Source organism: Lytechinus pictus, chromosome 9, assembly GCF_037042905.1.
Source record: "Lytechinus pictus isolate F3 Inbred chromosome 9, Lp3.0, whole genome shotgun sequence".
Taxonomy (NCBI): Eukaryota; Metazoa; Echinodermata; class Echinoidea; order Temnopleuroida; family Toxopneustidae; genus Lytechinus; species Lytechinus pictus.
The window spans coordinates 15,312,394-15,384,482 of record NC_087253.1 but is presented as its reverse complement, the minus strand read 5'-3'; the positions used below and the strand labels follow the sequence as shown (position 1 = coordinate 15,384,482).

The 72,089-nt window shown below is 37.3% G+C and overlaps 3 protein-coding genes and 1 pseudogene across 5 annotated transcripts in view; all 4 read right to left on the bottom strand.

The window, feature by feature from the left end:
* LOC129267664 (F-box only protein 47-like) overlaps positions 1-9,064 on the bottom strand; it is a 19,689-nt gene extending 10,625 nt beyond the window's left edge. The window contains exon 1 of the mRNA XM_064104319.1: positions 8,694-9,064. Within this exon, the coding sequence (XP_063960389.1) occupies positions 8,694-8,738 (45 nt within the window). The 5' untranslated portion in view covers positions 8,739-9,064. The remainder of the gene's footprint in view (positions 1-8,693) is intronic.
* Positions 9,065-11,236: 2,172 nt separating this feature from the next.
* Positions 11,237-25,315, bottom strand: LOC129268749 (cytochrome P450 2J4-like). Of its 3 annotated transcripts, XR_010294658.1 has the most exons (9): positions 25,127-25,315; positions 22,690-22,875; positions 20,907-21,103; positions 18,371-18,630; positions 17,618-17,854; positions 14,921-15,154; positions 13,600-13,828; positions 11,983-12,955; positions 11,665-11,790 (listed from the first exon to the last, which is right to left on the bottom strand). XR_010294658.1 is itself a non-coding variant. In XM_064104772.1 (8 exons), the coding sequence occupies exons 2-8, from the start codon at positions 22,854-22,856 to the stop codon at positions 12,774-12,776; spliced, it is 1,506 nt and encodes a 501-aa protein (XP_063960842.1). In that variant the 5' UTR covers positions 22,857-22,875; positions 25,127-25,315; the 3' UTR covers positions 11,237-12,773. The 3 variants fall into 3 exon arrangements, 2 of the variants coding, with proteins under 2 accessions (XP_063960842.1, XP_063960843.1); XM_064104772.1 differs by having other exon boundaries at positions 11,237-12,955; XM_064104773.1 differs by lacking the exon at positions 25,127-25,315 and having other exon boundaries at positions 11,237-12,955; positions 22,690-23,167.
* A 7,328-nt stretch (positions 25,316-32,643) lies between these two features.
* Positions 32,644-60,522, bottom strand: LOC129268222 (uncharacterized; annotated as a pseudogene).
* A 6,828-nt stretch (positions 60,523-67,350) lies between these two features.
* The window catches only part of LOC129268753 (protein artichoke-like), a 6,315-nt gene continuing 1,576 nt past the window's right edge, over positions 67,351-72,089 (bottom strand). Inside the window, exons 2-4 of the mRNA XM_054906260.2 lie at positions 71,175-72,089; positions 70,135-70,271; positions 67,351-69,341 (exon numbers count right to left, since the gene is read on the bottom strand). The exon at positions 71,175-72,089 is cut by the window's right edge and continues 959 nt beyond it. Coding sequence (XP_054762235.2) covers positions 68,558-69,341; positions 70,135-70,271; positions 71,175-72,089 — 1,836 coding nt within the window. The 3' untranslated portion in view covers positions 67,351-68,557. The remainder of the gene's footprint in view (positions 69,342-70,134; positions 70,272-71,174) is intronic.

Below are 72,089 nucleotides of genomic sequence, written 5' to 3'. Positions count from 1 at the left end.
TCATGAAAAATTCTGGAACACTGTTTTAATTCCGCTATACTTCAGTTTTTTATCAAGAACAAGCAAAAAATTCACCTGGGTCAATCAAGTCCGAAATTTCAACAAGCTGGACCTGAAGCTCTTTATAGATGAGCTTTAGAGCCTTTAGAGGGGAGGTTATTCCATTTCACTGATGCATCTCTGTGAAATGGAGCCATGTCAAAGCCTTTTAAGATTTCCTTCTTTGTAATCTTGTGTGTGTGTGTGTGTGTGTATTTGAGTTTTGTCAGACGTGTATCAATCAGATATGATTATTTACGTCTGGGACCGACCTTTAACGTCACCGTCCGAAAAACGTGACCAGGGCTCGAACCTCGAACCTCTGCATCAATGAAATTGAAATTGAAATTGAAAAGGTTTTACTAAAATTATTGCACTTTGCAGCCAAAAGGCTGAATTGCGTACAATTTACAGGTATATATACATAGAGTGTACAGATTTAAAAACATCAAACTTGAAATGATGACAAAAATATAATGCAACTTAATATATTATGTATACTAAAAGGAAAAGATGAAGTAAAAAAAAATACAAACACTGAAATGTGGTGGTGGTGGAAGGATGCTTATTGATAAACATCTTTAATTCAAACAATAAGAAACTTAGTTTTAAGCAGGAACAAAAACGAAAGACAGGCGGGTGTCTGGGGACGAGCGAGCAGTCAAGTCCAATGCACAGCTCCAGCCAAGGATTGCTAATCCCACAACACCATTCAACCTGAGCAATGATATTGGTTATTCAAATCCATTGCTCAGGTGGAACTTTGTAGGGTCAGCTACATTGTATAACTTCACCGGAGCTATGCATTAATAGGGCCGACAAACAATCACTTTCAAAACAAAACACACTCACGTTCATACCACGCTCATCATTCATCCAACAACCATAAAGACACTAAGTCTAAAACAACTGAACTCACTCACCCAGCAGTCACCCCTGGCACCTTGCACTCATTAAGCATACGGGTTTTAAAAAAAGGTATGCGGGGGGTGAGTAATCGCTCGTCCCAAGAATCCGTCCTGCTCAAACCTGAAAACATTTACTTAAAATATAAAGGATGACATAGTTTTGTAAAATGATATAAATGTCTTCCACCACATACAGAAATATTGATAAAAATGAGTGAAATATTGGTATAAAAATCCAAACATCGTTTCCTTTTAGTTGTTACAATGTGAAATACATGCATTAAAAGCATATTACAAAAACACCTGTAAACCTATTCAATTATGGTTGAGTTTAAAAAGTTCTAAAAATAGTAAAATTGTAAAATTTTCATCACAAGCTTATGAACTAATAACAATAATAACAAATTGCTATCAGGCGCGATGTATTAGCATAACACGACTTGCACAGCAGAGGTTTGTGTGTATATCAACCAGGTAACTAAATAACTAGTCAGGATATGAACGCCGGCAGCCGTTCTTTGGCGGAACCCCACGGCCACCCGTCCCATACGGCGCGTGCACCAAACCCGCCCAATCCTCCCATAGTCCAGGATAGGCCCCATAGACAAGGGGTCGAACCTTGTTTTTTTAGATATACAATGTTTTTTTATGGTTTCTTGTCAATTCGAGGGTGCTGATTCCGAATCTGAATGATGCCGCTCTTGTAACCTTGAGCATTTTCCGCAAATTGGCAAAATCCAATATGGCCGCCAAAATATGCAAATTACCCATGAAAATCATAAAATTGCCAACACATTAGCTATAAAATGCGTGTAGTTGTTGTGCAGAAGTGAAATACCAATTGGAAAAGCGATATTTGACAAAATATTTATTTTATTGATATTCAAAATGACCGCCATAACCCCTGTATACTTTATTATGTAGAATATGAATGGGGAAAATATTTTTTTCAAACAAGAGCACTATTATTGCATGTGATTGTGACCTGCGAGTGGACTACTGTCTGAAAACATGACTATTAACAAAACTATGTCATTTGTATACTATCTAATGTGATAAATGCTGTATTATGATATTCAAAATGGCTGTCATAGACCCCTTATACTGTGTACAATATATAAAAGGGGACAAATAATTTTCACAACCTTTGAATTTGTTTGACTTTAAAATGCCAATAACTGCGAAATATTGGTGTAACACTGTCTGACAACAAGGATTTCTAACGAAACATATCATTTCCCTTGCAATTTCGGTAATTATGCTGCATGTTGACATTCAAAATGGCTGCCATAGGCCCTATCTGTATTATGAACAAAACGAATGAAGAAACTAATTTTCACAAGAGTAAAAACAATAAAATGAATGTAATTGTAATCTATACGAGTGAAATATTGTCTAAACACATGATTTCTGGCGAAACATATCATTTCATTGTTCATGCATGAGATAAATGCTGTATTGTAAAATTCAAAATGGCCCCTTTGAGCCCGTTACAGTATTATCTACAATGTAAATGGGGACAAATACTTTTGAAAGAATTAGGATTTGCCTGACTATGAAATCCATACAATTCTGTTGAATAAGGAAAATATTGTTTGAAAACGTGATTTTTTTAATGAAATATAACATTTCCTCTCCCATAGGTGATAAATACTGTATTTTGACTTTCAAAACGGCCGCACAAGCCCCTACAAATTCTGTAACATGCGTATAGGGAAACTAATCATCACCAGAAGGAGAACCAAAAACGCACGTAACTATGTGATGTATAGGTACAATTTGGTCTTGAACATGATTTCTGACTAAATACATCACATAATGGTTGAGAAGGTAATAAAGGCCTTACTTTGAAATTCAAAATTGCTGCCATAGCCCAAAGTAGTATGTACATTGTAACTGGGGACAGATAATTTTGACAAAATTTTTACTATGAAAATGGCTTAATTTTGATGTAAGTGTTAAGTATTGTCTAAACCCAATGATTTCTAACGAAATATATCATAGCTTGTGTCATAAAGGTGATGAATGCAGCCTTTTAAAAATGAAAAATGGCCGCCATAGTCTCTTATTTTAATATGTAAAATTTGAATGAGGAAAGATAATTTCCACAAAGAAACATATTGCAGCCATTTTGAAATTTAAATATAGCATTTATCACCTAAATAACATAAGAAATGATCTATTTGGTTACAAAATCATATTTTTAGACGATATTTCACTCATACATGCAACACCATTTAGTCAAGCAAAGCCAAATTCTGTTAAAATTATATGTTCCCATTCACAAAGTACATAATAGGCCTACCGTTAGGGCCTGTAGCGGCCATTTTGACTTTCAAAATACATTATTTATCACCTACCTGGCAGAATGAATGATATATCTTGTTAGGAATTATGTTTTCAGACATTATTTTACTCTTAAATCACAATTATATGCATGTTATGGTGCTGACTCATGTGAAAATTGGTTTCCCAGATCGATTGTACATAATACAGTCAATGTCTTTTGGCGGCCATTTTGAAAGTCAAAATACAATATTTAACACAAATATGAAACCCGAATAATATATTTCGTTGCAAATTATATTTGAAGACAGTATTCCACTAATTTACCACAAAAAAATATGTTTTAGTGCTCACCTTGTGATTGTTTTTGTCCTCTCTCACATCGTAGATCATAATTTTAGGGCCTTTGGCGGTCATATTAAATATCAAAATACAGGGTTTATCACATACATGGCATGTTAAATAATAAATTTCGTTAACAATAATGTTTTTAGTCAGTATTCCACTCGTTTATCTCAACAAAATGCATTTTAGTGCTCACTCTTGTGATTTTTTTGTGTCACCATTCACATTGTACATAATAGTGTTAGGGCTTTTGAAGGCCATTTTGAATATCAAAATACAGGATTTATCACATAAGTGACATAACAAATGATATATATCGTTAGCAATCATGTTTACAGACATTGCTTCACTCATAGATCATAATTACTTGCATTTCAGTGCTCAATTTTGTAAAAATTAATTTTCCCCATTCATATTGTATAGGGGTCTATGATGGCGGCCATTTTGATATCAAGAAAATAAATATTTTGACAAAAATAATTTTTTCAGATATTATTTCACTCCGGCAGCACAATTGCATATTTAAAGCCAATGTGGGGACAATTTTATGATTTTCATGGGTAATTTGAATATTTTGGCGGCCATATTGGATTTTGCCAATTTGCAGAAAATGCTCAAGGTTACACGAGTGGCATCATTCAGATTCGGAATCAGCACCCTCGAATTGACAAGAAACCATAAAAAAACATTGTATATATAAAAAAACAAGGTTCGACCCCTTCTATCCTGGACTACCACCCCTCGCTCTCTGTCACAAGAGCGAAAAGTAGGAAGGCGAGGCTCCTGTGAACATACCATGTGGGACCGGTGACCGTGGGTCTCCCCAACGCCCAGCAACCAACATTCAGATCCTGACTAAGGAACAATACAAGCTTTTTTTTTTGTAATTTGTAACTTCCCCACAGCTTGGATTACAGGCGCACGCCACAACGCCCAGTCATTGTAACAATGATCTTGGTAGTCTTGTAACAATTAATGGCTGCAGGCTCCATTTCCAAGTAGATTTCTAGATCTGGATCTGTTCTTTGTAATCTTGTAACAATTAATGACTGCAAGCTCCATTTCCAAGTAGATTTCTAGATCTGTTCTTTGTAATCTTGTAACAATTAATGGCTGCAAGCTCCATTTCCAAGTAGATTTCTAGATCGAGATCTGTTCTTTGTAATCTTGTAACAATTAATGGCTGCAAGCTCCATTTCCAAGTAGATTTTTAGATCTAGATCTGTTCTTTGTAATCTTGTAACAATTAATGGCTGCAAGCTCCATATTACAAGTAGATTTCTAGATCTGTTCTTTGTAATCTTGTAACAATCAATGGCTGCAAGCTCCATTTCCAAGTAGATTTCTAGATCTAGATCTGTTCTTTGTAATATTGTAACAATTAATGGCTGCAAGCTCCATTTCCAAGTAGATTTCTAGATCTAGATCTGTTCTTTGTAATCTTGTAACAATTAATGGCTGCAAGCTCCATTTCCAAGTAGATTTCTAGATCTAAATCTGTTCTTTCTAATCTTGTAACAATTAATGGCTGCAAGCTCCATTTCCAAGTAGATTTCTAGATCGAGATCTGGTCTTTGTAATCTTGTAACAATTAATGGCTGCAAGCTCCATTTCCTAGTAGATTTCTAGATCTATCTAGATGATCAAAAAATCAAGTGTGATCAAGGCCATCAATCCATGATTTTATAGACCTGGATCATGTCTGCTCTGTCAGGCTGTGGTTATCTTTAAGATACAGTCAGGCAAGAGTTTTTTTTCTTGAAGTCTGAAATTTCAAACTTTCAGTCTTTCCTCATAACAAAGATTGTATGTTGATTCAACTGTAATATTAGACTTAACATTAGATCTACACTACAGTTTAAGTTAGATCTAGAGTCTAGACTGTCATTAAAAATCTTAATTTTTAACAACAGCCATAGTCATAGATCTAGATCTAACGTTGGTCTAGATCTAACGTTAGATTCTACCTTTAGATTTAACCAAGATCTAGAGATCTAGACTCATGAATACTAGTGTGTGGTGTGAAAAGTTTCTGTCTTTGATGTGCTGATAAGTGATGTCTGATGATTGAGTATGAGACTGTTACTGTTAGCAGATCTAAATCTAGATCTAACTGCAAATTTATGATTAGATCTAGACTCTAATTGCTTATCTGCTCCTTGAACTGATGCAAAGAGTTCAATCTTAATTCTAATGTAATAATAAATTTGCAACTGTTAAAAAATGATCTTACATACTTAGACCTGTGTTAGATCTATCAATTGTAAAACTGCAACAGAATGAAGACTTCATTTTGTTGCAGTGTTACAATTGATATATCTAACACAGTTAGATCTAGTAGAGGTCTAAGTAGGCTACGTTAGATCAAATAAAATTAGACCAACTCCAGAAGCAAATCTATTATTACATTAGAATTTAGATCGAACTCTTTGACTTTGCATCAGTTTAAGGAGCAGATAAGCAATCAATCACCAATTTGCAATTGAAAGTTAGATCTCTAGTCTAGATCATGTCATGGACCAAGGCCAAGGCCCAGGGCAAGGCAATTGCACATTTTTTCAGTACGAAAAACAGATTTGCATTTGATTTGATCGCAACAGATGCAAGTTTCTTGAAAAAGAAGGTCTAGGCCTAGATGATAGATCTAGTAACAGTAACAGTTAGGCCTAGAGTCTTACGTTAGATCTAACATTAACCTGAGGAGCTCAGGCCCGCTTCTGGACCTGGGGACTGGGTTAATCTAGATCTAACTGTAGAGTAGGAATAACCATCGTTTCTGGGGATTTAACAATTTCTGACATTTTAGTGTAGTGGAGCCAACGCAGTTCAGGGAACAGCCAAATACAGAGACTGAAGTTTTTGGTCTCATCTAGACCTAACCCAGGGAGCTCCGGCCCGCTTCGCGGGCCAGAGCCCAGGAGTCCACCGTGCATTAATTTTAGACATAGACACTGGAGCTGGACTAGGCCTAGGGAAGATTGTGGTCTCAATAACTTTGAAAGAAAATTGTGAAAACAGAAATTATGCACTTACTACGATTATATGGATGAAGCCTTGAAGGTCTATCGTGTGGCAGTATCCTGACATCGAGGCACAGACTGGAACCTCAAAAAAACGAAAAGTTTTGTCGCGATCATACCTCTCCTAATTCTTTCAAAATTCATAACAAAATGGCCGATCGAGACTGGGGTAGGAGAACTTTTTGTTATTTTGAGGTTCCAGTCTGTGCCTCGATGTCAGGATACTGCCACACGATAGACCTTCATCCATAATAGTAATAATACTAATACCGGTAGGCTAATCGTGGTAAGTGCATAATTTCTGTTTTCACAATTTTCTTTCCAATTGAGACCACAATCTACCCTAGTCCCGTGTCTATGTGGAAATGCATGGTGGAGGTCCCCGGGGCAAGGTGGACTCCTGGGCTCCGGCCTAGGTTAATCTAGACCTAGGTCTAAGTTAGATATAGACTAGGCCCTAGTAGTACTACAGTGCGTATCAAAAAAAACGGGACAGTTTTGAAAAGTCTATAAAAAATTTGTTTCAAATTATTATATCTATATTTTGATGTTAATAGATGCTCCGATGTCTTATCTTTGAAATGCAATTAAAAAAAATATATTTTATTCATGCTTGAGCGAACATGGGACGTTTTTGTCGGGGGTTCAAAAAGAGGCTTGCGCCAAAATGGCAGAAATGAGAAATTTGATGATTAGACTTTTGGCCAATCAGCAGACTTCCTCTTAATCTTTTCATTATCTTTGCCATAATTTTCAAATCATGCTGTCAAATTTCATTTACAAATTTATTTATTTACCAGAATTATTTTGTTTTTCATTTAAACTTCTTTTACCTTTGAATTTTCCTTCATAAGTAAGAAAAGAAGACTTTTGTCAACCCAAGTAGGAAGATTTGCATTATTAAATAGGAGAATTTGTAATTATTCAAATCCTTTTATTATGTGAAACAAATTATGTTATGGTACCTATAAAAGACATGAATCCTATTTTTAAGGGGTTATTGAATCCTTCAAGTTTAATTATGTGCTTGGCAGGACAAACAGGAAAGGATTCATGTCTTTCAATGGCAATGATGTAGCCTATTGAGTCAATTTTGAAGGAGCAATTTATAAGGCAGATTGGGTAAAATGTACTAAAAGTTGTGAAGCGAGCAAGCAAAACATTTCCACTTTTTTATTAGAATATCAAATTTTTTGATTTTGACATAATATTCAGAAAATGATATCATATTTCACTTTTTATGTTTTCTGTGATTTTCTTTTTCACTTTTTTTCTTGGTCATGATTTATTTATTTATTTCCTTTTTTTTTGGGGGGGGGGGAGGGTGGGTGGGCACCCCGATCCCTCACCCATCAGTATGCCACTGTTCAAAGGCACCATAACCTTTTTAGCACACAATGAAAGGATTTGAAAAAAAATTGACGCTCTCCCATACTTTGGTTGAAAAAAAAATTGTTTTTGCTTAGTTAGAGAAGGAATATTCAAAGCTGAAAGAGAACATATTAAAAACGAACAACAACAGAACTATTCAAGCAAATAAGTAGATTTGGAAACGAATTTTGACTGCATAATTCAAAAATTATGGCAAAGATAATGAAAAGGTTAAGAGGAAGTCTGCCGATTAGCAAGAAGTCCGACCATCATATTTATCATTTTATGCCATTTTGGCGCAAGTCTCTTTTTTAACCCCAGACAAAAACATTCCGTGTTCGCTCAAGCATGAACGAAACTAAATTATTTTGATGGCATTTGAAGGATAAGACCTCAGATCACCTAAAATATAGAGATCATAAATTGAAACAAAAATTTTATAGACTTTTCAAATCTGTCCCGTTTTTTTTTATACGCACTGTATAATTTCTAGCCTAGTAATACACGGCCTAACACTTAGTATAGAAATTGAATCCCCGGAAACGACCGCAGTTATTCCCGTCGTGTCAGTGTCAGTATTTTTGGGCCTAACTCCATCACTTTTTACATTTTCATTGCCAAAATGATATCAATGATACCGGTACTAACTAGGATTAATGATCAATGATACTGGTACTAACTAGGATTAATGATCAATGATAATAGGATTAATTACTGCCCTCACCTTTTCTGCACCCCCTGACTCCTTTACATTGGCCTTGCCCTGCATGTCCTGGTCCTGGGCCGCGCCTGGCGCCTGTCTGGACCGATTGGCTCCGTTGTTGTTTTGGGCGTTGCGGGCCTCAGCCAGGCGGTTCCGGGTCTCGGAGGAGTCTCTCCGTCTCCGACTCCGTTCGAGACCAAAGTAATGTCAAAAGCACAAGTTCAACTCAATTGCAGAACTTGAACTCAAACAGGATTGCTTGTGTAGCTTTAAATTAAACTAAAATTACTTTCAGCTAAAACAATAGCCAAAAACATGAATGAAAATTATCCCGAATTACCTAACAAAATTTCAAATGACCGCGATCGCGACAGCTGATTGATGACGTTTCTATCAATTATTGGTGTTATCGCGATCGCATAAATATCGATCGATATGCGATGTCTATTACAAAGCAAACAAAAAAGTCTCACGTTTTCCCCCTCAGCATATACAGTCCCGAGTACATAGTAATTTTTTTTTTAATTGAAATATATTTATTCAGGAAAAATACAAGATCAGTACAAGAACACTGTAATGATTTTCTTCTCCTTTCACTTCTTTTTCTTCTCCTCCTTCTTCTTTCACTTCTTATTCTTCTCCTTCGGGCTTCTTTCACTTCTTATTTTTCTCCTCCTTCTTCTTCTCCTCCTCCTCCTCCACCTTCTTCTTATTTTTCTTCTTCTTCCTTCTTCTTTTCCTCCTTCTCCTTCTTCTTCTCCTTTTCTACTTTTTCTTCTCCTACTTCTTGGCTACTTCCTTCATCTTTTCTTTCTTCTCCTTCCTCCCATTCTTCTTATTATCTCTCTCTTTTTTTTCTTTCTCTCTCTCTCTCTCTCTCTTCCCACCCCCTCCCTCCCTCTCTCTATCACTGGCGGCACCCGAGCCGGGGGCATGATGGGGATCGATTTTGCCCCTCCCCTATTATAAAGCGGTCCCTCCCTTAGTTGCTCCCATATTTTTGGACAGAGGCGTCGATCCTGGGGGGGGGGGGGCAGGGGGGCGATCGCCCCACCAATGAAAATATTGGGGGGGCAAACATATCGTTTCCCCCCCCCCCCAATAATTCCGCATGTGCAAAAATAAAATAAGATTGTAATGTTACACAGAAATCAGCTAGCGAGATTGAGATACACAACTCATTCTTTATTTAAAATCGCTTTCAAAATGTCCGCTTTTTCAGATTGGAATATACAAAATTTCAGCTCGCGCTTCGCGCTTGCATCAATTCTGTAGTAAAAACCCATACTTTTCATGATTAAATTGTGAATAGAAGTCCCGTTTTCAATTCTAAGCCTCAAAAGAACTCCCGCTTCGATTTGCAATATATCTTGTCCTTTATTAAAAACGTCCATTAAACTGTCATTTTTTTTTTCAGATCGTTGTTTTAGATACCCATCTTAATCCTTGGTACCAAAAATGCTTAGAATATCAAGCTTTCGGGTCAGAATATAAAGAAACTTCAGCTCGCTCTCGGCACTTGCATTATCTGTGTAGTGAGATATGTATCCTCCTCATGAGTTACTACAAACAGTCCTAAACAGGTACCTTTTTCCAGTTTTCAGGTCAGTATACAAAAAAAATTCAGCTCGCGCTTCGCGCTCGCATTAATTTTTTGGTGAAATATGTGGCTCTTTCTCATGAGTTATATATATATATATATATATATATAAAACGATATTACGACTACCACAATCATGAATGTTATTATTTCAGTTCTTGTCTCTGTGAGCTTTATTGTATCCCTGAGGAAGACGTATGTTTAACGTCGAAAATTTATTCAAAATAAACTGTTGGAACAAAGTACAATGCATTACCACTTTGCCTCATTAATATATATATATATATATATATATATATATGCCTATGTGTGTGTGTGTGTGGGTGTGTTTCGTGTGATTGAGCGCCTTTGGGAACGGGACCGTTGATTCATAATTTTGCCCCCCCCCCCCAATCTGAAAAATGGATCGACGCCCCTGTTTTTGGATAGTCTTCTTTTTCTTCTTCTTCTACCCGGTTTATTATCTGTCTTTTCCCCATCATTTTCCCCCACGTTTTTAAAAATCCTGGTGCCTACACTGTTTCCCTTTCTCTTTCACATTTTCTTTACCAATCTCTCTTTCTTTCTCTCACACATCGATTTTAACAAAGGGCATCTAATAAGCCTAAAAAAAATAATGACTCGTATTAACATCTATCAACAGTAGCTTACTGTAAGTAATTAAAAAAAAACTATCGGATTCATAAATATTTGCCACCAAAAATATGCATGAATGTCGCATGGTAAAAATTTATTGTATAAGAATTCCCAATGTTCAAGGGAAGAAAATAAACAATGGGTTGAAAATAAAAGACTAGTTCGATCCTCATCACGTTTATTGCTATATGCAACAAGATAATAGAAGGGTCATGGTCATATAGGCCTACATAAGGGCAATAAAGAAGTATAGAAAATTAAAAATCAATCTCTATTTCCGATATCAATCAGAAATAATTTACATAAAACGCATTATGACATCAGTAGCATGAATATCGCAGATTCAATGCATATTTATTTCAAATACATGTGAAAACAAACACGACAGGAAGTTTATATTTCAAACCAGAGTTATGTAGACAACATAAACATTGGAAAATAAATGGTGAGCAAGATAAAAACCAGTTTCATGAGCACGTGAATAATAACTGATTTTCTTTACAAAATTCGAAAGTCATTTTATAGCAAATAGAGAGTCGAGATGGTATACGGTATATCCCCCTACAGTCTCAATATGACGTAAGATTACGGCACTAAAAAAAGTTTATAGAGCCTATAATAGAGTCCAGCCTATATAATATCATGCATGTATTATGCCAAACAGAATAAATAACGCAAGCATATATTGATTTGTTCATGACAAAAAATTATGATTAATGCAAGCATCTAGTGATTTATTCATTTATTTATTTTTGTAGTTTAATCCTTTGTAATACCGCAGAACAACACAGGGTTGGGGTTTTTTCTTGCTTATATCCAATTTAAACATAATACTGTCATTTTAGGTTTATCCAACGGAAAGGCACATTGATTAAGGTATTCCTCAGGGGCCGCGGAACGGTTTTCAAAGTGGGAGGACTGAGCCAAAAGTGGGGGGCTGACCATGAAAAAAATCACAATCATGGTCATTTTTACGTTTTTGTACACGGTTTTGGAAAAAGGTGGGGGCTAAAGCCCACCCAGCCCCCCCCCCCCCTCCCCCCCCCCCCCCCCCGCTTCCGCGGCTCCTGTTACTGACGCTTGTCCTTCCATGCTGAGAACTGACCAAGGGAGGGGCTGTTCCCGGGGTCTGTTTGTCTCGTTGTCTGAAGGTTTTGCTACTCCATAACGAAGTCATTGTCTTGAGATTTTTATTCAGTCAATTACTTGGAATAGCGCATGTGACGTAAGTTAAGAAAAATTTGTTCCTTTGAAATTTGAACAATTAAAGTTATCCCCAAGGACTACCGTATGCGTAAATGACTGCGGTGCTGAGTTTTCTGGTTTTCTTGAGGTCATACGACTCGATAATGAATAGTTTTTAAAAGTATAGATTTAATTCCTTTTTTGTTAATGTGGCAAAAATAGTCAATTCTAACTGGGTGCCATCATCACACCCATAAGAAAGGAAAAAAAGGAAGAATCATTATTACTTCTGAAGTTTTGTCTTTTAGGCGCACATGACGTAAGGTTCTCCTGCCCCTCCCAGAACTGCCTTGAATGACGGCGGTGTTACCGAGTTGCTTGCATGGTTTCTGATCTTTGAATGTCATGCTACTCGATATTATTAATGTCCTTTGCCATTAATCCTTGCAGTGGCGAAGTGGTGTTGAGCCAGGATGTTGAGTGGTGTTGTTTTCTGAATGCAATCACCATCCTACTTAATGCGATTTAGCATTATTTTTACTGTTTTAGGGGTTCTCGCAGTTAACCACTTAGAATGGCGCATGACTTGTGACGTAAGCCTGGGCTAACTCCTGTTCCTAAAAGGTGGAATATAGGTCCCGGAATTCAGTTGCCTGGATTAATTCCTGATTTTGTTTTAGTTAATTCCTTGGGATAGCGCAGGTGACGTAAGGCAAGCTGACCCTTGTTCCTCCTAGAACTCCTTCGAATGAGGGCGCTGTTGCGTTGTCTGGCTGCTTGAAGGTGAATCGGTGGAGGAGACTTGTAAAGCCGAGAAAGGTCTCCATACGCGCCAGCTGCTCACCAAGGCAGATACGGCGTCCTGAAATATAAAATAAGACCAATTCTTGGAAGTCAAAAGAATACGTTCTTGGAAAGATATCAAGAACCACATTAATGCAAGATTTCCAAGTTTAATACGTACATGTTCACTGCTTACTAATAATGGAATGTTGTGCTTCAGAAACATAATTCGGATTCTCATAATTATGTAGGCATTATTGCACTTTTCGACGGCCTGGTGTTATTGTATAGGAGAAAGGAATTTACCAGTGACTGTGGCATTACGGATGCACACGCCTTTTCCAAAGAAGGATATCACAGGCCAACGAACGTAAAGGGAAGCAACACCTGCATGCGTCTACATGCGGCTATGCGGCAAAGTAGCGACGCCCTCTAAGTTCGTTGTTACAGACGATCAAGATCAAAATCAAATGGAATTCATGGTATAGCCTCCAGATGAGAGAGAAGCAAGACGAGGTGAAAGAGTTACAGAGACACACCAATGAAACTGACTTCAGATCGAGTGCGGACTTCCAAAATATCAGTTTCGTTGCTGTGACTGTATGCACGTAACAGTCTCCCAAACGGGATAAGGATGACGCAATGACCGAGTGATTGTTCACACCATTATGACGTCATTGAGGTATCACAATAGAATCTTAACCGTAATGGCAATAAACTTACCAGTACTGAAAAATATGAGATCTTCTCTCTTCGTCAGCTTTCCATTTTCATCCAGAAATCTCTCAGGTTTGAAGTCATCAGCTTCTTCCCAAAATGCATTGCTGTTAAGCACCTTCCAGAGGTTAGATAAGACTATCGTACCCTTCGGTATGGTAAAGTCTTTTATTGTGACGTCAGCTTCTGCCATGTGGGGAACACCCAAAGAAACCACTGCTGCCTTTCGTTGGACCTAAAAGATATCATTCGGATAATATTTCCGTTAACATTATATTCAGAATGAATATACATTCATCTCTAAACATTTTTTATACGAAATTATAGCATGACTTGTGTCACCTTTGCGTTCGGTTATGATCGATGAGTCTGTTCAGGCTACTCTCCGGTTCTGGTCCAAAATGACCAAGAATGTCTGATATACGTGACACAGCTAACTAAATTAAAATTGAATTGAACTGCACTGACTGGCATTGTTATCTGGATGGAGCCGGGACGTCCCCAGTTGATGGGTAAAAATGTAAGAATGTGTTACCAGAAGTGGGTCATTACAATTAAACTCACACAACCACATTCACGCATGCAAGTCATCCCACACGCGCACACGCACATCCACCATGCTCACACATACAAATAGGCTACTCCTTCATCCCACTCAATCACACACACCCACCCCCACACATGCCTTCGCCCACACACACACACACACACACACATACATTTTCTAACGCTCTCCCCATCACCCCCACTCACACAAAGATCCACAATCCTCTACAGGCCTACTTTGTGCCTCTCTTCTCCTTTTTGGATGAATAAAATCATGTCTTGTTTTATACGTCACCCCATGGAGGCTCAGTGGTACGATAGAGCAACCATCTCATAAACAATTTACCGGGTTGGATGCTTGCCTTGGTCAGGTGAGGTTATATTTTTTAATTAAAATTGAGGCATGTGACATTCTTGCCAACCGTTTGCTGTGTTGGAATTGAGAAGTTATGATAACATAATTATTAAATCATATAAGGCTTTCTGGGCTGCTGAACGAATGGACCTTAATAATGAACTGCCTACATTTGGCAAGTAGTGTTTTTCATTGTTATCAATATCATCATGATTGCCATTGTGATTGTTGGTGGTAGTGATGTGTATAGGCCTACTTCTTCGAAATTAGTTTGTGTCTTTCTCTCACAGCTTATGCAAGCCCTTTACAGACCCTCACTTTTTCACATGCAACCACAAAATGAAAATAAAAACCATCGGGGTTCTTTTTTCTCCCTCCCCATTTCTAAAAAAAATAAAAATAAAATAAAAATGTAGGCCTACTTGCCTCCGTAAGCACGGCACACGTGTACGGCAAATCCTTCCGATCGCTCAATCCGGGCAATCGATCTCTTCCGATCACGGTATCGATTTCAGACTGGACACGCGACTGTATCTCGGGATAGGCAATCATGTAAAGAATGCACCATTTGAGGGTAGTTAAGGTCGTCTCAGTTCCAGCGAAAAAGAGATCGGATATGACGGATTTAAGGCTTTTTTGGTTGAACGAAGACTCGGTTCCCTGTGAATTAAACGCATAACAAAGAATGGACGAATTATATCATGATAAACTTCTCCCACATTTATGAAAATATAAGAGGAACCGCCACGATCGACCAAACATGAAGGCTAATTAGGAGGATATCAAACCGTTAGGTTCACACGTTAAAAAATGGTAATTTCGCAACCTTCAAACACACAAAGTGATCGCTAAATGAAATGACCTATCAAGATCATCGTTCCACGCGCATTTTGCTCAGTAGGCTGACTAGGATCCAATCAGAATTCTTTTTTCAATTTGAAATTAATTGCTAACCTATGTGTTACGGGGCACATGAGGCTCTTTCTAACATGTCTACGGTACAAAGATCCGACATTTATGCACCTTTACTGGTGCAGAATGCTATAGGGTGCACTATTATAGGGTGCAAAAGTACAAGCACCACCAAATTACAACATTAATACAGGCGCAAATTCCATGCATGTTTTCAATGTCGTAATATTAATTGTACATGTACTTTATAACAACATGCAGCACAAAGAGGGAAAAGGGTTAACTTAAATATGCCACAGTTTTATAAGATCATATCTATGCAGGATTGTCTTTGAGCCTTTCATACATTAATGTTGGAAACAAAACAAAACAAGAAATACACACAAAGGTCTAAGAACTTCCAGGTGGGTATTTCATAAAGCTGTTCGTGAGTTAAGAGTGACTTTAAGAATACCTGGTGATCCTTTCTTCTGGTAAATGATATTCACCATTAAATGTTCATTGGTGATTACTTAGCGCATAAGAAAATATCACCGGTCGTTCTTAATGTCGCTCTTAACTTACGAAGAGCTTCATGAAACATCCACCAGATATTGTCTGTGGGGTTCATTTATACATCCTCGTTTGCTGCAAATAAGCACAATGTGAAGCACAATGTATCACAGTGTGTTCGCAGTGTGTTCACAGTGTATTCACAGTATATTCACAATATGTTCACATTAAGTTCGCATTGTTTTCACAGTGTGTTCATAGTGTGTTCACAGTGTGTTCACACAGTGGATCTACAGTGCGAACATGTTCGCAGTGTATTCAGTGTATCACACACTGTGTTCGCACAGTGTATTCACAGTGTGTTCACAGTGTATTTACAGTGTGTATTCACAGTGTGTTTGCAGTGTATTCACATTGTGTTCGCAGTTTTTTCACAGTGTGTCCACACTGTGTTCACACAGTGGTCTATCCAAAGATAAGATTCACACTTATATGATACTCAAATTCAACAGCGTAAAGATAAGTGTGTTTAAACAGCGGACTATGTGATGATGTTATTCACACTGGTAAAATGCTCAAATTCAACATAACAGGCTGAATATAATTTCATACTGTAGTCACCTTGAAAAAGCAAGGGTTCAATGTATTCAAAAAGGGAACCATTTTATTATGTGATTCACACGGTTGAAATGCTCATAATATACAACAGTGAGAAGAAAATTTCACACTGTGGACACCTTTATATATGTACAATTTGAATGTTTACAAAGTGTTCACATGTGATTCATACTGTTAAAAGTGTTCAAATTCAGAATCAGATCTAAAAGCGTCCAGATATTGTTCCTGATACTATCTAAAACATCCCTGCTGAAAAGCACATTGTGTCATATAGTGTGTGGAACACAATGGCCCATATTCTGAAGTCGGGTTTAACTTAAACTCAGGTTTAAAGTTGTGGTTTAAGTATGGGAAGCCCAAAGTATCAAAATTTTTATTAAGTTGTATGTTTCTTATGTTTACTGTGCTCTTTCCTGATTCATTGATGGTGAAGACAATCATCTATTTATACTTCCTACACAATTATGAATGATTTGAGAGCCGAATGAGCTGAAGTATGATATCTCTACTGTTAGTGATTATGTAACAATTGGCTGTCCATACTTAAACCACAACTTTAAACCTGAGTTTAAGTTAAACCCGACTTCAGAATACGGGCCAATGTGAAAACATCATGATATTGCTAAATTTGAGCATTTTAACAGTGTGTATCGCATCTACACAAAGTTCACTATGTAAACACACTGACTATTTACAGAGCCACAGCACACACACAGAGTGACCTTGTCTTCACACTGTGGAACTGGAGCACTTTAACTATGTAAATCACATTTTGACGTACGTAGTCCACTACGGGCATGGTGGCTCAGTGGCTCATGGTGGCTCACCGGGCATGGTGGCTCAGTGGTAGAGCGTCCGCCTCATGAACGGGAGGTCGTGGGTTCGATCCCTGGCCGAGTCATACCAAAGACTTATAAAAATGGAACCTTCTGCCTTCTTGCTAGGCGCTCAGCATTTAGATTGGAGAAGGGTAATGATAACATATTATGTTAAGCAGGGCCCACTGGTAGAGCAGTTTTCTAACTGAAGTGGCTACCCTGGGTAAATAAAACGTTATTATTATTATTATGTAAACACGCTTTTAACGCAGAGTGCATTTACCTCAATTTCCTCCAACTTGATCAAATACTGGTCGATGAAATCTCGCGGAATCTCGGGAATTCCGTGCTTTCTGTGAGCGTATATATGAGCATCTATGAAGGCATAAAACCTTCGTGCATTCACCATCATCGTGTTGATAGCTCCAAAGGGAATCTTGGACAAACCCGGTATAGGAAGGAAGAAGATCCATCCGCCGCTCCCACCGAGTCTCATGTTGGTGTTTAGAATATGAAGCAGCTAAATATGAAATATAAGAAATTAAATTCAGGAAATCAGTAAAACTCAATCTCTTTTGAAGTCGGTAGTTTTAAGAACACATGATTGCACACAATTAAATGTAATTCATTGTAAGTGGTTTGGGGCTATTAATAAAAACGCAGTAAGTACTTCTAATAATGAAAATTAGATTCAACTTGCGTTTATGCAGTTCTCGATTTTAGAAAGTGTATAACACAAAATAAATGGTATCATTAAAAATTAAAAAATGGAAATTAAAATGAAATAGAGAACTCTATAGATAAATCCAACAGACCTTACAAGTGCAGTTCCCACTGGGTGAATAAACGTTAAAGGATACCACGCAATCGAAACAAAAAAATGGCATCCAATGACACATTTTTCTTCAATCGAGGAATACTAGCCGTCGATAATTAGTGCTGGTAAAATTACTCTCAAGTTTACAAACACAAGTGAAAACTTCATTTTCCCCCGTCGCCCCCTCCGAAAAATATCGCATTCGATCATTAAACTTACCTCTTTGAATTCTGCATCATCGTACTTATACTGCGTCCCGAAAATGATTGTACAAATGACGTTGGAAACTGCTCGGGATAGGAGGTCACTGGGGTCGAACGGGGACCCTTCCTTCTCCTCAATGGCCCTTGCTAGCTGGGTCATCTCCGCTGCGACTGTGTCTTCGTAGCTCCTCTTGCCAACGCCGAGGCTCCGGAAGACGGAGAATGTGAATTTGCGCTGTTCCTTCCATATATCACCGACACCAATCAGAAGACCCGCTGAAGGACCAAATAAAAAAAAGCGTGAACGTATTGTCGAGGAATCAAAACACCTCATGATATCATTTGCCATTATTCCTTACAGAGAATTAAAAAAATACCCGTCTAAATCATTTTCTTGATCAGAAAATTATAAACTGAATTTAATTTGCATGCCCTGCATGGACAGAGTGCATATGCTATCATAATTTACGTCACACTGTGGACACCTCGAAAGGGAGTAGTCACAGTTTGTTCACATAGTGGACAATGCGAAATGTGTTTCAGGGTTAAAATGCTTGAATTTAACAGTAGGGAGGTGATTTTACATTTTGTTCCACATATGAGAATACACTGTGGACACACTCTGAATATACTGTGAACATATACTGTGAGACACATTGTGGAATACTATGAGGCACACTGTGAACATACTGTGAGACATACTGTGGAATACTTTGTGAGACATACTGTGGAATACTTTGTGAGACATACTGTGGGGCACACCAAGAACACAACGCAAGTACTGGACACACTGCATGGCATACTGTGTTTCACAATATGAACGCACTTGGAGAGAGGCATACTGTGTTTAACACGGTGATCACACTGGATTCACTTTGACGCATACTGTTTTATACTGTGAACACACTGCAGAACACACTGTGAAACATTTTGTGTTGTACACTGTGAACACACCGCAGGACACACTGCAGGACAATGAGAGAGACAGACATACGGTATTTCACAGTGTGAATGCAATGTGAGAGATAAATACTGTTTTCACAGTGTGAACGCATTGTTATAGAGACATACTGTGTTTCACAAAGTGAACGCCTTATTAGAGAGACATACTATGTTACAGAGTATGAATGCAATATGAGAGAGACACAATGTGAACGCACTGTGAGAGACATACTGTGTTTTACAATGTGAACACACTGAGAGAAAGATATATTGTATATCACAGTGTGGGCGCAATGTGAGAAAGACATACAGTGTTTCAGTGTGAACACATTGTTAGAGAGACATACTGTGTGCCAGTGTGAATGCAATGTGAGACAGACTGTGTTTCACAGTATGAACGTAATGTTGGGGAGACATACTGTGTTTCACAGTGTGAACGCTTTGTTAGAGAGACATACTGTGTTTCACCGTGTGAAAGCACTGTTTTACACTGAACACACTGACATACGGTAAGACATACTGTATTTCACACGGTGAACACACCAGACATACTGTTTTTCACACTGTGAACACACAAAAGGATACACTGTGACACATACTATATTTCTCACTGTAAACACACTGACACACGGTAATACATAATGTGTTTCACAATGTGAGTACACTTGCTGACACACGATAAGACATACTGTTTCACACTGAGAGCACACGAGAGGATACACTGTGTCACAAACTGTGCTTCATACTGTGAACACACTGTGAGAATACAGTATTTCTCTCCTTCAGGAAGGGGTAAATCTAGGGTCAGAGCCATCACGGAGGCCAGGGACGAACATATGATTTTCAAGAATTTAAAATTGGGAAGAAAGAAGAAAATAAAAGTATCAAGTGACTGTAATAAAATTACCTCACCTTAATTAACCCCCCCCCCCCTCCCCTATCTAAATACATTGGCTCCACCCCTGGGTGGTTCCCTCTTAGTCTGCAGGCACAGACCCTGATTTAAACTTTGATCAACAAGTGTGTCTCACGCAAATACTAGCACATAAAACATTTGCTGTTTGTTTCGGGGCTCCAGTACACAAGGCATGAGTAGGCTGCAATGACCCTGAACTCGAGTCCCGGGGGGGGGGGGCACTTACATTGACGAGTGGATACCATGCGCGACCAAAAAAAAACACGTAAAAAGGGTGTCTTTTTCAAGATGGGGCACGTTTAAATAATTTTATATCATTTCTGTTGGAAATAAAATCTGAATCTGAAAGGTAGAGCCGACGACCGACGTCCGATAACAATAAAATATCGCTGTACTTGTTTAGGGTGTCAATTCGGGGAATACTTGGCAAGAGTATCGTTTGGTTTCCAATACTTGTTAAGGGTAGGGTTTCACACGTCAATACTTGTTAAGGGGTGCATTTCCAGAATATGGAAAATACGTGTTTAGGGTGCTTTTCGAGACCCCATGGTAGCGCATGGTATCCACTCGTCAATCGAAGTGCCCCCCCCCCCCCCCCGAGACTCGAGTGAAGGGGTTGCACAGCAGACGGGTCCCCTCTTCTATATTTTCATAGCAGGCCTACTCTCAAGATGATTTTTTTTCACGTTCTTACCATTAGGGCCGAATCCACTTATTTCTTCAAGCATCCGACTCCGTGGTCTTCCCTGGAGATTGGGATGGCGGAAAGCCTCTGCTACGGCTCCATAAGAGTTCAGACTCACCACCAACTGCGGGCCAAAGTAGAAGGACGTGATCTCACCATACCTGTCGGCCCACTCCGATAGCAGGGGCAGAGGATCGCCGGACATGCTACACAGAGAGAGAGAGAGAAACTTTAAGCCGGGCCCTGTTTCACAGAGAGTTGTGACGGATTCAATCGATCTCAACCATTGTGATATCCTTTATGTTTCATTCATTTTGACATGAAATGTAATACGAAAACTGAATCTATTCAATTCAGTTCAGTATCTATTTTCTTCCGATTGACATTTCATCCATTATCATGTAAAATGTACAAATCAATAATACAATAAGTATACCCCTCAGGGGGCCGCGGAACGGTTTTCAAAGTGGGGGGGGGGCTGAGCCAAAAGTGGGGGGCTGACCATGCTAAAAATCACAATCATATGGTCATTTTTTACATTTTTGTACACGGTTTTGGAAAAAAGTGGGGGGCTGAAGCCCCCCCCCCCCCCCCCAGCCCCCCGGTTCCGCGGCCCCTGCCCTGTACGTAAGGCGAAAGCAAACAGGGCCCAGTCTTACAAGAGTTACGATTGATCCGATCAATCTCAAGTATATGGATATCCATGAATGTCAGTCATATTTGTTTTTCTTTAGAAATTTTGCTCAATGTCCTTTGAAAAGAAAGAGAAGCATACTGAATTGTCAAACAATGTATGAATATACGTCATTTCTAGAAAATATTTTGAACAAACATGTATTTTAGATGTTGACATTGCCGGCTTTCCATAATTGCAATTGATCGGATCAATCGTAACTCTTTGTAAGACAGATATGCATTCGTTTTGAAATAATATTCAAAATTCGTAATACCGATTGGAATACAAATGTCATTTGAAAGTGTATCATCACATCTCTCGGGGAAAAATATGAAGTGCATGTGATGGTCATTGAACACAAGAGGTCTGATTAATGAATTTTAATGATCCCTGCCTGACTGATCACAATATTTGCGACTAGATGAAAAAAAGGGTTATGCTTTTCTTGATTTACAATTAATAAGGTTTCATGATAACCAGGTTACGAGTTTCTGACTTCCAGTGCAGTTCATCCATTAATTAAGTGTCATAATTGTATAGTGTACAACTAATTCCTGTATTTGCCTACATTGCATATAATGATATACATTTATATGCACATGCTTTGGCAACTCTTTTTATTTAAATATGTTTTGAAACAAATGGGGAAACCGAACACTTATAGGCGTAGCTTTAATGAAAGTACATGTGTGTGGTGTGTGTGAGGGTGTGTGGGTGTGTGTGTGTTATCACATAAAAATAATTTATCCAGCTCTATCGTATTAGACCTGATCAACCTGATCAACTCTAGTGCAGACCAAACGGTAATTTGAGCAAGTTTACAGTAAACCAAATTAGCCAATATGGTAGGTCGATCCAGGGGTGGATCCCTGATTTTCCAATAGGGGGCACATTTTCGCGAGGAAAATTTGACAAGCAAAAGAACGTTTCAAGGTTTCAAAAAGGTTTCAGAGGTTTCGCTTTCAAAGGGGGGCACATGCACCATACTGTTATTAAGGCATATTTACATTACAAGTTTTGATTGTGCCCCTCAAAGGAGGGGGCATGGGCCGGCTGTGCCCCCCCCCCCCCCCTCACTCTGAGAAGGAGACCAACTGATATAAATTGTGTATTTACCCGATAAATTTCGTGAAGACCCCAAGTAGAGGAAGCCCAGACGGACCTGGCGGTAGATTCTTTGGTGACGTCATCAGATGTTTGACCAACCACGCAGCCACGAGTGCGACCAGAGCCGTCACCAATACATATTGAGCCGTAACCAGTTCATGCCATTTCAACTCCATGATTGCAATGTTATCTGTTCTGATGGAAAAAAAACCGAAAGCAATCTAATTATGCACCATGTTCAAGAAAGTAAAGTAATTAAAAGGTGTAAAAGGAGTCTTTCCCATCCACAATCCGCTGGATGCTTTTGTGTTCTTACGCTTGAGTTTCCTATATCCTTCCTAACGCGTCCCTGCAAATGCACAAACTCTGCTCCCGCGGTCGCGTGCTCTCATCGGTGAAGAGTGCGGAAAGTATTATGGGAGGCAGAGTTCACTTCATTTCCATAAACTTTATTGACTACAAACTCAGCTTTCTCGATTCTCCTTGCATGGATTGAAACCAAATGCTGCAAGTACACCGTCAATACCCGCAGACACAGATCTATTAAGCAACTGTTCTAAAGTTTGTTTAATCTGGTGACAACAGAAAGACAAATATTTATTCATGCCTGAGCATGCCCTCAAAATATATGTTTAAAGCGTTGTGCCAAATGAAAGGAATGAACCTGCATTAATATGCCATTTCGTCATTTTACAAAATGGCCTCAAAAATATCCACAGATATTCAAAATGGAAACTTTTTTTTTATGTGTGTGTGCATTCACATCATATAATCACGGCTTTCTATCCCTTTGTCTGAATACTGAATACCTCCACGGCCACAGGAAATCTAGAATGCCCAATGAGTGAACTGCTTTTGTCGAAGTCCAATTTATATATGTATATGTATATATATATATATATATATATATATATATAAATGAAGGTCCTGCGTCGGTTGTGGTATTATAAAGCAAAATTCAAGGTGAATAAAACAACCGTAGAGAGAAAAGTTGATCATATATAAAATTATATATATGTGTGTGTGTGTGTGTGTGTGTGTGTGTGTGTGTATGGGAGACAAGCTATTCCACATTGACCAGTTTTTGCAGAGACAAATTGAGACTCCAATCCAGTTTGGAATCCAGTCTGCATAAATCAAGCGCGGGGGGGCACTCAGTATATAATGCATAGTGGGTATGTGCCGCGGAGGGGACCCCCATTTTTACACTCAAATTTCCGTTCCATGCAAGGCATAGCATTTTTGTTTTATAATTGAGAAAAAGAACAAAGAAAGCCTCTCCAAAGCATAGCATTTTCTTCTTATCGAGAAAAAAGAAGAAAGAAATCCGCTCCAAAGCTTTGCATATTTTCCGTTACGACGTTCCAGCCGTATTGATCTGCTACAATGAGCCGCAATTTTGGTGAAAAGCGGCCGCAGAGCGCTGTCCGACCATCGCATCTGCGCTATATAGCGCACCGTCCGGCGCCCGTGTCGCCGGGCTAGCTGCATGCACATACGCCCGTTCCATGGGGATGAATACGCAATCACACGCAGGCGACCCGTTCCAAGGACCCCCGTTTTCACAAACATTTGTCGTTCCGAACCCGTTCCGAGGACCCTCCTTTTTACAATAAGCCCGCTCCAATTAGGCCCCCGTTTTTTGTCTCGCCCGCGGCACATACCCACTACTTTTTTGGTCGAGTGCCCCACCCCCCCCCCCCCCCCCGGGATCAAGCGTTAGGCCTAAAGGAGCAAAAATGCATTTGATTGTAACTCAGCTCAGAATGCGGCTTTCATTAATGTGTCCATCACCTCATTTGGACGCCCTGCGCAAAATGATTGGTTGGTTGGTTGGTTGGTTGGTTGGTTGGTTGGTTGGTTGGTTGGTTGGTTGGTTGGTTGGTTGGTTGGTTGGTTGGTTGGTTGGTTGGTTGGTTGGTTGGTTGGTTGGTTGGTTGGTTGGTTGGTTGGTTGGTTGGTTGGTTGGTTGGTTGGTTGGTTGGTTGGTTGGTTGGTTGGTTGGTTGGTTGGTTGGTTGGTTGGTTGGTTGGTTGGTTGGTCGATCGATGGATGGATCGATTGATTAGTTGATTGATTATTACATCACATATCTTATTATATTTACAGAAGCTCAAATAATTGTTCTTAAGTATCCTTATACTTTATAGAAGATTGGCTGATGAGGGGCTATACGATTAGGAGAAAAAAAATACCCAACCATAATAACACTGAGACAATCCCAACGAAAACATGATAAACGAGCTATTAACTTGGTATCGTACTGGTTTTCAAAATATGTTACGAGCCTATATATCTTGCTGGTATTGGTAATATAGGCATATACGCGGGGTAATGCCATTATTACCACTGATACCAACTAATATAGTAGAGCGTGTCATTTATACCGTGAGATGCGTCATATATATACCACAAGTAGATCAAAATAGAGGAGATATATACTTACTACAGCTTCAATTCAGAATGCGACTAAAACACCATAATAATCGAATTCCTGTTCATCAGCCTGTTCAAATAAACATGTACGTATATATCTGATATACATGTATTTATCGCTCAAATATTAGATAATTATAATGTCGAGCGAGATAATGGCCCTATATACATTGCTATGGTATAAGTTCATCGGTGTTATGCACGCGCGCTCAGGTATTGACATTTACAGTACATTTGCTGTAAGCTTCGATCCTTGACCCTTTTTTGTCCCCTTTGTCGTCTGTTATGAATAAGGAATGCCAAAATGGATTCTCGTATTTCCTGAGAGAAGTGTTTCATGACAGGACTATCCGATAGTTACCATGGTAACAGAGCTACTCAGCCAACCAAAATCAAGGAAACTTTACTGTCAGACGAGAACGTTGCTGAAACGTTCTCCTTGAATTGGCTTTGTTTCAATTGACCCTCAACCACATCTTTGAAATTAAAAGTAATTATTTTTTTTACTATTTAATGCAAACATAAGGCCTACACTACATTTCAAAGATGTGAAATAAATCCGGATCGGCTTTGAATAATGATCAGCCGAACATTTGATTTATTTTCAATCCTATATAAGGATTAATTTTTTAATTTTGAAATATTAAATTCCAATACTTTAGCTTTAAATCAATCTGCAACGTTTGAATTCCTTAGGATTAACTTATAAGTCTTTAAATATTTATATCCATGCAATCTTTTAGCTTTTAATTAAAAACTATGAGGTAATTAAATCCAATGTTCTGCTGCTCACTTTTTACAGCTGGATGGATTTGAAATCCTTGAAATTTAGAGTGAATATTCATGAATGTACCAAAATGAGCCATTAATTCGTCCCCGAAACACAGACTGTTCAAGGAAAATTTTATAAGCATAAAATTAAATTTGTTTCAAATGAGAGTCACTCATGTTCACAAAGTTACAATTATTTGAATTTGTTCTACCCCATTTTTTTATGTGAGAATTTATCCTTTTACTGAGCACCGAAAGCCGGGGCTGGGATATGCCACGACCCAGCCCAAAAATAAGGGGACAAAAGCATTTTTGCATCCCCCACACTCAAAAGAGAGGACAATTTATCAGATTTGGACAATAATTCATGCTTGCTTATAAATCATATTTACCTAAAGTTTATTATATTTGGTCGACACTTTATCTGAGAGAAAGAATAATATTGGACGGAGGAATACAGATAAAAAATGAATAAATATGACAGATTGGCTGACATACAAGGGAGCAAAAGGAAGAATTAATAGATTTATAATGGAGATAATATCGAGAATGGGGAAAGAAATTAAGGAATAGAGAGGGGGAGGAGGGGGTGTAAGAGAGAGGTGATGAATGAAGAAAAGACAATTATTGAGAGGGGGAGAGAGGGAGGATGATAAAGAGTAGAAATGTCACGTGGGGGAGAGAGGAGGGATAAAAAAAGAGGGGTAAGGAATTAAGATAGTCTTTGGGGGATATTGGGAGAGAGAGAAAGGCATGGGAAGAATCAGAAGAAATGTCTCGAGGGAGAAAAAAAAGAGGAGGAATAAAGATAAGTGTCGAGAAGAAGGGGAAGAGAAAAAATGGAAAAGGGGGAAGGGCGGGATAATAAAGAGGGGAGAGTGAGTTAAAGAGAAGAGGGGAAGAATAAATACAAGATAAAATAAATATTGATAGAGAGGGGGTACAAGAAGTAAACACGCGATAAATATCGATAGACAAGAGGGAAGGGATATGGAGTTTGATCGCAATGGAAACGACAGGTTGTATCTTACAATCTTTGAAGAAAAAAGAAGACAGCGCTCCGGGGAGATTATGATTTTTATCAAGTATTAAGGACAAAAATTATAAATAGCAGTAAGATGTGCATCATATTAAGGAGAGTTCCGAGTCATTTAGCTCTTAATACTCGTTATTCAATGGAGAAAAATAATTATGTCCACTTGGTCATGTCCCCTCCCAGCCCCCACCCCCTTTTAAAATTGTTGGAACTACAATGCATTACCTCTTTGTCTCTTTTATCTCATCTGTGTCCAACAAGTGGAATGTAATATCGTTATATATATATATATATATATATTTGTAATCTAAACCAATTAAAATCTGTGTCCAACAAGTGGAATGTAATATCGTTATTATATATATATATATATATATATATTTGTAATCTAAACCAATTAAAACAAATACACTGGATACAGGAACATTATGATGTACTTATATCATTTTAATGACATTTGATAAATATATATCTGAAACATGTTATATATACATAGTTGAACAAACTGCATTGAATTAATACACCTGAACTTTCTCCCCACTCACGACACAAAATCGCAAAGTATCCATTTTGAATTGTTCGATGCTGTCAAATCAGATTTTTGGATAGAAATGTACAATGTCACACACTTTATATATCTGTCCGTGTGCCATCAACATCTTTGACTTCTGCTCACCATAAAATAAATATATAGGTCTTTCATGCAGTCATACATGGAACCCACATCCCCAAATTTGTCATGTCGGTGCAAGAACGCCCTTAGCCCCACATATTCGCACATCCTATGTGCAAAAGTGTGCATTTGCTAAGGGCGCTTTTGCATCGATGCTGTGCGCAAAATATTTTGCGAAGGGCGTTCTTGCACCGACACGACAAATTAATGTACACAGCCGGGGACATAATCTTAAAGACCTACATTCTTATGAAATTTTGTATGAAAAAAATAAAAACCATATCCAGAATTGATTGCCCGCAACTCACGGCTAGCACGGAGCGATGTGACAGGGCCTTAAACAGCTATGACAGATCAAGTATATCTGTCCAAAAAAATAAAAAGCAAATATGAAATGAGATCACTGGAATCTTTTTTCTTAGAGGGGTTGACCAATCAGGTTTAGAAAATAATGATATAAAATATTGTATCTCAACGACGGAACATAGGCCTTCAATCTTTCTCTATCTTTACTTTATATTTACTCATATGTATATAATACTTCATGACTACTGTATGACATGATATGAACAATGTATAGGTAGCACATAGTGTCATATTAATTGAAGGGAATAGCGTACAACAAAACTATTAATACTCTGGATCACCACCGTAAAATCCACTTCAAAAGCAAATCCACTCGCTTCCAAAACGTAAAATATATATACGAACAGGGGCCAGTAACACAAAGCTTAGCAAACATACAACATTTTAATCGCTAGAGGGTATTCATTTGTCTCGCAATCTACTATGGTCAACAAGGAAATTCGTGATCACTCTCGCAAAAAGTGTTCACTAGCTTACAAGTTCACGAGCTTTCGAGTGCCGCTGCAACTCTTTATCAAGTGACGAAAATTATCTGATAACGTAGCCTACAACATTTTGCTACGATTGATTGCACTGACCATAATGTACAATTAATCATGAACATCAAGCGTACGATTAATCGCTAATCTTTGTGTTTCGGGACCCACATTTGTCTGATGATTTTTCTCCACGTCAGCATTTCCCCATCCAAAAACATTGCACCCATTGACCCATTCAATATGTTAGCCTCAACCGAAGAAAAGAAAATGGTACGCAAACTCTGTTTGAACACTGTTTCACAATTATTCATAATTGACAATATATTACAAATCTTGATGTTACACCTAGGACAGAATGGTCTGTTACATGTTTAAGCCGACGGTTTTGATAGTTACCATAGTAACAGTGCTGTTCGGCCAATCAAAATCAATAGATAGACAAAATTGTTGCATATTTTCATAAAAGGAATTGTCGGATAAGGATGAAACTATTTCGTCCAACAGTTACCATAGGAACTGCACTTCTCAGCGAATGAAGATAAAGGAACTTTTCAGCTCCGACGACCTGACGGACAAATTAAATTGTTGATGAAACGCTCCCATGGGAAGCATTTCACAAAAGAACCTTTTGTTGAGATAAGTTTGTTTCATCTCACAGCTACCATAGGAACAGGACTTTCCAGCAAATCAAAATCAGGGCAATTGTCATATTTCAACAACTTGTCGGATGGCAAAACGCTCCCCTGGGGACTCTTTCATGAAGACTTACAACTACGGTTTCTTTGCCAACTATCATGGAATCCTTGGTTGTGATTGGCTGCTGAGACCTGTTACCATGGTAATTAAAATAATAACAAAGTTACAATAGATGTGAGGCTTTATGGCATCCTCCCCTTGTGATAATGGTGTATGATATAGGGAGTAAATATATGTGGAGCGTTGTGGCCCAGTGGATTAGTCTCCGGACTTTGAACACAGAGGGTCGTGGGTTCGAATCCTAGCCATGGCGTGTTTTCCTTCAGCAAGAAATTTATCCACTGTGCTGCACTCGACCCAGGTGAGGTAACTGGGTACCGGCAGGAAGTAATTCCTCAAAAAGCTGTGCGCACCAGAATTGGTAGACTAGCTTAGCCGGGGTAATATAGGAGCGCCTTGAGCACCTAGCTAGTGGATACGTGCGCTATACAAATCCTATATTATTATTATTATAATACAATGATAAACACTTTGCTTCATACTATATGAGGTAAATGAACATAATAGATATCCCTGCACATACATATGGTCAGAATTTCCACAAAATCCTTGAGAAAAACGATCTAAAAAAGAAAATATTGTACTCTTAGAATATACAACATCATATCAACATCAGCGTTTGGTAATGTCATTTCCATACATATTCCCGTAATATAATATCTCTTATGTACAGGTTCTTATGAGTATATATATGGCAATAGCATAGCAAAACACATTGAATCATAAACAAGAAGCGAAAAACAGAGACTATGGTGTAAACCGCAGCACACACTATACAATTTCTTGGCAATCAGATTACTTTTTTTAATTGTAATACATACAGCATTCAATGGGACAATGGAGCTATAAATAGCTCCATGATGGGACTATTCCATCCTCTCAAAGCTTAATGATTAATGTTCTGGAAAATGGTATGAATACTATAAAATCAAAATTTCAGTCCATTTCCTGTAGGAATATGAGCTTCAATTTCAAATCATGAGCATCTCATCATCAGCTGCGTTCTGAAGCCAATTAAGACTTTACTCAGATAAGGCTTGTAAGTAAAGGAGAATTCCTACTCTAGTATTCTTAGCATTATGCCAATCTTCAAATAAGAATATTTCTACCTCATTAAAATTACATATTTTATGCATTTACTTTAAAGTGCAATTTGTTAAAAATTCAGGTCGTAGTTGGATTGTATAGTGTGCTGTAGGCTTAATTTGATTTGTAGTATACATAATTACATATACATTTCATATCTAAGGAAAATACATGTAAGATAATATTATGATGTGACAATTCACACAGAATGGGGGGAATACATAGGTAGTAGTTATAGGTAGTCATATTTTCTAAAAAATAATGGATATACGTCATTCCTGAAAGCAAATGCAGTAAACACTAATTTCATGAGAAATTCTGTAAAATCAAGTTTAATTGTCACACTATCATTGTACAGTAGACCGACACTTAGTGAAATATCTTGCTTTCTTGGTTATTTCTCAGCAAGTATACAATTTCTTCCAGAATCCTTGGGCACATATTTTTAATTCATACAACAACAAATTTTAGTGGTTGTTTCATTGGATTCTGTAAATCGTTACCATAACTGGCATTTATCTTTGAATTCGGTCTATAAATCAGGAAACACAGAGTAATAATACCTAATAATGCATTGTCCAATACATGACTTGTGAATTTAATCAGGAGTTGTAACTAGTATTTGAAGTGTTTGGTTCTGTTTTCATGAGCAAAAATGCACATACACAGAGGCGAAAATTAGCAATGTTGGACTCGGGACTTGGCAGAAACTAAATAACTGTAAATAAATGTAAATATCTCAAGGGGAATATTAGCTTTACTGAAGGAACCCCCCCCCCCTCCTCTCTCTCAAAAGATGAACAAAAATAAGAAATAAAAATTCATGAAAGGATATATCAATTTGTACAAAATTACCATTTCCAGACCCTCAGAATATGGTACAGCAGCTTGCCGTTTATGGTATTGGTAACTACTACAGAAAACTTGATTTTCACTGGCTTCTGTTACATACTACAATGTACATATAACCAGGGGAAAGTTGCATATGGGCTCTGGGCGATTTTGCCCCCAAAATGCTCAAAGGAATGCTGGAAAATAAAAAAGAGTCCCCGAAAACTCCACATTCCCTACTAATTTTCAAGCTTATCCAATGTTGCAGATTTAGGCAGTAGGTTTTTGAAAAATAGACCCAACAATAAAAGATTGATATCTGGCCTGCGTGTAACTCATTATAATGGACAGAGTTTCCATAAACCTAATTAGCTCTAGATGATCCTTCACAAGTCACATATTAGATATATGATTTCAATTTAAATTAGCAAAGGTAAATCTTTAATAAGTCAATAATAATCAAGGTTTCTAAATTCTATGGAATTTTCAACTGACCGCACAAAGTTCAAATCAAGAGTTATATTCAATTGGGTTTAATATTGGGGGACACAAAATTTGCTCCGGACTGTGAAAATGTCTCCTGGCTTTACTTCATCTATTAAGATGTCGGGTTAAGGTTGCCATATTTTATGATTGGTTTAGGATAGGGTGTAGTGTTTAATCAAGGGTGTGCAAGCGGAATTTATAAGCGGAGCAAATGTCATGGAAACTTAATATTAATCGGTATACCATAGCACCATTAGAACAATAGAAAAATGAATGATGCAAAGGTCCACATGTACGTTTGGCTACATATGTGTATAATGGTACATAATATGATACCTAGAATGCAATATGATATGTACCATATCCATGATAGCACCATAAAAAAATAAAAATGACAGATTTAACACCCCCCCCCCCCATTGATTAGTTTTCTCATGTAATTTTTTTGCTGTAGAATCCATTTTCAAAATGACTATGAAATACATCTGAATTCAAAATGATGTTGAGAATCTGTAAGTCACAATCGACCAGACACCGACCTTCACGAAAACAATTCAAAGGTCAAAGGTCACCTTAACATGTAGACTATTTTAGGTTTATGAAGGTCAAAGTCACTTTGCCATAAAAACCTTCACAGACAACTCAATCTTCATATCGATCTTCACAATTTGAATGTTGGAATTAGTATAACTTTGACTTCCACAAAAATATTCAAGGTCAAAGTACGCTTTGAGATGAGTATGAACACACACATTTTTCACCAAGTACATAGGGAAAGTCCCCACTTTCAAATAAATACTCAACTACGGAAAGATAAATAGGTTTTTGAAAATACCTCTTGCTCTTTCTATACAGCTAGTACTGCACTAATAATGCCAGGTACTATATACACCCAAAAACATTTAAAGTGTTGAGGTTACCATCTATAGATCTTTTTCTCTCTAATTGAACATTTTCTGTGGCATAAAAAATCTTGTTCAAAGCATTAAAGCATTAGTCACCTGTCACAATTTACCTACATGTAATTGCATTGATATCATTTTATTTTAAAGTGCATCCACATACACCAGTTTACATTGCACTTTAGTAGAACTGTCCAGATTAATTTTAGAGGTAAACATCAGATTTCTATGATTTCCACAGAGCCTTGTCCATTCTTTGGGTCAACTTGTTGCGTAACATGAAGATAATGATAGGTAAGGACGTCGTCCATTTCTTCCTTGACTTTGAGGGTGTATTCGAAGCTCTCGTGATCGTAGATTGGACTTTCGAGGGATGCTGATGGGCTCAAGTGTTGGTTCATTTGGACTCGCTGCCGTCGCGGGATCGTGAGCTCATTGAGGTCTTCGCAGAAATCGAAGGTGTCGATGACGCAGTCCGGGAGCCCCTCCGCCTGGACGTCCATGGAGAACTGGAAGTTGAGCTTGTGACGCCGCGGCGGCGCCGCAGTGGCGATGTCAAGGGCCTGGAGCTCGTGGGCGTGGTCCGACGTGCGGTCAGGAGTGACGGGGTAGCCTGCCAGAGCCGACATGTGCTCCGGTTCCAGCTGCAGACCAAAGTTGCATGAAAATCTAAAAAAAGAAGAAAAACCAAAAGAATTAACCAATTTTTTTTAATAATTCAGGTTCAAAATTTTGCAACAAGAGATCAGTGCCCCTTTATGACACAAGATACTAATAATTTGTTCCATTATTCAGGATAGCTATACCATGGCAAACCATGGCCAAAATGTTACGATCAAAATAAACAAATCAGATCTCTTTGTTCATGGAGGTAGAAACCCCTAGAGGTAATATTACAGGCCACATGAAACTAGTCATAAAAGAAATAACAATAACTGTATTACATTAAAATAAGCTTCTGAATCATGGTGGGTGTATCTGACTGTTTGAGGAATAAGTCAAAAATTATGACAAATTTTCAAAGAATTGCCTTCCATCAGGGGCAGATCCAGGATTTTCCAAAAAAGGGGGGGCACATTTTCTCAAAGAAAATTTAACAAGCCAAAAAAAAAAAAGGTTTCCACAAAAAATTGAAATTCACAATTTCGTCCATGTAATATTTGACAAGCAAAAAAAAAATCCTCACTTGAGCATGAAAGACATATTCCCCATTAAAAAATATACACTGTGACTTTCAAAAGGGGGGCACACTTGTGTACGAATGGCATATTTACATTAAAAATTTTGATTATGGCTCTCAAAAGGAGGGCACCGGTCGGACATGCCTCCCCCCTTGGATCCACCAATTCCATGTATCCTATCCTATATCTGCCTTTTAGGAGGCACTAACCCTCATTATAGAAAGGAAGCACTACAAACACATCAATTCCAAACCTATTCACAAAAAAAATCAAACTGAAAAAATAAAGTCATGACATTCATGACAATGCAGACTCCCATCTCTATAAGAAATAAAAACACAATGCCGCACTTTGATAAAAAAGAAAAATAGAACAGTGCCAGCTATGTCATAAAGTGAGGTATCCATGACAACATCAAAACTATTGTTAACAGGTTCTGAAATCCTGCAATTGGATTGGCCAAATGCAAAGGTGTGAAGAATAGCAAAAATCACTGAGGTGATGATGTGACTGCACAATGTTAGCGAATTGATATCACAAGGTTTTTTTTTATATCAATGCTAACTATAAAAATTGTCAAAATTGTAAGTGAGAAACATACCATAAGGAGTATATTAACTTTGATTTAACAGACAGCATATAGACCCTTAACCAAATCCAAAAATAGAAAATTAATCTCTACTGAAGCAGGAGTGTTAGAGAGGGGGGAGAAAGAGAAAATAAACCCCCAACCCTTGAAAATTAACATCAACCAACTTCCTCAAAACTACTCTTCACACGATGAAAACTTACCGATGAGAAGTGATCTAAAGTAAGGGCAATAACAAATGGTAATAGAAATTAATTCAAAGAAATTTGTATGACTAAAAGTGATTGTAAACATTATAAGTAAATTCAAATTAAAAATCGTGGCTTGGCTGATAAAACCTTGTTATCTCAAAATATAAAAATGTTGAGGGCAGCGCAGAAAAGGCTGTATTCTAAGAAAAACAATAGTGGCAGTCTCATATTGTCTAAAAACAGTCTCCTGATACCTGTGAAGAACTCTTTTGTGGCTAAAAAGGTTGTCACCCATAACTCTCAAATCTAGCTTATTCTGAGCTGTCATAAAAATATTTCAACTTTTAGATGCAAGGTTTTATCAGCCCAGCTAAGTTGTATTACATAGAGTGTACTAGATTCTTAATATTTGGATTCCCATTGGCTTAAATTGAGTATGATACATGTATTTTGAGATTAAAATTATTTTTGGTAATACTTCATGCATTTCACTGCAAAGTTCCATATTTCTATTAAGGTTACAGGAACTCAATGCAAATTTATTTTAAAAAAACAAAGACTTTGGGAGTATCACATTCAGGAAAAGAACATATTCCAGTAATTTGTAAGGTCATATATAACTTTAAAAACACTATAGAACAGCTTTGTGAAACCGGCCCCAAAATATAGCATGTGAATGTTGGTGTATTGGCTTAACGACTGAATGCTCATTGCAAGAATGCTCCTCAGGGAGTGGAGATTGTGCAATAATATATCCAATATGCATTTTACTCAAAGACATCACTCTGTTGTGATAAGCGCTATGTAAAAATGGAATATTAATATTTTCTTTTCTATTACTATCAGGCAAAAAACTGTTTTATTTTTGGGGGGTACTTTAAAGCACCCCTTGGCTGAATCTGTAACATTGCAGTAAATGGGGACTACCTGGGACTCTCTTTCTATTTTTTCCAGGGCTCTTTTTGAGCATTTCGAAGCTGAAATTGCCCCGAACCCCTGTGTGATTTTTTTTCCATTATTAATATTATTATACTTACTGTGCTTCGAATTTCTTGATATCGACCTGTCCCATGTTGGAAGCAATGAGGTGTAAGATGTTTGTTAGTCCACTCAAAAACCACCTCAGATCAGACGGAAGGTGTGGCAGCCATCTTGTTAACCTGTTCAAAGGTCAAAGGTCATTAGGTAAAGGCAATGCACACTTATATTAACTGGACTCTTCCATTTACGGGAATGCAAAAGGCTATCATTCCATCACATTATTACCTTTAGATTATTATTTTCTGTTCTTGATCAAGAAATAAATGTCCAATAAATGTCCAAATATGACAATTTTGGGTTCCCACACTGGCTGAGGTCTTCTTTGCAAATGAATTATGACAAGAATAGATCAAAATAGATTTCATATGTATTACACTGTTTTATAAATGCATATCTTTGGTTTTTTTTACTTCAAAACAAACTAATGAGAATTGTTAGCTACTTTATTCATTACAAAATGGGTACAGGTATTATTGATTTTAGTAGGAGTGAAAATAAAGTTATATTAACGAATTTAGCTACAAAAAGAATTTACTTTGGGTATGTATATCAAATGCACGTTGGGGTCTTACACATACTTAGACGTGTTGGATGTTTTATCTAACAAAGTTTTTTATCTGACAGTCAGACACTTGTGCCTCTCAGCCAATAAAAATCAAGGAAAGTTGTCAGATCTAACAACTTGAGAAATGGTAAATATTGATTAAACTCTCTCCTGGGCTCCGTAACACAAAACATATCCATTAATCCTAGAACAAATATCTAAAACTGATAATATTGACCGTCAATGTACAATCAATCATACATGTATGATCAGTCGCAAAGCTTTATGGTATCGGGCACAGGAGCCTCAAAGAAAAACATTCTGGCCCATTTCCTGAAGTCAGATTTAATTCAATCTCTGGTTTAAAGTTGTGGTTTATAACTATGGGTCGCAAATTGTGACAAAAATATCTAACAATTAAAGTTCAATGTAAGCTAATTTGACTCTCAAATCATTCTTAACTGTCTTGGAAGTATGAATAAGATAATTGTCTTCACCATTAAAGAATTAGGGAAGGGCATGGTAAACATAAAAAAACATGCAATGTAATTAAGCACAAAGTTAGACAATGGTCTAAGTTAAGCCTGGGTCCCGTCTTACAAAGAGTTATGATTGATTTAATCAACCACAACTATATATGGAAATCCATCAACATCATCATTTTTCCGGCAGGAAATTTTCACAACGTCCTTCGGGAGCAGAGGAAGCATGCCAAGTTTTCACGACAGTGTCTGTATGAGAATAGGTATTCATCATCGCAACACCTTGAACAAACATGCATTTTAGATGTTGGCATTACAGGCTTTCCATAGTTGTGGTTGATGGGATCAATCACAACTCTTTGTAAAACGGGGGCCTGATTTCAGAATACCGGTCTCCATGTTTTACTTTGGTTGAATTCCTTTAAAGTGGTGAGAATAGAAAACTGACCTGATGGCCATACAATACGCCGTTTCTAGCGGCAAGACACAAGGCAGAGAGGCTATGGAGACCATGGAGCCTAAACGACTCCTTGTTATGTAGTTCCAGATACTGGGGTTCAGGGAATGGCAAGCCGAATGTAGCACTGTAGATAAGATGGAGAAAATGTACAGATAATTATAGTATAGTGCATGATTGAATACTATAGTAAATTGCCAACTCGTCCACTCATCACATGGTCTACCTTCATTTTATAGTCTATAGCAAGTCTGTTCCGCCCATCAAGATTTCTTCTAACAACCATTTTGTCCAATAAGCATTTGGTCTAATAATCACTTCGTGTAACAACCAGCTCGTCTATTACAATTTCATCTCAAAACCAGTCGGTCTAATACTCATTTTCCTTTCTTTCATTTCGCCCAATTATCGCTTACCTGTAGTCAAATAAGGCCAAATGGTATATGGACTAAATGGCTATTTGATCCAACTGGATATTAGACAAAATGCGTGGACGAAATGGCAGTTAGACTCTCGTCCGTCACATGGCAAAACGATGTATGTGAAAATTTTGACTTTTTCAGGTTTTGAAATTTGGTGGGGTTTTTCAAGGAGCTCTTTTCATTTATCTTACTCTCATAATTTCAAGATAGCATGGGCTATCTGCAGTACTTTTTTCAAATTTGCCAACTCGCTTGATGGTAAAAGGATATATCTTACAGATACACTCCAAAGTTCCGCAGTAGATGTACATGTATCTGTTAGTTACACTTTTCTTCCATCAAATGAGTGAGCGCACCCAGCTTCGTGAAATATGGCAAAAGGATGTATCTGCAACATACATATTTTTATCAGTGAGCCACGAACTTCATAGACTAGTTGATGGCAAAAAAATGTATCTACATCATACAAATTGTGTGCCACGAAATTCAGAGACTAGTTTATGGCAAAATAGTGTATCTGCAACATACATTTTTTTCCACAAATTGTGCCAACAAAAGTCAGATACTAGTTTATGGTAAAAGTATGTATGCAAATTACACCCTTTTATCAGTTTTCATGTCTTTTAAGTTTTAAAGTCTTGTTTTATGGCTAAATTGAATTGGACCATAAACACAAAATGATGTATCTGCAGATACCTGTACATCATTTTGCCATGATTCAACCATAGAAACTAATCGATGTATCTGCAGATACACCTTTTTGCCATAAACGTAAGACTAATGTTGACAGTTGAATATTTTGGCTTTATGCTGTATCTACATAAACACAGTTATTTTGGTGAAAAACAAAAGTTAAATGTTATAAAAAGCTATTAAGGAAGATGAATTCAATGACATTCTTATAAATCTAACTAAATTCAACACTGGGAAATTCTCTTTTGAAGAAAGACAAAAGCTGTAACTTTTTTCTAAGAATGTGCATTTTGCAGATACATCGTTTTGCCGTGTAACGGCCGCCCTGCAGATAGTGGACGAACTGATGGTAGACAAAATGATAGCAGACGAGTTGGTAATTAGACGAATTAGCATTAGACCAATTGAAAATACACCAATAGTATAGTGCATGAGGAATAATATAGTGCATGATCAAATTTGCATTGTTGATATGGTATAATTATGCTCATTATTATAAAGGTTCGTTGTTCCGGAGGTTCCTCATTCTGAAACAAGCACATTACATACATACCATGATTGTAAAATTGTAAAATAAATGTACAGAATAAGTTCAGTGCATGAGATTGAGGAATAGTAAAGCGCATGATCAAATTTGCATTGTTTACATAGTATACACTGTATGCTCATTATTATGAGGGTTTGAGTTCCAAAGGTTCCTTTATTATTACTCACAAATTGCATATACCAGGAATGTGGCACTGTCAGAAAGATGTCAAAGATAAGCATAGTGCATCAGAGGTTCATTATCTCGAAACACTCAAATTGCATATAATCACAATAATCATTAGTTCTAAAATGATTTTTTTTTTTTTACTTGAATATTTGTGGCATTAACTCAAAGGTTTGTTATTCCAAATAGCCTTTAATCCAAAAAGACTTGAGGTTTGTTAATCAGACAATGCACACACACCTTTTATTACTACTAGCTTGCTAAAAAGGTATTTGTGTTTGAGGTCTCAACCTACCTACAAGTAAACTAAAAATGATATTTAATATCGAGAGTGATATTCAAATAACTTTGGAACTGCATTTCTTAAACGTTTTCATATTGAAAATGTGATTTGTACTACAATGTACATGTACACACCTAGTCCAGATTGGACCTTGTTGTTTGGAAGTGCCTTTTCCCAAAGCTAACATAGAGGGCACATGTCTCCCAATCTCTAATCAGCGCCAATCCACTCATCTGTTGGGGAGGGAAGATGAGTGGATTGGCGCTGATTAGAGATTGGGAGACATGTGCCCTCTATGTTAGCTTTGGGAAAAGGCACTTCCAAACAACAAGGTCCAATCTGGACTAGTACACACCATGTATTATAGTACATTCTTGACAAGTGTCCATTAAAGTGGTGTTCACATCTGTCACACAGACAATGTACTCATACGTTTCTAAAACGTGTTCATAATGAAAATGTGAACTGTGCTACACACCTTGTACGACTTCTGGTGGTAGACTCTTGACCAATTTGAGTTTATTGGCGTGGTGTTCACACTTTTCGCAGGGACGATTCTCAAAGAAATCATTGTCATCCCAATCGACCCACATCTTTCCTTCTATATCTTGTCCTTCTTCTGATTTGTCTTCATGCAAAATCTCCTGTTCAGTAACAAAAAAATACCAACGAATGTTAATCGAAAATGAAAATAAAAATCTGTATATGATTGTTCGAAATAGAAATCAGAAATAGAAATCCTCAGATAATTCATTTTGCCCAATTAATCATAGGCCTGGCAGCCACTGAGCAGTTACAGATCAGCATTGCTCTATCCCTTGCTATTCGTTGCTTCCAAAAATGGCAGTGACCTTTCTTTTTGTTAGGAGTCAGAAAATATTTTAGTCCTCCCGACATTGTTTCTTCACTAATCAGAACCCCTATCTCACATTCCAAATCACAACCTTAACCCTGGGTCCGTTGGTAAATTGCCAATTTGTCTATTGCCAACTCGTCCACTCATCACATGGTCTAACTTCATTTAGTCTAATGCCATTCTGTCCACCAACATTTAGTCCATCCATTTGGTCCAATAACCATTTGGTCCAATCATCACTTGGTCTCATAACCAGTTGGTCTAATATCCATTTTATTTTTCATTCATTTCACCCAATTAACACTTAGTCTAATTAGACCAAACGGTATATGGACTAAATGGCTATTAACTGGTTATTAGACGGAACGGCATTAAACTAAATGAAAGTAGACCATGTGGATAATGGAAGAACTGATGGTAGACCAAATGAAAATAGACGAGTTGATAATTGGACAAATTGGCATTAGGCGAATTGAAAATAAACTGGTCCGTTCGTTGAGTAGTGTTTAAACACGGCTTTAAATATTCAAATGCAAATTCCAAAATGATTGGTTCAAATTCAAGTTGCGTTCAACTTCTTTCCTTGTGATTGTACACAATTCTCTTCTTTTCCAGACCGACCAAAGCTTTACATCTTTCCTATGGCATATCATTGGTCGGTTTCGCTGGTATGACTATAGCATGATTAGGCAATTCTTCTCAAAGGAATTTTTATTCTTCTTTTTTTTACATGTTCTTTGCTTACCATAGAATCTGGGAGATCTTCTACGATGTCATCTTCTCCTTCTTCTCCATCGGATTCCTCAGAAAGATACCATCTGCCACCGGACTCCCTCCTTGTCGGAGATGAAGGATTGCTGGGATACGTTGACTCCATGATGGGACTTGACTGTGTTTGGTGGAGTCTGGCAGAGGTGGACCTCCGACGGTTCAAAGGTCGTGTCCTCGAAGACCTTGAGGACATCCTGGTGTTGCCTAGACATACCGAGTGGGACCGTCGCTTGAAGACGTGCATTTCGCAAGGAATAAGTGCTGCAATAGAAAAGGATGGTGGAATAAAATGATTGATTGATTGATTGATTGATTGATTTTATTCGTCAAGAATATCACAGGAGATTACAATGAAATTGAAGAATACCTTGACAGGATATCCCATGAAAGCCGGAAGGCTTATTTCCAATGGGGTCCTATAGTTAGTATAAAACATTAACATATTGTAATAAAAAGTATAAACTACAACAAGTACTGGAATAAGGTGTAAAAATAAATACATACATACATATCCATCAGTCAAATAATTTGCAAACATCTGAAGCAAACAATAATCTTCCTAATATATGAAACAAGATTATATTTTAACATACCCTACATTATCTACAATACTAGAAACCAACTGTTACTGGTAATACTGTTCTCGAGTAGCTTCCAGTTTTAGGTGCTTCTTTAATGCACTCTTAAATTGAGAAAAAAATTTAACAGCTTTTACTTGATTAGGAAGAGCATTCCAAGATTGGATGCCATTAAAATAAAAAGTGTTCCCTATATGTCCTTCACGTTTTGGTAATACAAAATTAAAATTACTATTTCGAGTATAAAATGAAAAGATTACTAGTATAGGGATCTAACATAAGAAAATATCCTTGTCTTGCAGAGATTGAGTAGGACTGTTGCATACATGTACATGTACATGTAGACATGCATTTTGCAAGGAATACATGTAAGTGCTGCAACAGAATAGGACAGCAAACTCAAACAATACAAGATTATAAATATGGGTCTTTCAAGTATAGGTGTTGTAGTCCCATTTTCCATTTTTGTTTTCAGGGTTTGTTGCCCAATATTAGAGGTGATGATAACTTTGGGGTGTGTCTGAGGAAAAATGTAGAAAATTTCAAGGTTGACAACTTTTTTTATTTTTAAAGTACTTATTAAATGTATTCAAGAAAAATCTAAATCACGTTTTCCGTTAATGCCCGCTTGCCAGCATTGGTCTTTCAATATTCTTTAATTTTTCATTCACACTTAAATATGTTTATATTTTGTTTCATTGTAAATTCTATGTACTATAATGCCCACTGTACCTTTGTACCTAAAGAAATGTTATCATTATTATTTTCTTAATTCACCGTAAAAAATATACATCGTGAAGCATTGTGGCCCAGTGGATTAGTCTTCTGACTTTGAAACAGAGGGTCGTGGGTTCGAATCCCAGGCATGGCGTAATTTCCTTCAGCAAGAAATTTATCCACATTGTGCTGCACTCAACCCAGGTGAGGTGAATGGGTACCTGGCAGGAATTTATTCCTTGAAATGCGTGTGCGCTGTAATCTTAGTAATTACGGCTGCCAAGCTACAGCTGGGGTAATAATATCCAAGTCCTTCGGAAGCACATAGAGACATTATTCATAATGTGATATGCGCTATACAAGAACTGTATATTATTATTATATTATTATTATTATGTAGGCTAACTTTCCACATGTACATATAATCTTGGTCTATCAATCTCTGTCTTTTTAATAAATAATAAACTGGTTGAAGGAGACATGGAATAGAGTGAGACTGATAAGAATAGATTACACGTAACTGGGCATTAGAAGCGCCGTAGCGAAGCGGTTCTTACTCTCGCCTTGTGTAATCAGAGGGTTGTGTGTTTGAATCCCACCGTGGCCTAGCGTCTTTTGGCAAGGCGTCAATCCACACTTTGCCACTCTAAACCAGGTGCTAATTGGCAACCGTTTGGTTAGGAAACAACCACCAATAGGTGGTTTCAAACCGCCTCGATCACAAGAATCCCCGTTAAATTACAAGAACATTTTTAGGCTAAAAAATACCATTAATTATTCCTGCATTCACACCGCCCCGAAACATACCCTTCGGGATAAATACCTGAAGTTACATGTAGGAGCATGCGCAGTATGGTCTAATAAGCAGGCAAGGCGCGAGATTCAAAACCACTAGCCCAGCAGCCACCCACGGCGCCCGCGCCCAACGACACGCTGGGCTAAAAGTTCCCGTAAATTGCTTTCACATTACCAAAATACCTGCGACCTTGGAAAAATCCCCGCGAAAGTTCTCGTAATTTCGGCAAGTACCTACTATTTAGCGGGTATTTTCTTTCGGGGAAATTACGTGTAGTTTGCTTTCACATTACCAAAATACCTGGCATTTTCTGATCGGGGTAAATTTCCCGATCAGAGAATACCTGGAACTGACGAACTTCGAGGCGGTCTGAAACCTCCTATTGTGGTTGGTTCAAGTGTGCACCTAACAGGCTGCTAATTAAAAAAGTTATTAATCCAGTGATTGGGTAATAAATAACTTTCAGCAGTAGTATGTAGATTAATATTGCATTTTAATTATAAAAAGTCAATTATTATTATATTTATTTTTTTGTTTTTGTTCTTTTGCTACTTGCCGCATCCATATATTACAATTACTTTAAGAATTTATTTATTTTGGGTGTGTGCGTTTTAACAAGCCTTCTCCTGGCTTTTTAGAACACTCCTTTTTCCCATTCATTTATTACTTATCTTTCGTCTTGTTTTAATATTATTTCAATGATTTGGCAATAATACTTTGATTATCACTTTCGTCTGTATTTATTAATGTTTCAATGATAATTATGTTTTAATTTTTGTTTCTTTGTTTGTACATGATCATGATATATATCAACTTGTATTTTTAATGAATTGGAAATAAATGCTGAATTGATTGAATTGATTATTATTATTTAAAAAAAGTTAATTTTGACCAAATGCAAATAAGAATTTATGTTACTATCATCTACTAGTATAATATACTGGTACTTCTCAATTAGCAATATCATCTTTAAATTCCTCATTGACATCCCCCAAGTCCTTAGCAAACATATTTTGACTCTTTTATAACTGCTGCCTTATCTCAAAACCGAACAATTGATTTGTTATCAAACTAGGGCAAACCTTTGCACACTCCTACCGATTTTGGAGCCAAAAGAAGTTTGACGAACTTTGCACTAGATTGCCACATTCTTTTACCTATTCATAACACATCAAAAGGGGGCCTCATACACTGTATCTATTAAAAGGTACAGTATAGCAGTTACACCACAGGTCTAATAATGGGTTCATTAGTTGCATTTTTCATTTTGTACAACTTAACCAAACAATTACTTAAGTTTTTAACTGTTTAATTTTTTTTTCAAATTGTCCTTTTATTATTAATAATATGACCACAGGGTTCAAAATGTTAGCTTTTTATATCATGCTGAAATCAAATAACTTTGCATTTATAATCCATAGCTGTTGTGAAAGTGAGCTCTGATATTCACTGTATAGCAAATACTTTTTATTGCAATATATTTCTTCGACTCCATCATTCAAATTTATCATTAGATTTTGAATTCTTGGGATCAAGCTTGCTGTAAAGAATAATTACAAAACCTAAAATTAAAATAAACATGTACATGAATAGGAAGAAATGGTTCAACAAGTAACAATTCTTTTATAATAGATTATTATCAAAGAATGTTTTAATTCATACACCATATGCTTATGTTTTCTTTATAATATGTGTACAGTACATGCACATGAATATCAGGCATGTATGTAGACAGGTTTATTTCCAATTGGTCCAGTGCCAATTGGTCCAATTACCAACTCATCTACTATCGTTTGGTCTACCATCAGTTTGTGCACTATACATGTACACATGGTCTAATACTAATTGCGATTTCGTTTTGATAACCAGTTGGTCCAATAGCCATTTACATGTAGTCCATGTACCATTTGGTCTAATTGTACTATAAAAGTGTCAATTGGGCAAAAACAATTAAAAGAAAATAGGTATTAGACCAACTGGTTACGAGACGAAATGGTCATAGATGAACTGGTGATTAGACAAAGTGATTCTTGGACCAAATGGCTGTTAAGACGAAATGTTGATGGATGGAATCGCATTAGACTAAATGAAGGTAGACCATGTGACGAGTGGACGAGTTGGCAATGGACGAATCGGCAGTATACCATGTATACCCACTGTATGTGCAGGCTACATGTATCTACTGTATGTCTCCTTCTCTATCCCTCTCTAAAAATATATACTGTATTTTCAAAATATCCTCATAGAAAATTTCCTAAATTTACATTACAGTGATCTGCACTAAGAAAAATCAATTGATTGACTATCCTTCTCTAGATGTGTGATATCATCAATGGCAAGATGACGCAAAACAAACATTTCTTTTGAAATTTAATGCATTTTGAATTGTATTCAGAATACACATCAAAATTCATTAAAAAGGAATGTTTGTATTGTATTAAAAATAGTGTATCAATTTTAAAACACTTCTTTCAAACTATTGAAAACAATAGAAAAAGTGTAACTTTAAAAAAAAACAAGACTTTCACCATCCTGCAAAATTGTTCATGATTGAAGATGAACTCAGTGCGAGTAACACACATTCTTGTGTTGTCTTGGAGGGCTATAGCAAACATATTCAAGGATATCGGGACAGCTTCCGTACTATTCTTGGGTCAGTGTTTACATCGCCGAACAACAATCCCTTGGCAGCTCGCCGTCTGCCAGAATATCAGAATAAAGGTTGACAGGTGATGATAAGAGATGGTCAAATATTTGAACAGCGGTCGACCAAAAATATGAGATAGCAAAGAGGGACGGAAATATCCTCCTGTTTATATTAAAAGTTAAAGTGCATTATATACTAAAATTATCATATTCTTTTTTTATAATAAAAAGATAAAACTCGCAGTGAAAACAAGGCAGTGTAAACGTATGGGGGATCTTTTGTAAACTGCCCTTTCCTCAATGAGAGCCACTTTTTCACTGTTCCATACATTTAAACCGGGGGGGGGGGGGCGCTAATGGACAGGTCACTTAATATATACTTAAAGGAGAAATTACATGTATACCAACACCGTGGACTTTGTAGCTGAACAGAGATGACAAAACTCAATGTTTTCCAGGCATTTTTTGTACAGATTCCAAAGGGGAAAATCTCAAGCCTCAAAAATCACCATTTCAAAAGGGCTACAGAACAGAAATTCAGCTACAAAACAGCTATACATGTACTGTGTAGATTAGTTTCTAAACCCAGACTTCTCCAAATTGAGATAGAAATCAAGAAGAAATGCCGGTGCATGCTGAAAATACTACATGTATAGCAAGTGGCTTGATCTCGCACTCGGTACATGTTAAGTGAATCATAACATGTGTACACAAGGGGTGCCTCGTGGTTAAAGCATTGGACTCATGATTGAAAGGTTGAGAGTTCAATTCCCAGCTCGGCCATTATCTCCACTTTAACTTTAATTTAAAAAAAGGCCCCAGAGTAATTTGTGTCGTCTACATGTGTGTGTAACGGTCAACCACTATGACTGAATATGTTTCCTACATGTATGTAATTGGTTATATACCAGCTTGGCGTTGATGCGGCAGAAAGCTGCTTTGCCCGGTTCCTACGGGAGTTACCTCAACAGAAACAGAAAAAAGGCACAAAGCATACATGTAGTAGAACATATTCATGCAATTGAGAACAAAGACACTGTATGAGGTCTTTAACATGCAGGTCAGGGGCAGCGGAACGGTTTTCAAAGTGGGGGGGGGGGGCTGAGCCAAAAGTGGGGGGGCTGACCATTAAAAAAATCACAATCCTACATGTATAGTCATTTTTACGTTTTTGTACACGGTTTTGAAAAAAAAAAGTGGGGGGCTCAAGCCCCCCCCCTCCCCCTCCCCCCCCCCTTCCGCGGCCCCTGCAGATGGTCTTTATGAACAGGTAGAGCAAGTTCATCTGTATTCGACCAAGGAGTTAAAGGAGAATGAAACCTTTCTTACAAGATAGCTTTTGTGAAAACAGAAAAATCAAAGAAACAGATCAACGAAAGTTTGAGAAAAATCAGACAAATAATGAGAAGGTAATGAGCATTTGAATATTGTGATCACTAATCCTATGGAGATCCTCACATTGGCAATGCGGCAAAGATGTGTGATGTCACTTGTGAACAACTCTCCCCATTACATTAGCATATATTTCACTTAAATTGCCTCTTTTCTCACATCTAACAGTAGATCATGTATTCTTTCTATAGGAGGGCACGTAACACAGATTTTTAAAGAATACGTCATGGACAAAGAGTTTGTATCACTTAATAAGAAAAAGCAAAAAGAGGCTTTTGGGGGGTATTTTATAGTCCATCAAAGGGAAAGTTGTTCACATGTGACATCACACATCCTTGTCACATTGCCAATGTGAGGATCTCAATAGTAATGATTGCAATATTCAAATGCTCATAACTTTCTCATTGTTTGTCCGATTTTCTCAAACTTTTGTTGATCTGTTTCTTTGATTCTTCTGTTTCGACCCAACCCAACTTATTCCAAAGGTTTCATTCCCCTTTAATACCTGATTGAACAATATGTACATGTAGGTAGGTAGGATGACCGCAAGCCTCTGTACACACGTAATCAATATTTTTAATTAGTCCAGGAAATTGACCTTTCATTGAGTAGCGAGTACCAACCTGTCAGGCCGATTCATTTTTTTTTTTCTTTATCTGACCGGCAAATTTTAAACAAATATATTATTTAGGTCAGAAGTCAGTCCTACTGGTGCTATACTGTGACCTACTTCCCACATGTATATAGTGCAAATGAGTACTTCATTCACATTTCATTGTGTCATTGTTTATATCAAGAATAATCTTGATAGAGTATTATTATCATTATTATCATTATCATTTGGTATCTTAAGAACTACCAGTAAATTATGCTGACACACTGAATCAAGGTCTTTGCTTACATCATTGTATTTCTACAATGAAATAAGGTCTGATATAACAAAGGTTGGTTGGTAAATCTGAGAAGAAAATGAAATACTGTTCATTACTCCAACATTTGATGGTCCAAAATTATGTTTGTATGTACTATTGGTGGTGATTTTATACCTGATTGCTATTAAAGTATGAATGCTTGTAAGCAAGCAACCAGAGGACCGATGGCTTAAGGTCCTCTCCGAAGGACCTGGTACAGAGGATTAATGCCTTACCAAAGGGCACTAGCGCACCAAGTGGGAATCGAACCCGGGTCACCGTAATACAAATCCCCCACTCTACCGACTGAGCTATCGCGCCTCCTCATAAATATCATGCTCATAAACCCTATTTCTTTTTCGGACAATCAAGTCTTGGGAATAGAGAACCAAATTTAATTTCAGACTGACGAACTTGGCTTAAGATTATTCAAACATCACCCAACATGCAGGTAATTGGTAGAATTCAATTTATCTTTAATATAGTTACAGTTCATTAGTAGTTCATGAGTGCAATGTAACTTGTATAACCTCAAACTTTAATAATAGACCATGTAACATTGGATGTTAGCCAAATTGGTTATCTGAACCAACACAAAGGTTTCAGGATTGCAAATATAAAAGAAGGCTTGTTATTGGTTCCTGATGAGTGTTTTGAACAAACTGCACATGCAATAGTGACCGTGATTGGCCATCGGTATCTTGTGATTGATTGTGAGGATTTGTGTTGCAGGGTCCTGATCGGAAAGGTGTAAGAATGTAGATGAGATACATGTATATGTGTTCCAATTCACATTTACATTGTGTACATTAACGTTATCATGTATGTAAATATACATGACCGAATGTCATTGAGAAATCACGCTCCATAGAAACATGTGACTTGATATTTGCTGTGTACATGTAATACCACTGGTATAACGACAAGTACACGTGTTCATGTACGCTTCAAGCCGCAGCTCTAGCTATGAAGGCCAGGAAAGGTGTAGTTGCAGTTTGTATCCTCTGAAAATGCGCTATATAACTCCAGTCTTTATTATTATATACACATAACATCCATGCTTTATAGAATTTCTACATTCCCTTTTTAGCTAATATTTTACTCCCTCATTTCCCTGATTAATCAAAATAATAATTTCAAGATTATTCCCCTTTGTTTATGTATTCCAAGTATATACGCACGCCTTGTGATAATTCAAGTGGAGTTGCAGAGGGTATTGGTCTATCTACTGAGCCTGACTTCATAAATGAAAACTCTGGGTTCAATACCCTGCATGGCACTTACATTATGCACGACTTACAAGCATTTTCCTTTTATCGTACCGGTACATCAAAGAAGGCACCTTTTCAAAAGCCATTCATGTAGCTGCGTCTTTCCCGCAGGGATCCCGCAAGCGGCTTTTCATTACCGATTTTCACATTTTGTAGATCTAGACAAAAAGCCACTATAAAATTTTTTTCAAAAACAACATCTTTATTGCTGCATTCCTGCGAAAAAGGGATTTTTGGCAAGTAACCGAAATGACATTTTGACGACAGGATCAAGTATTTTTTCACAATCAATCTACAAAACAAATGAAGAAGAAAGTGATTGAACTTACTGTGTGTTTTGAGGTAGAGAAGCGCATCTTCAAAGCCTTGCTTACACATTCTACTTAGCACGGCTGGTTCGGGTGGGTAAAGAGCTCTGCACATTCTATACAAGTTACTGGGAGTGATCTACAAAAAGACAGAAAAGAGGTAAATGTTATAGATATAAAACATTAATATAAACAAAGGGTTTTTTAATGAGGACCTGATGGCTTCAAAAATTGTAATCAAGTGCATTTTCAAAGCATTGTTTACACATTCTCTCTCTCTCTCAGCAATTCCTCTGAATAGAGTATGATGACTGCTTGCATGATTAGTGAGTCTTGGAATGGCTGTAAAGGCCAATCCTATATAGATTTACATTTTCTCAGGCAGGTGGGGCAGATGAAATTAGCTGTCTAGTCATTAGTATTCATCTGTTGACGTCGTTTTCTAGCTGCCCGCATGTCATCAGGCTGTTTCTTTCGTCAAGTTTCAAATCTTTTTCGTGATAACAGCTGATCTCCATTTCTTTCTATCCTTACACATTCTTTCTACTACCATGTATAAAGCAGGGCTGATTCGGACGGGTGAAGGGCTCTACACAGTAATACTCAATAAATTGCACAATTAATTTTTGTAAAGTAAACAGCAATCCGTGTAACAAAAGTTAAATGTTATAACAAGTGTACCTCTAATGTACACGTGTTATTACACGCCCACTGCTCTTAATTTTTTCACATCACTATTACTCCCCTTTAACAGCATGCTCTCTTCCTTAAAAGATGTGAATGATTGTACAATTAAAGTGCAACTTACTTGAACATTGGTATTTGAAATAGTTACGTTGAGGTAGTCACTGAACTCATCTGATTTTGGACATATATCAGCCTCACCAGAGAGTGGAGAAACTGTGATAGTCTTGCAGTTTTTATCAATGATGGGAAGATTATCAGATATACCTCCATCAACATAACGCTGTGAAAAAAAATTAAAAGGAAAATGGGTTATAAACCACTGATTACACGCACCTCGTTGCTTATTCAATAACTAGTGCTCTATTACAATTTACAAGAAGCTCCTGGGGCCCGTTTCATAAAGAGTTACTGTACAACTGTTGTAACTTTGCTATTATGGCAATTACCATGGTAACCTTGATTTTGATTGGCTTCTGAGCCCTGTTGCCATGGTAGAACTTTGCCATAATGGCAAAGTTACAACAGTTGTAACTCTTAATGAATCAGTTAACTTTTTAAGCTGTTTCAACGGTCACTCTAATTTCACTTTTGTCTAGAACTGCAAAACTGTAAGTTATATTTTGATTAATGTGGGAATTGAATTATAATAACAAATTCTGAGAGTAGAGGTTTCACAGTACACCATATTTGCGGCCATGTATTGGTCCTGAAGATGACAAGAACAAACTTGTCAAAACTTCGAGTTTGAGTGGTCCTTTTCAGGACCAACTCATGCCCATGGAAGTATACATGGTGTACCTTGAACATGGAGGTATAAAAAAGTTTTTTTCCACCTCCATGCTTGAAAACCTCTACACTCTTTCTTTGCCATGGAAACCTTTAGTAGTTACATGTACAAAAAGAAAGTCATGATACAAATGTAGAAAAGAAGAAACAAATATCAGGCCTGAATTACAATTGTTAGGGTGTTTTTGTTATTATAATGTTATCTTTGGAGGTCACTTGATTTTTGTTATCATAATAGGACTACATTGTATTTTCTGAACATAATACATGGGTTTAATCAAGATTGGTAATGATTGGTTACAAAATTAAATATTACACAATCATTACAGTACAATTGTTATTTGACTTTTATGTCCATTCTTGTACTGTTTTCATTGGTCTACTTGTATGCATGAGATACATGTATTTGGACTGATAACAGAGACATTTATAAAGTAGATGTAAACTTTCTATAGAAATGAGAACTTAAAGAAGTAAATTCCCTCTAATTATTTTGGGTGTTTTGGTTCACTATACTCTTGTTTTATCTCACACTTGAAGGCCTCTTGATTTAAAATTCTGTTGTCCCTTCGGTACATGTACACAATGCATGAGGTAAACATTGATGTCCACACAAATTGACTTAAATGATAACAATTAAAGCATTCTAGTTTATAAGAAAAAGAAGTAAATATGAGACCCAAATTACAATTGCTTAATCATATCAAGGTCATTTGAGTTTGTGTAAATGTTGCTACCTATCAATCGGGCTCCCGTAATTAGGTTAATAGCGATTAATTGTTATTTTTTATAAAAAGACCCCAGATTTTGGCTAATTATTTTCAGTTCAATTCTTGGGCCTAAAATGAAAAGCTACTGTCCCATACTATATGGTACTACATGTAAATGTATAAGAGTATTAATTTATATTACATGTACATGTACTACACATACATGTTCATGTATGATTAAAGTTGTATTAAAGTAGTATAGCAGAAAGTCCTGCCAAAAAATTTCATTAGGCCCTAAATTTTAATAAAGCAAACAAATAATTTGTTTGCTCACTGAATCATACACATTTAAATATTCTCTTACCATTTACATGAAAGTACATACTTATACATGTACATGTATGTGAATTTCAAGTTTTTCAACATTTAATCAGAAACATCTAATTTTTGAAAAACAAGTACATTGTAAAACGGTATAATGTACACACATTTGTACACTTGTAGGTACAATGTTTTTACAATTCTTAGATGCTAACTGTATTCCTTTTTATCAATGTTTAAGCTGCCCTTTTGAACTGAAATCATATCCTCCGATCTCTCACATGTCTGTATGACTCATTGGACAATGTAAAGAATACATACATGGCTCGAAATTAAGTGAACCCCACCAGAAAATGAACATATTATTAGTGTTCAATTTCTGCCATGTTTTGGATATTCAATTGTGAAGTCAGGTGATGAAATATTACATTCAACTTCTCTGGGCTCCCTGAACATATTTAGTATTATATGACACCTACATGTAGATAGATCCTTGTGATTTGATTGGTTGTTTGATATCGTTCATTCAGCCCATTTTGCAATGACGTCATCAACCGTGCAATTTTGGATCCATTCATCGTGCAATTTTGGATCCATACGATTTTGTACATTGCACTTGCGCACCGAGACAGCAGCTGCAGGCACCAGCAGTGCGCATGTTGTAATGACATAACAGACCAAATTCGCACTGCATGAGCGTGTTTTGCATCGAAATTCATAAATATCATATGAAAAAAAAAATCAATTTTTAAGTGTCATATAAACCAAATAATGAATGTTTTTTCATTTGTGCAATGGACAGAATACTTCATTCGGTGAAAGATGAAATGAATGATCCATTCAACTCGTCCACGCCTCGTTGAATGGATCATTTCATCTTTCACCTTATGAAGTATTCTGTCCATTGCACTCATAAACATTCATTATTTGTATATTATTGTCTGCATTCAACAATCAGCAAGAAGGAGTGCATTTTGAGCACAACTGTAAATGTACAGGATTAAGTTTGAGAGAAATTAACATTAAAAAAAAAAAAAAAGTTTGAGAGAAATGGCAATTAATATCACACTGGAAAGTCAGAGAGGAATTGAATGTTTTTCTGCCATACATGTACATACTGTACATGTGTGCTCATTGAGTAATGATTTATTCATGCATGAAAATGTACTTGTGCTGTCATTCTGTTTCTTCACTTGAATTTAAAAACAAATTTTCATTTCTTAATGTTCAGCTGGGGATAAAATCCCCAGTTTTCTGTGATAAAGAAAACGGAAAACACTTCAAGAAGAACGCAGAATTCACAGAATTTCATGAATAAATGAATATCGAATAATGCATATGAAAGGAAAATCCAATAAACAAAATCATGCATCAGAGCAAAATCTGATCAATCATGGTTCCAGGTCTCCAAGCTTTTGATCACATTTCTTCAGCGTGTGTCATGTGCATCAGGGAATAATTTCGCTTTACAAATATGAATAGCATTTTTGGTCATAAAAGAAAAGCTCTAAACAAAGTAATGTACATGTACAGCCCTATGTAAAAATATACTATACAAAAGACTTTATGCATAGCAGTCTTTAATAAATGTGGAGCAAATTGCGATGCGATACCAGGAAGATCCTGTGCATGTACAGTGTAAATTCAGGTTTTCTGCTTGCTAAATAAAATACTGAAATGTTAAATCATCAATTAAAAGGTTAGAGGAGTGACATCCTTTTCCAAATGCGATCCAACCTTCCATAATGCTGCATCCAACAATATAAGTTTTGGGGTCGAAAGAGCAGTGGTTACTGCAACAAGTTTTATGTGGGTCACCGAAGAACACAAAGACGTTTACAGTGTACAAGGAAGCACAGGAATGTACATTTAATACTGTATATTTAACAAGGAAGAACACAGAATTTGCAATGCATGAAATGGAAAAGTATGGACTTCAGCTATTGAATTGCACATAAAGAGGTCAAGTCTGCTTGTTACATGTACATCAGTGCCCCGTCTTACAAAGAGTTACTATTGATCCAATCAATCGCAACTATGGACGGCCAGCAACGTCAACATGTATTATGCATGTTTGCTCAAAATATTTTCCAACTATGATGTATATTCATGCATTCATTGTTCTTTTTTTTTTTAAGTTCACTGTACTTCTCTTTGTTTACAAAGGACATTGTGCCAATTTCCTATAAAAATATTATGACACTGATGGAATTCCATAGAGTTATGATTGATTGGATCAATCATAACTCTTTGTGAGACAGGGCCCAGTATTGACCACAATGTTAAATTGGTGAAATAAAATTGTACTTACTGTCCCTCGATACGTGGGCGGAAGGAACCCGGAGTAAAATGGAATGAAAGCACTGCACAGGATTGCCTGTATAAAGAAAACAAAGAAATGAAATGAATTATCAGAGTGAACAGAAAAATATATTAAACAGTGATTATAATTTTACATCAACAGCATACTGTAGAATTCTCTACAATGTATTGCTTTAATAAGAGAATATATAAAATCATATACTGTCAATAACTGGGATATATTCATTTGATTTGCTAGTTCATTACGATTAACTTGCACGCCGAATAAAAGTACACAATTTTTCCTGCGTGCGCGCAGCATCTCCCTACGCGAGCACTATCCCAAGATCATCGCGAAAATTGGCGTCCATTTCCTCTTTTACTTTCGCCTGCCGCCGTGATCAGACGATAGCTAAGTACACCCCCATTTTGCATTTATAAAGTGTCCTTTTTGGGATAGTTATCTTTGCATTTTTTCCTTATTTCAATCCTTTGCCTTTAGGCTTTAGATTGATTTCCTTTTATATCTCTCTGCGCGGAGCCTTTGTGTTATTTTTTCACGTTTTCTTCAAATAAACATTGTGAGTTCTGAACCGTCAGATTCGTTTTCTCACAGACGGGTTGCCCATATATTTATGATTTTTCTCCTTTATACAATTTCAAATGTTTATACATGTACACTACATTTGTACATAATACTGTCAGTTTTCTAACTCTTATCATTCAGTCTGAAAAAACCAAATAGGATAGGAATAGTACTAGTACAAGTAGAGTGTAGTTTGAAAATCATATTCACATATTTGCAATGCTTGAATGTAATGAACTTTGTGCTAAAAGCATGAACAGAAAGAAAGAAAGATGAATTAAAAAAATCAAATACAACTGTGTACCTTATCTTATCTTTCACATTACAAGTACACTTCATGTGCTCTTCATCTAAAAGTGATATCATTACCCGTTACGTACTCTAATGTTATAAAAAAATCAAATACACTGTGTACCTTATCTTATCTTTCACATAACAAGTACACTTCATGTGCTCTTCATCTAAAGTGATATCATTACCCGTACTCTAATGTTATCTTTGTCTTTGACAAAACTAACAATGCATAAATTTACAACTCAACTACACTTTCCAAAATACAATGTACATTTATATATAACTCTGGGAACCGTTTCATAAATGCACAATTTTCTATATCAAGTTCAAAGTGAGCTTTCAACTGTTATTGCACATTTTAATTATAACAAGTTTAATATACATGTAAATGTGTCCCAGGTGTTTAAAAAAACATCTGATAATGCCTACTGAGCATATCATTATTCACATTTAATATGGACAGGAAAAACAGTTAACCCTGGACCCGTAAGTCCACTATATGATTGAGGACAATACATTTTAATAGTGAAGGATAGCCTGGGTTAATGGTGGGAATTACCATGAAAAAAGGTTGTTGACATCTTTTGTGCTCAATGCACATTGTGGGTGACCTTGGACTTGAACATCCTGAAAGTCATATGACATTGCTATTTCCTTTCTATTGTCCATTCGTTCTTTTCCTTAAATAGGAAATTTATTGAGTATCTAGCTACGTGACTGTAAATTCAATAAGATTAAGAAGTACACGTGTGAACTTGAATTACGGTAAGTACTACAGATGAGTTTTATTCTGTTTAACAACCCCCCCCCCCCCCCCCCCCCGGCACACACCACCACACACTCCTTTTTTCAGTACCGGTAAAAAAAAAATTGAATGATGTTGTGAATGAAATGACATTAAAAGAACAATGCTGGAATAAGGAAATATGGAACACAAATTGCTTCTCATTCAGTCATTTTCTACATTATCATCAACCGGCATTTGTTTGTTGTCAAAATTAAACTCTGTGCAACCTCTACTTTTATATGTACATACGTATTATCACTTCTGGGCCCTGTTGCATAAAAGTTACCATTATGGTAATAACTTTGACATCCAATGGTACATGTATCTTTCATGGAATCCTTGATTTTGATTGGCTGATGAGCATTGTTACCATGATAGTTACCATTGGATGACAAAGTTACCTTAATAGTAACTTTTATGCCATGGGGCCCAGTTTGTTTTTTCTTGATGTTTTCATGCATTACCACTTTTCATATTGTCTCTTTGCCCATATCATGATTTTTTTCCCTATTATTTTCTTTTTAGAAATTACATGTACATGCAGAAATAAGACACAGAATTAATTGTGACAAGCTCAGGAGAAAGAGGGGGTGCTATGAAAGACTTGCAGTTGGTGTTTATTTCTTACATCCATGAGGTCCTGTCTCGTCTCAAACTCGGACACCATGACGTTCTGACGGTCGGACATCCTCGTCAACGAGATATGCAGCCTTCCGCTGGCCCTCTTGTGAATGTCTGCGGGTAAGATGCGCTCCATCCCGTCAACGAGGATCTGATGCAGGTTAAACCCGGGATGGAACGGGCCCAGGGACCGGGCCCGGGCCTTGGCCGCCGTCTTTAGGACATCCTCTGTGATTTTACCTGGAATACGGAGGAGAAAGAGGGGGTGAAGATGGTTATTTCAGGCTTTGAATACAGGTACTTTTTGGGCAAAGGTCACTTTTCAAAAGGGCAGATCTTTATAGAAATTAAAAAGCGTGCAAATGATCCTATTAAAGGTAGTGGATGGGGGGCATTGGGGACTTCGATTCACCAATAAATGAAACAAAATAGAGTAATGTAGGCTATACAGTCAGTACCTTTAATACTAGGCCTACTTGACAAGCATTTGATAATCAACTGTATAAAGAATAATTTCATCTGGCAATGATTCACATATTACATGAATAAAAAATAATATGAAACAAAATGAAGAAGAAAAAAAAGAGTAACATGTGTACAATACGTGCCGTGCAAATTATATCAAAATATAACAAGCATAATTACATGTTTACTTCTTTTTACATCTAGACTAGAGCTCTACATGTATATAATATATTCAGCAATGTAATTGAATCATGCCAGGGTCATGTACTGAAATAATGTAAACAAAAAAAAGGTTCTTTGTAAACATGGCACTGCAGATAATTCTTTCATCAACTTGACCCATTTTCAAACAAAATAATGGTCCACAAATAATCAATTTAATAGAGGTCACCGGATAAAAATATTGAAACTTAATACCAAACATAAATATTGAGTGCACACAGTCTATTTTTAAGTATTAATGCATAGTCATGATGTACATACTCTGTGGACGAACTTGACCAAATTTCAAACATAAAACCTTTTTGTTTGGAGGCCACTGGATAAAACAATCTGTTCGGGCAATTTAAGTGCATTGTACAGGACTGTAGTAGTGTGATGAATAAACAAACTTGATGGGGAGTGAGCACTATACTGTACATGTACATGTAGCTGAAGCAGAGTTTTAATGTACATGTAAACTGTAGGTTCTACTACATGTATGCTGCAGTACATACATGTACATGTATGTTCATTTTGTACATTTTATGATGTAATAGACTGCGATGGTCACACAATTGACAAAACAAAGACTGGGGTTACATGTAAGAGACATTTGATTTAAAGTTGACATCCTACATTTTTGCAATTAAAAAAAAGGATTAAACGTGATTAAAAAAATGTATCAAAAAATGAACCATTATCTTCAATGAGCTGAACTATACCACTCCTTTCAAGTCACATTTTTACATGCATGACTTGTTACAACATTGCGTAAGGGCCAAAAACAATTGACACCTTGTACACATTCACAATGGGGCCCACTTGACAGATAATCTCCTCCAGAATAAATACCAAGGAGATAATACAGAAGAGCAGATAACATTTTTTAAAATCCCACATTCTTATTTCTGAAAGACACATATCAGAACAACTGGAGGAAATTAGGCTACACTATATATTTAAGAATTTCTTTTTAGGTGATATCGGTTCATGTGCCTGTTGAGTAGTGTACACTGAGCCTACAAAAGCCATATTTTTAGAGTGTAAGTGTGACATGAATTATATTATAAAAGATGAACTACAAAATTACAAATCACACTGATGATGATCATCATTGTGGTGATGATGATGATGATGATGATGTGATTATGTTGGAGATAATGATGACGATGATGATGATTACGATGATGGTGATGATGATGATGACGATGATGGTGATGATGATGGTGGTGATGATGACGATGATGATGATGATGATGAGATGATGATGACAATGGTGATAATGTTGGTGGTGATGATGGTGGTGGTGGTGATGATGATGATTATGACGATGGTGATAATGTTGATGGGGATGATGATGATGATTATGACACTGGTGATGTTGATTATGATGACAACATTTGGTGAAAATTCTTAGTGAAAATGTTGGTGGTGATGGAGGTGGTGGTGATGATGATGATTATGATGACGATGGTGATAATGTTGATGGAGGACGGTGTTGTTATGTATTTATCACCAAAACAACGATACAATAAATAACAATTATAACAAAACAATGATAATGAAAATTATAAATATAATGTCCACAATTTGTCTTGAGCTCCTGCACATGTACTTGATGAACAATGATGATGATGGCGGTGGCAAGGATGATGATGGATGAAAATGATGAGTGGAACAAATTTGAAAAAAATTATTTACATTAATGATACATGTATATTCTTAGCATTATGTCAAATTCTTATTTTGTATGTCAAGAATTTCAGTGCTGATTACAAAGTTCTACTAGATCTCACTTCTTGAAAAAATATATCATGGACAAACTGAATTATGTTGAAGCCAACTAATGAATAATAAATTAACCAGTAGAAATAACTGTCTGTTCTGGTGAATCATTTTATATACATGAACATCATTTCACATCATTTTCACTCAGTAATACTGATTAAATAAGTCCCCCGAACAGACCTTTTTTTTTACTTATTTCTGTCTAACAATTGTCATGCTCTCGACTAGACAGGAATAACCATTGTTTCTGGGGATTAATTTAACAATTTCTTATTTTTTATCCTGTCAATTTTTTGATGTTCCCTACATGTACCTAAAATTAAATAAAGCCGAGGCTACATGTATGTGAGCTGTTTCATAAATATTGAATAGTACCAATTAGCTAATGACTGGCGAAAATCATCTTAAGTCAAAATGAAATTGAATTATCTGTAAATTTATTGCATCAATGTAATAAAAAAATAATCCAAAAAGGATGCCATAGCATGCCATGGTGGCAGACCATGATGGTCATGATGGTCTTTTGTTTGATTATTCTTGTTTGAAACAAATTAATTCATGTTTTGTTTCAAACATGGTTTCTAGTTAATACTTATTATTACTGAGCTGTAGATAACAAGGCAATAACTAACTTTATTAAGTCTTCTTTTCCTACCCAACAATATTGTTAAAGTTTGGGGTATGGCTATATAGATACATGATTTCAATTGTGATGTTTATTTTGAGGGTTGGTCAGCTATAAAATACCGGTAGTAGGCAATGATGAAGATCTAACGTGATTTCTGATTGGTTATTTGACAACACACCCCCGACCAGCCCTTTAATTGGGCCAATGAAGACGCTCGACAGGTCCACACCCAGTCGATCGAACCATCCGTGAAGCGTTTGCACGGAAGTAGAAAGTAAACACGAGGACCAAGTAGAAACCTAGTGAAAAAAAAATACATTTTGAAACACTAAAAACACCAAACAAACGTATCCAAATGATACTCGTATATATCTTAACATTTGGAGGGAATATCAGTGGTCAAAAATTCATATTTACTTGAATATTACTCAAATAATCTTCCATCGATCGTGGCATTGGAAACGTGCATGACACGTCGATACAAACAAACGAAATAAATGACCACTCGCTTTTCGGTGTCGTATCTTTGCGACTCTTCTCAACAAAACATAAAAACATTCCCGCATTAATATACTAGAGAGCATACTAAATATGATTAGGCTTTTTACATAAACTGATAAAAGGGAGCTTTAAATGGATCTAAACTTACCGAGGTCTAACTCTTCACAGACCAACACTGTGCCGAGGAGAGCCCCGGCGGATGCTCCGGCAATTTTATCGATGATGTGTGGGGCATGTTCACGAAAACAACTCGCGACACCGATATGATAAATGCCCAGAAATCCACATCCTGCAAAGGAGATATTCATTCTTGAAGAACAGCTGAAAGTTAGGATTCAAATGACTCACAGGCCGAATAAAAAATGTGTTAAAATACGTCTTGCGTTGACTGCGTGGCCCGAAAAGTTACTCGTGATCGTTCTTTATTAACCTCAAGCCGGTTGTTGTGTAATGACAACATGAACAATCGGCCGGCGCGGCTGCACTGTACTCTTTATAGACGTACTGTACTGCTGGCCCATAGAGTTGGCCCGCTGCCATATGCCCGCGGTGATGTCGAGGTCAGATGCCTTCGCACGTGATGACGTGATCCGTACTATAGTTTGTTTAGTCACGTGACAAATCGTTCGACGAGAATAAGGGGGTGACACCCTATGGTAACACCATAGAGTATGGTGTTAATTTATAAAATGTACTCATTGATTCAAATACCTCAGTTAGCTCTCCCAAATGATTCAGAAGAAAATTATTCGGTTTAATTCAATGTACTAACTCTGATATTACATTTTTTTTTTAATCAGTTTAAAGAAGTAGAGATATGACACGCTTGGTTTTATGGTAAGAGTTCCCCCGTTTCGAAGGCGTGGCTACGTCATCACTTACTAGTAATTTCATTGGACAAGTCATCGAGTCAACAAACTTTCGTCCTGCGGACATCGACAGTAGAAGTGTTATAGGTACATGTATGATTCAATTAAACATACCGGTAAATAAAAAAAAATGAAATGACTTTTGACTGATTGGTTTTCAGGTTTTGTTCTACCATTGCACCTTTTCCATTTCTCTCGCTCTCACTCTCCATCCAGTAGGCCTCAAGTTACCTCATTCATTGGTTTCACTTTCAGGGGGGGTGTAGAGAGCCTACATCTTACTCCTGTGATCGAAGCTCCTGAAGCTCCTTCGTAAAAAAATATATATATATTTCTCATCATCACATCCTCATGTTTGATTAAATGGAAATAGAAATGTTTTTAATGGTCTGCTTAAAAAAAAACATCTTATCAAAAGGTTTGCACTATTTTTAAAATAGCAGGTAAACCTTCCATAGCATGTTTTTAAACTATCGTAATATCATTCTTATTGTTAAACGTTACATATTTTTTGCATTCTAATTTCTAATTTTTTATGATCCATAATTTTTATAATAATATGTGCTAAGGGGGAATATTTATATTCTCTATGCTTTTTTCGAAATAAATCTGGAAATGTATTTTGTTTGGTTGGTTCAACACCGCAAAAACTCCGGTGTTCATTTACTACCAGCCCGAAATCGATATTATGTCCACGCCAGAGATCGAAGCAACACCTGTTTGGAATCAAACCGATGCTGTTTTAATACTAATTGGTGTTGTATAAACTGCTATCTGGTGTTAGAAACTGTTAGGACGCTGAAGAAGCGTCCCGGGTCGGACAACTGTTCTCCGTTTCAAACCAGTAGGTCCAGATGATCAGATTTACTATTCGTAATTTGTAGTATTTCTTCCTGGATGAATCAAAACATACATCAGTTTATCTGGTGTTAGACCAAAACCAAACTGGTGTGGACAATCCGGACTGGTGTTAAATCAACACTGGATCGAGTTTTAGCACTAAACCAACCAAACAAAATATATTGGTTGTTCAGCAGAAGTTTGAACTTTGTTTTAATTTTACCATACCGGTTTTCTTAATGTTGTTGTTTATTCCTTCTTTTGTTTGTTTGATTTTGTTTGTTTCGCTGTTGTTGTTTTTAATTTCGATTCGTTCTTGTTCGTTTCGTTTGCTAATGTTCAATGTAGTTTTGATTTCTTGAGGTTGTGTTGTTATTTGTACAGCATGCCAACGGCGTCTTCAGGAGGCGGGGATATATTCCCCCTTAATCGTTCAGCCCCTCCCCCTCCCAACATATATGTATAAGTGGGGACCCCATCATTTGCCCCTCCCCCCCCCCCCACACACACACACACAGGATCAAATATCTTCTACTATAGTAATTTTGCCTTTCAGAAACTTTTTGACGCCCATGGTAGGCCGATCGATGCATAGAACATGTAGAATCAATGGCGTATAGATGGGAATGTGGGTGGGGCCTTCGTAGTCTGGTGTGCAAACCCTTCACTCGAGTTAAGGGTCTGAATGTGCAGCCTACTCATGCCTTGTGTACTGAAGGCCCTCTCGCTCAGTCTTTGCGTGGAGACACACTTGCTGTTCAAAGTTTCAATCAGGGTCCCCCCCCAAAAAAAAAAAAAAAATGATTTTGTACTACAAAGGTCCAAAGTTTTGCTCACTCGCTTCGCTTGCTCACAGCTTTTTAGAAAGTTGCCCCATTCGCCATGTCTGGCCTCCTCAGTGGCGTAACTACGGGGGGCGCGTGCCCCCCCCCCCCCCCCACCAATCGACTGGCCAAAAAAAAGGGGGGAAGAGAAACGTAATGGGGGGAAGAAATTATGTACGCATGGTCTTAGTGAATTCCTACAAACAAGCCTTAGAATGGCCCTCTTCATGTCTAAATTTCAAAAAATTTCAGCTCGCGCTTCGCGCTCGCAATATTTAACTAGTGAGAAACGTATCATATTCATGATTACAATGAATACATAAAAGTGCTGTATGTGTTTTGGTGTACATGTAATTCTAACAAAATCAGCCAGCGCTTGGTGCTCGCATTAGGTGACTGGTATGTATGCTCTACATGAATTCCTAAAAAATAGTCCTTAAAATGTCCCTATTTTGTGTCAATATATACAAAAATTTCAGCTCGCACTTAACACTCGCATTGTTTGTTTAGTGACACAGGTACGTGTCACGATTACAAAAAATTGCTTACAATGTCCCTTTTTTAGGTCCGATTGAATATAAAAAATTTTCAGCTCACGCTTCGCGCTCGCATTATTTGATCAGTGAGATACATATCCGTCTAATGGCACAGTCCTTAAAATGTCTCTATTAGGTCAGTATACCTGGCTATTGAGCGCGCTTTGCGCGCCCGCCCACCAAGAGACTAAACAAATTTGCTGGTGCCCCCCCCCCCCCCCCCCCATGATGTGACCCATGGTACGCCACTGGTACGCCAGCGTAAAATCGCTGTTTAAAAATTAAGCACGTCAGCCCGTCACTCTAACAACTATTAAAGAAAATTTTAAGCAAGTTCAGGCGCGGATCCAGGCGGGGGCAAAAGGGGCATGTGCCCCCCCCCCCTTTTTTTTTGCTTGTTAATTTGTGGTCGAAAACCTTTCTTTTTTGGCTTGTCAAAATTTTCCTCCAAAAAATTTGCCCCCCTTTTGGAAAATCCTGGATCCGCCCCTGAGCAAGTTGCTTAAAGTCTTAATTAAACAAGTTTTTTTTATATATAGTTTAGTTTAAATAGTTTAAAAGTGTTATAACGGGGATTAAACATTATAGGGCCTTTTTACAGCGAACCCTTATTGATTAAACTTGTCATGTTTGTATCGTGTATGCATTTTCATAATAACAATAAAATAACAGCATATTTACCAATGCAGGATTGCCACTTCGGTTTCGAAAACTGTTCCCCACACTATAAAAAACGCTGTTTAAAATTTCAAGGCCGTTATTTAAGCCCGTCACTTTAACAACTATTGTTTAAGCTTTTACCCAAGTTGTTTGAAAGAGATCAAACAATTCTTTAATAGTTTAAGCATTTAATAAATCGACGGGCTTGTTTAAAAAGACTATACAACTTTTTTAAAAGTTTAAACTAAAGTTGTTTAAAGTGACGGGCTTAAAAAATAATTAAACAGCGTTTTTACAGTGCACATTTTGAGCTTTATGCCCAAATAATTAAGATGCCTTGCACTTTAACATTGTAAAAGACGTCAATGGCTATTTTGACATAACCTTCAGAAATTACAATACATAAATTTTGCTAGAAGCGTGTGAAAGACGGGGTTTTCCCCTACATCAAAGGATTATTATCGTGACAATAGCGGACGATTGTTTAAAAGTTTTAACAATATCATTTAGTGACGGGCTTAAAGGTAAAGTTTCTCCTGATAATAAGTTAATTTTAATAAAAGCAGAAAAAATTAAGACTCGTGAACGTTCGATGGAAAGCCCATCAAAGAATTAATAACCGAGTTGTGAAGATTTGTGACGTCATATTCGAGCAGCTTCCCCATATTATCATGCAAACTAAAATACTATAGATTCATTTTTTTTTTAATATGATGATTTCAAATATACTTCTTATTGAATGGGTGTGAAATTATGTGTCTGATGATTTATCCATCGCACAAATCACTTTCAATTTTTTTTTTTTTTGAAAATGACATTTTGATGACATGGAAGAAGTGCTCTTCTAAATTGAGGTCACAAAACAAAAATAAAATTCGTAAAGAGTCCGTGGTTCTTTAACGGAATTTAATCAAACCTTCACAAGCAGTGATGTAATGAGCCTATAACATTTTGAAGGGGCTAGATATGGCGTACCGTGTAAAATTTATAAAAAGTTGCGAGAAAGCGAAGCGAGCGAGCAAAAAAATTTCTTTATTTTTATTTTAAAAAAATCAAATTTTGCGATAGATTTTTACATACTTTGTAGAAAACGATATCATATTTCACCCTTCTCTCTTTCTTTTTTTTGCTTTTTTTTTTCTTGGTCGTAAAAAATGGGGGGGGCAAGAGCCCCCAAGCTCCCCCCCCCCCCCATCTGTACGCCAGTGTTCACAAGTATTTGTTTCTATAATATTCTGCTTTTCAAGAAAACAAACTTATTATCAGGGTGAGCTTCTCCTTTAAACATGAAACAGCGTTTTTAAAATGTAACATTTGACTCGAAGTCGTCACAGTATTATCTTTAAAAGTTCACACACCTTTAAATACATCGAGCAAACAGAGTGATACACGTGTAGTTTCATTTTCTCAGTCTACCAAGAACTTAAACAAATATACCGTACCATCAGATAGATAGAAACTGCTGATAATTTTGACAGTTGTTATGTAATTGAAGAATGCTAAAGATTACAATCACATAGGAAGTGTCTACAAATGGGTGGTGTATAAGGGTATCACTCCCTTCAATTCGTAAACGATCATCATTTCTCGACACTTTAAGAAACTACGCTGTATGCTTCTTTAAAGGTCAAGTCCACCCCAGAAGAAATGTTGATTTGAATAAATAGAGAAAAATCAAACAAATAACGCAGAAAATTAATCCAAATCGGTTGGAAAATATGACATCTTCTGATATTTTAAAGTTCGATCACTTATTTTTCACAAAACAGTACGCACAACTCAATGACATGCAAATGAGAGAGTCGATGATATCCCTCACTCATTATTTCTTTTGTTTTTTATTGTTTGAAATATAGAATATTTCATTTTTTACAGATTTGACAATAAGGACCAACTTGAAAGAAGCATAAAATGTTTGTTGAGACATGGACATATAGGTCCATGGTTAAGACAGTGGTAGCTCCACGTGTTCAGGGGGGCCTAAATGAAACTTTGAGGAGAAAATGAGGAGAAAATGGGAATATAGTCAGTGAGTGATTTCCTCAGTTCGCTCATTTGCACACCGACCAGGATGTGAATACTACTATTTTGTGAAATTTTCAGTGTTATGCTTGTTGGTTTTTTCTTTTTATTCTAAACAACTTTGGTTTTGGTGAACTTGTCCTTTAAAAATGTAAAGATATTTCCAATAAAACGCATAGAGACTGTATGTGTTTGCAACGTCCATCAGCAACCCATTACAACGTTCATAATAAACCACCTTCAAATGCTATGTAGTAGATAGCTTACATAATACGCACGTCCACACCTCATAATAAAACCGACAAAGGGTTGCGCCGCAAGGGCGACTGGCCCATTTGTTTGTTTGTTTGTTTGCTTGGGGTTTTTTTAGAATAGAAAAATGGGGAAAATAAAGAAAAGGAGGAAGAAAAGGCAGAGCTGAGTAAGAAAGGGTGAGAGAGTTGTGAGACTTTGTTGTGTACCACACAATGATTTATGAGTTCAATTCATATAAACGTTTTTTTTTTCCTTCCGTTTGACATTTTCATCCATTTCATTTCCTGACACAAGCATCTGCTTTATGGATTTAACGTCTTCTTCCATGCACATAATTTAAATACATGTACTGGAGTCGTTTTATTGTACTAAATTATTGATTTGTATACTTTATATGAAGGGGTGAAATGTCAGACAGAAGAAAAATGAATGTTTATTTGAATTGGATTTTAGATGAATTTAATTGAATCAAAATTACGAGGTCACTTTCAAGCCTCCCACCCAACCCCCTCCCCCTTTCAAATTACATTGGCTCTACACCTCCGGGCTACACCTGCATAATAAAGTACATTCGGCCTTCGGGAGCTCATCCGTTATCTTTTTGGAACATTCGTGTTACGAAAAAACGTCACCTGTACGAGGTCATTTGCCACGTGAAAGAGATTTTTTCTGTTTACATCAATTATCAGTAGGTGGCATATCTACATAGATAAAACAGCACTTATAGAAAAAAAGATAGATAGTTAGATAGATAGATGGATGGATGGATGGGTGTGGATGGATGGATGGATGGATGGATGGATGGATGGATGGATGGATGGATGGATGGATGGATGGATGGATGGATGGATGGATGGATGGATGGATGGATGGATGGATGGATGGATGGATGGATGGATGGATGGATGGATGGATGGATGGATGGATGGATGGATAGGATAGATTGGATAGATGGATAGATGGATAGATGGATAGATAGATAGATAGATAGATCGATCGATAGATAGATAGATAGATAGATAGATAGATAGATAGATAGATAGATAGATAGATAGATAGATAGATAGATAGATAGATAGATAGATAGATAAATAGATAAATGGATGGAAGGATGGTTGGTTGGATGGACGGACGGACGAGCGGACGGACGGACGGACATACAGACAGATAGACAGACAGACAGACAGACAGATAGGTAGATAGATAGATATATATATAGATAGATGGATATAGAAATAGAATGACAGTAGATAAACTGATAATAGACAGAAGAAAGAAAGGTCAGATATTTTTTTGAAAAAATAAGACAAGGGAAAAAGTAGACATTATTTCGCAGGAGTTTCTGCATTTATTGTTAAACCAAAATACGAATTTCACAATATTCATGAACATACAATATAAATTGATCAAATTGCCAATGTGACAATCTAATAGCAATGATAAAAGAATAAATATACATAGGTACAATGTAACATAGTGCAGGGCAAGCTCAGGGCCTGGGAACGATTTTTACTGCATGGGTGCAAAAAAAAGCAAAATAAAGCAAAATACTGCAAAAAAAAGCAAAATAAAAAAAAGAGTTTCACTAAAAAGTGAAGGACATTTTTATCCCGAGAAATTTGACAATCAAAGAAACAAACAAGCAAACAAAAAAGTATTTCACTAAATCAAATTTTCCACACCTACCAGAATTCCTGGGGGGTGCGCTGCCTATAGAGAACAATACACGCAGCACCCCATAAGAAAATAAAAGTTGTGAGCGAGCAAAAATTTGACATTTGTAATACAAAAATCCAAGTTTGTGATAGATTTTGACAAAATAATATTCGGAAAATAATATCATATTTCACCCTTATCTCTTTCCTTTTCTCTTTTTTTTTTCTTGGTCATGATAAATTTGGGTAGGCAAGAGCCCCCCCCCCCCCCCCTCCATCAGTACGACCAGCCCATGATTATAACAAATGCTTTGAGAAAATAGCAGCCAGGAGAATGAAAGAGAGAGAAACAAACAGACCGTAGAGAGAGAGAGAGAGGGAGAGACATAGGACAGGAGGGCAGTCAAAAGGTGGGCAAAAGAAATTCTTCGAGTCAGAGGAATTATAATTCACATCAATGAATAAATAGACTAACCCACTGTACAATTTGGTTTATAAGTACAAAATATTATTTACAACTTACTTAATTACACTTAATTCATCGACTGATTTGAATTTAATGCTCGATTTTTGCCTATGACGTCATTTCATTCAAAGGTTTGGATTGATAGGCTGATCACCAAAGATGCAGTTATTACATGGATTTGTAATGCTTAGAACAAAGTCCAGCATCTCAGCAAATTGCAATCAACTTCCCTTCAGGTAACATTACAGCCTGAATTCAAATTGACTAACTGATGGTTAATTATCTTGCGATTGGGAACGGGACCGACAGATGGATGACCCGGAAACACAACATCTTCAGCAATCACCTACGATGGACGCAGGCATTGAAACAGTTCACGGCCGTAGTTAGGTGAAAAGTTTTTGGCAGCTCCTAGTACGGATGTGACATACGTTCTGAACGGGGATTGCCAGCAATGATCTGATGAATCTTATCACCTTCTTGCCTAACGTCTTTAATAAATCCGACAGCGCCCTCATTTTTCACCAGGATACCGACAAGCTTCCACTGATTGCGCTCCCTTATCGTCACCGGTGTCCCAAGACTGTCCCAGTCCTTGTAGTCTTCAAGATGCTGTTCGAGATGTCCACAGAGATAAGGCTGGTGGACCTCATTGGACGATCCACACTGCAAAGATGTCAACTGGTAATGCCGTCGCTTCTGCCTTCCTACAACTTCCGGTGTCTTTGAGTGGTCAGTCCACCACCCTGATGCGAGGACACGTTTGCCGATCAGCTGCCCAAATGCAGGTGACTGTCCCAAGATATTGATGGTCGAAGCAGGTCCCGCAAGGTCAACCGAGGGTGATATCTCAAGAAGAACCGCCGCTGACTCTTGAGGGGCTGCGTCTGGTAACACCCTGTGCATTCGCAACACGCGATACGTTTCTGCAACCAGGAGGAACTTGGTGAGTGTGCCTTGTCCAGCTGAAACTTTGATTTCCAAATTAGAGGGCGCTGTCCACACCTTGTCTTGGCAGTTCCCTCCCAGAGGTTGCGGGCATCCTGATACGAGGCGCAAGTAGGACTTGATCTTGGTGATTCGTGTAAGACATTGGTATGAGGTAAGGACGAAACTTGGAGATATTAAGGCTCCGTTGCAAATCGGTGTGTCCGTCGCCGAATCCCATATTAGCACCACCCATGACCAGCGCAATCTGAAAAAATAAAGGACAAGGAAATTGTTCATATCAAAATAGAAAAAAATCAAGGGAGGGGAGACAAATACTTTATATTCATCATGAATTAATATGATCAGTAACCACCTGAGCTATAAAGTCTATCGATTCGCAGGTCACGTAGCATCGACGCCATTGTATGCGAACTGTTTAAAGGCAGACACATTCATGTTAAGTGATGTTCACTGACTATTGTTTTTATAAGGCTACGAGAACTCCTTAGTAAGTGAGAATGAGTAAAATGTATTTCGTGCAACGCTCCTATATAGAGCATTTCATCAACATCTAGTTGCCTTAAAGTCGTCATATCCGACAACTTTTCTCGATTATGATTGACTGATATTGTTGCTCTCGGTTTATTTTGTCATTTCCACAATCTGGTCTGGCGCCATCTTGCGACCTTAAATGACAACTTAAATTCATTATTATGGTATGACAATCATTAATATGATTCCAATCAATTCCACAAACATTTTGCCAAAAATGGCAAACATATGCTTAGGGGCACTTGGCCCCCAAAAGTTCCATAGACGAGAACAGGAAAAATGAAAAATAGGAAAAGGAAAGAAAGTAAGTTAAAAGAGTGAGCGAATTGTGACATTATATCCCTATTAAACTCTATTACAAAATTCTGGTTGTCGTTTCAAACAGGTCAAAAGAAAATCGCTCGCTCGTTCTTTATTTTTCTTTCTTTCTTTCCCTTTTTCTTAAATGCTGCCCCATACGCTAGAACTTTTGGCTTATTACGTAACTGATAAATGCACAGACCTACCTGTCTAACTCCATGTAGTTGGGAGGAGAAGGGGTGAGAATAGAAGCTGGTTTTGGAGTAGTGATTTCAGTTATCACCGGTAAATTGACGAGTTCATCCCCAATGCAGGAAACTTTTGATCGAACCAGGTCCATTGTCTGTGGGTGGAAACGGGAGACATGAAATAAGTGTAAACAAACGATCGGAATAAAGATGACAAAGTCAACTTTTCTAAGTTTTCTCGGGAACTGAATCGCCAAAAGGGGCTATACAAAATAATATAAAGCAGAATCAACTTAGGAGAGACAGGTGAGGGAAATGTCTCAGATAATCCAACCGAGATAACTATATTTCATTTGCTCTCTGGCTCTAATGGTATATCTTCAGAAGTCTGGAAACCCCAAACGGCAATCAAACCCTAACTGGCACAACTGGGCGATTTTGATAGCCAGTGTACGCCACTGTTCGCATGGCTAACCGTTTCTCATGCAATCATATTTCTCAATAGGCCTATCAAAAATTTCAATCGTAATATCAATAAATCGATTTCTTGGTGTGAAGGATTCACTTCTTGATATCAAGAAACTATTTTTTGCGATGAACAAATTAAAATTCTTGATATCAAGAGGCTGACAAAATTATACAACGACCAATGATACCCATTCGGTGACACGACATTAATTTGCTCCTGCGACAATTTACCCGGGCTTAATTACGTCTAAGATGGAGGGTTAGGCCTAGAGTAAGGGTTGCAATAAGGGTTTATGTTAGATATAGGGTATAGTAAAAACCCATATGGTTGAAGTTTGCCATTCCATTAGTGTGTTGGAACTTAGAGCTGAGCAATTGTCGCCGGAGCAAATGTAATGGATTGTAATGGAACCATACATTCATCAGCATGCTCGATAATGCCACTGTCGCACCAGCGAGACCGACTCCTGATTGACCGATGATATGTCATTGGTAATAACGTAATAGCTTTGATCGGTCTGGAGTCGGTTTCGGTGGTGTGACTGTAAAACATGAACCTTGAGGTGTGACAAACATTTTATGTAACAAACCTTTACACCCTGCAGATGATCTGGAGAGTTACATCTGATCTGGTACTCATTGTCGAATCTGATTCTAGACCTCCGGGTCAGATCAGTTAGGTATTGGATTAGACGGCAATTGCAATTCCAGGGATTTCCAGCCAAATCCAACACCCGCCCGGGCAAAACGTGAGCAGAAAAGTCCTGAAGATTCGTAAGATTGTTGTGAGACAATGTCAGGTTGAATAGGTAGAGCCGGGAGTCATTCCTGACGGAGACCTTCGTTAGGTTGTTGTTGGAAAGGTATAGATAGCGCAGATTCCCTGCTACCTCAAAGTCCCCCGAAGATATCTCGCCGAAGCGGTTACCGATCAAGTTCAGAGTTTGGACAGACTGGATGTGTTTCAACCATTTCATCTTCCCATTGGTCAGTTTATTTTCCGCAAGGTTCAGGTTGCTCAGTGCACTTAGACCTTGAAAAGCTTTGTCTGAGATCTCGGTGAGGCTGTTGTTCTGCAGATTAAGCGTCTCAAGAGTTCCTAGAAGCCTGAATACGCCATCAGGTAATCTTTCAAGGGTGTTGTCGCTCATCATCAAGCGATGAAGTCGGTTGAATCCTCCAAAGGCATCAGGTACGATCCGAGATATTCTATTTCTGGAAAGAGTAAGAACTCGCAGGCTTGGAGCACCACGAAAGACACCCCGCTGAAGCTCTAGGAGTCGATTTCCTTGTAGGTTTAACCACGTCAGCTGAGACATAAAGGAAAATGGCGTTGTTTTCAGTGCCTCGGGCTCAATAATATAAAGTTTGTTGTCAGCAAGGTTGAGTTCCATCAGAGCTACAAGACCTTGAAAAGCCCCACTCTGAAGATGGCTGAGACTGTTTCCTGACAGATCTAAGAACTCTAAAGCGACAAGACCAGCTAAGGCATTTGGCGAGATTTG

Excerpts from the sequence above, each read along its gene's own strand:
- LOC129268749 (XM_064104772.1), bottom strand. The coding sequence starts at position 22,856 with ATGGAGTTGAAATGGCATGAACTGGTTACGGCTCAATATGTATTGGTG. Across the intron at positions 21,104-22,689 it reads GTCTTCACGAAATTTATCGG|CATGTCCGGCGATCCTCTGC; the intron begins GTAAATACACAA and ends CTCTCTGTGTAG. Across the intron at positions 12,956-13,599 it reads TCTCATATTTTTCAGTACTG|GACGCCGTATCTGCCTTGGT; the intron begins GTAAGTTTATTG and ends TTTATATTTCAG.